We start from the raw sequence: 72,089 nt of genomic DNA on the forward strand, positions 1-72,089 counted from the left end.
AACCTTTTATATTTAATATACATTAAATAAATGCTAAAGAAACAAACATAAGTGACACAATGAACAAACCTGTACACATCAGGGTTTAAAAACTGAATAAAATAGTGTCTATCACCACCACTGTGAAGAGTCAGTACGTTTCTCTATAATGAGTCATTACACAGAACCCCTCTCTGAATGAGTCTGTTTACATCTCAACTCATCTCATATTGCAGTATGTAGAAAATCAGTGGAATTCCCCTTTAAAATCAACTCAACTCAAAACTCTTAACTCATTAATGGAGAGAAATTATGTTGAATGACCATCTCGTTCAAATGGTCAGCATTACATATATGATGGACCTCAAGGAAGAAAACATTTTTTGGGTAACGCTTCACTGGAACCCTGCTATATAACACTGACATACCCACGCCTGCTTCAGCAACGATTACCTTTGGCAAAACATTGAGGAGTGGTCGACATGAGCGATACTTCTACTGATGTATTGAGAATTTGCCTAATAGACACTACCTCATAACTGAATTACCCTTTAAGACCAGGTGACACGCCTGGCATTCTACAGTATGAAAGAGGGATCGTCCATAATCAAACAAAAAAAAAAAGAATGAAAATTAATAAAATAAATTAAAAAATATAAAAAGCGACTAAAAAAACTTTAATTTCGGATGTAGCAATTGAGATGTTGATCTTGACATTTTGATGTTATATAAATAGTTATATGCAATAGCCAATTTTACTGTATAATAATAATAATAATAATAATAATAATAGCACATTTTAAATTACATTAGACTTCAAGGTAAAAACAGATTCGTTTCAACATGATTTTTTACATTGACGTCTTTTGAGCATTAAAAGGGTTTTTTTGGTTGGTTTTTTTTATATTTTGAAGGTTTTTACAAGGGTTTTTCAGGTTTATTAATATTTTTTTCCATTTTCACAATTATTCGCTTATTCAGAATATTTATCTTAGAAACTTAAAAGACTTATAAGACCTGTAGGGTATCATGGATTCAAGTACAGTGAGCAGTTTTTCCAAGCTGGAAAGCTTATATTGTTGCTGTCATACAAAAACCTTGTATATCCACTTTTGCAGTTTTTAAATTTCTTTTTATAGAATGTGAATCTGGCAGTTATTATTTTTATTGTGTCACAGCTTCATGATGACTGGACAAATAGATTCCAGCGACAACAGATTAGGTTATCCTCAAACTCAGAATTTCTTTAACTGATACAATTGAAGTTTAGACTCATGACTCTCATTAATTTCTAAGAGAAATAATGCAAATATCAGAAGAATTGTGAAAACGGCCTTTTGTAGGTAAACCTAAATTCACCACTTAAGAGTGAATCTTTTCGTATAACAAGGTGAAAATATCCGTCAACATATTTTTACTTAATAAAAAAGGTTAAATTAAAATAAATGGTAAAAAAAACATGTCACATAATTTACAGACCTGTAGGCACAGACATGAATAGCTAATAAAAACCCATCTATGCTCCTCTCACATGCAGCATCATGTTGAGAACCGGCTCCCTTTTTCGGAACTGCACCGATGGCTGTAAGTGGAATAAAGAAGGGCTTCACAGAGACTGGTTGCAAAGAGGTAATTACAGGGCCTCACAAAGCACCGGCGGTGGCATTTAGGAATAAGGAAAGTCACATACATGCGATTTTAGTGCACTCATAATACAGTTCTATAATAATACACTTATTATTGGTAATTGCAAGACAAAGGGATGTGTGAAGTTTCAAATAGTGCAATCAACTTGGCACGACATGGAAAAACACGGCAACTGGACTTAAGCCATTTTCTATGACAAGACGAAGACACTGAAAGATCACATAAAAGGATGATTATGATCCCACATAATGTATCATTTCAACACAATCAATGAATATAAACATCTTCTTGCTGGATTTTTAAAGGGCCCATATCCACTTAGGTCATTTGTGAGGGTTTGTGTCCAAAGCTGTCGCTATTAATTTTTTTGCACAACTGTTTTCTGACCTCTTTTTATCCCTTGGAATTAATCAGCCTGTTTTTGGTATTATGCCTGTAAGACTGGTGTGCATTAATGAGCTCTTTTCTGTTTGGCTGCCCTTATGGGGTATGGGGCATGAAGGGGTTAATATATTTGTTTTTTGTGACATCCCAAACTCAGTGAATTCAATACAGGGTTTTCCTTTCCATTTTGGATGGACTGTATGGATGGACTGTATGAATGGATTGTATGGATGGACTGTATTGATGGACTGTATGAATGGATTGTATGGATGGACTGTATTGATGGACTGTATGAATGGACTGTATGGATGGACTGTATGAATGGATTGTATGGATGGACTGTACGGATGGACTGTATAAATGTACTGTATGAATGGACTGTACAGATGGACTGTATGGATAGACTGTATAAATGTACTGTATGAATGGACTGTACGGATGGACTGTATGGATGGACTGTACGGATGGACTGTATGGATGGACTGTATTGATGGACTGTACAGATGGACTGTATGAATGGACTGTATGGATGGATTGTATGGATGGACTGTATGGATGGACTATATGAATGGACTGTATGGATGGACTGTACAGATGGACTGTATGGATGGACTGTATAAATGTACTGTATGAATGGACTGCACGGATGGACTGTACGGATGGACTGTACGAATGGACTGTATGGACGGGGAGTGAGTGGTGCACTGTGATACAATGTTTACATACTACATCCAACTCAAAAAGCAAGACAGCAGTCCAAGATATGGGCCCTTTAAAGGAAAGGGTTGTCCGGTGCTACTTGAATGGAGCCGATTTGCCTTTTGTTTTCTGACTCAGTCAATCTGCTCTTTCCGGGACGCTGAATTTCTCGATGAATTTGCGCTTCTCGGAAACTGCTGAATACTCGAAGGAATTTTTGCACTTAACTGAGCTCCAAGTGCACGTTCAGATGATCCGCCCTCTTTGTCCTTCCCACAAAAGTAAAGGCCTGATGGATGCTCTGTGGAAGAGACCAAGCATGGCGTAGCAAAGTCAGTGCGGGCAGCTATACAAGCAACAGGGACTCCTGCAGGTTCCTTACTGCTCTTTACAGTTCCTTTGGCTTCGGCTCCGTCTCCATCTCCAACGCTCCACAGAATCCATGTCCTCGACCTGAACATCTGCCAGCTGGGTCGTCCTCTCGGTTCACTCCAAGATGTCCAGGTAGACCGGCGGGTTCTTGACCAAAGCCACCAGGCGGCTGTAGATGTCTTTGATGACGAGACGCTGCTGAGGTTCTCTCTGCCAGCAGCCCTGCATGAGGAGGTGCACCTCTTTGGGACACGTCCGCGGCCGCTCCAGCTCACGGCCTTGCGTGATGCATTCGATCGCCTGCAGAAGAATCAAAGGTTTAGAAAGGTGGAAGAAACCTGAAACCTAAAAAAGATGCTACTCTTCATTATACAGTAGAGCAGGACACAGCCTGACATTTAGTTTTTGATCAATAATTTTTAATTATTTGAGCTTGATCAAGTTATCTACATTTTTCTGCTGCAGTATCAACCAGAATGAACATTTCAGCCGAAAGCATCATGAGTGCAAAAGTGACAACTTACCCCATAGGGTAATTCAATACAGTTTTATGCTGTTTAATGCTTTCTAGCCTACTAGCCGACACTATGTGGACAAAACTATTGGGACACCTGCTCATACAGTAGTATGAGCAGTACAGCCGTTTGGGTGGTTCGTGAGTTTTATCAATAATTTATAAACAGCTCTGACCAGAAGAGAATAGATGGATCCCCCCTGTGAGTCCCAATGTTTCTTCCTCCAGCTCTGAGGGAGTTTTTCTCTGCCACTGTGGCGTTTGGCTGCTCACTGGGGGTCTTAGGTTTCTTAGGTCTTCTTGTCTTTTTACTAATTACTGATTGTGTAAAGCTGTAAAGCTGCTTTGTGACAAAACCAGTTGTGCTATACAAATAAATTTGGTTTGATTTGGTTTTATTCATATTTATCTGCTCCAGAGACTCTTATTATATTGGCAGTACTTCTCTACAGGGACTAGACAGTCTGTGTATGTGTATTAGCACATCTGTGTCAGTAATGGGTGCAACAGTAACAGCTGGGTGTCCACAAACATTTGGATATATAGTGTATACAAAGGGAATATTACAGTACATACAGTAAATACAACAGTGTGAGAAAATGCATAAAAGTAAAAGTAAGTAAATAAGAAAGTAAATTAGACAAGATAAGATAAGTATAAGGTATTTATTTATAATTATATTTGAACAGGTCTAAAAAAGGAGCAGTATGAAATATATTAAATAAATCAGCTAGTAAAATTAATATTTATTAAAAAAAATACCATTAAATTATTTTCCACTACTAAAAAACACCCTTATATAAGAAGCCAACGGGCAGAAGCACTGCAACACTGTACTGAAATAACTGTCCATGGTAATGGACTGTATGCTACAGATTAGGCTAAAGAAACGCTGGAGTACTCTGAAATCTCTATAGGATTATTTATTGAGATGGACACCACCCTGTGTATTATATCGTTTAACAGACCCCCCCACGCTACTGCATCAATCATTGCCACGGACTGATAAGAAAAGTTCTCTCTATGGCCAATGGTCAAACATTAAACAGCCAGTGACTCCAACCCCTGTAGGCATTGTCTCCTACCTAATTGAATGGTATAGTGAGCTCCTGTCAGCACTCCACTACATCATGCCGAAATGGCCTATCAATCACTCCGGTGAATTAACAAAGATCCACATTGACCCTTTCCGAAATTCTCCCGGCCCTCCCAGTGCTAGTCATGGCCAGTCTGTCTGTGACCCTTACAATTAGTCTCCCCATAATGAGATGATTAGCCCTGTCCATTATGAGCCAATGAGAATTAGGTTAACGAGGTTAAACAACATTGGCCCAGGGCGAAGATGAGGCGCAATCGGATTAAAATTGAGTAGATGGGAAAAGTGATCTACCCTGCTCTTGAAAGTGGAGAGGCTTCTCCCCCGTAATGGCGCAGTTGCGGTCACACCCAGAGTCCACTTCTCAGTCACTTCTCTGAAAAGGTCTGGACCACTTATAGTACCTATAAATCTATTGATCCCTCTATCATAAGTGCACAAACTGATCTCTTTCAAAGGGGGATGTTTACAGCTTACATCACTGTCAGACTGCCGCTGCCTTGTGCTTTAGTTCAACACACTTCCACACTGTCCACATTTTTCCAATTCTAAACTTTCATTTTTGTCCAATCTGACACGTGGCCACTTCCCAGAGACTTCCCATAGAGTCATAGCCCAGTTCTGGCCCACATTTACACACCCAGCCCACATACTGCTGTGAAACCCAGCCGGACCCTTACACCATGCTACACCAACAGGAGTCAAGACTTGGGCAAGACATCTAACTCTACATTCTCCTGCCTGTGGAACATGACTCACATGTAAGTTGCTCTGGATCAGAGCGTCAGCTTAGGGCTCAGAGTGGTTTAGGGGTCTAATGCACTACCACTATGGCCCGGAGGTCACGAGTTCGAATCCCAAGCTATTCTGCTTTGCCATCAGTGGCCAGAGTCTCAGTTGGGTGGAAGGTGCTCTACTTTGTTCTCCCCTCCCTTGCCTCTTAAGATCCCTATACTCCATTTACACCCAAAAATGAACACGTCTATTTCAGAGCATCCCTATTAAAGTGATCACAGGCTTGTGTGGTGAGGCTGAGGACTCGCGGCTTTCCTCTGAGCATGTCAGATGCCCAGCAATGCCACATCGGCAGCAGAAAAAAAGGCGGTGTCTGGCTTTGCGTGTATAGGAGGAGACAGGTGCTAAGTCCTTACCCTCCTAGTTTTAAGAGCATTGCAAGTGCTAGGGGGAGCTCCGAACAGGTGGGTTCATTTGGCAGTATCAAATGAGGGGGAGAAAGGGGGATAATTCAACAAACAAATATATATTTTTAAAAAATGACATCAGCTAAATGCAGCTAATGCAAAAGCTATACAAACATTATAATGGTAGGTTGCATTTGTCCCAAGCTTTGGCTCACATTTTACTTCCCATTGTCGTAACTGACCTGTTAGTGCTGTAAATGGTCCACATTTAGCTCAAAAGCTGGCTTTATTGGCCAAATATGTGCACACAAGGAATGTTTTTGGTCGCACAGTAGCTTATAGTGTCCTTGGACACTCGAACTGGGATTACATACAATGTCAAGTGGGCCAATTTATCATTGAAAAAACCCTTTTCTTAAAAAGAGACATGGTTGCATGTAATTCCTATGGCTCCCTATTCTCCCTTTCTGTCCAAAAATGATAATGTCTGTTTCACTGTCCACATATTTCTACACGTCCTTACATTGGTATGTGAGTTAAGCAATACTGGAGGGCATTTCAGAGTCAAAAGCTTCTGACAAACAAACATAGCGACGGTGGAGGAGGTTGTGATATTGTACTTACTACAAAAAAGATGCAAGAGGCAGCGGCTGTAAAAATGCTGTAAAAGGTTTTATCATAAGTCTTTTTTTTCTGTCAGAGCTGCTTATTCGTCATGTCCATATGGCAGTGGTCATGTTTCTCTCGGACTATTGGTTACACTGCCCCCACAATTTCCAGTGATACTGTTCTGTTCAGTCTGTATCCGTAAGCTTTTACAGAACGTGCACAAATACGAAGGAAAAAAGGACACAGAGTACGGACAGAAGGCTTCGGCGCTATCCCTATCCATATTTAACGTTTTTAAGTATAGTTTAGCATAAATTAAATAAATGAGCCTTTAGCTTGCTTTCAGCATCACGTGTAGCCTCTGCCAGAGAAGATTATTATTATTATTATTAATATTATTATTATTATATAAAATGTCCAATAAATGTTTTCAAGAACAAAAAACATGGATTCTTTTTATGTATTTATTTATATGGTGGCCTGAATTAGACTCTTTTTCAGGCCATATGTCACACCCCTCTGATATGAGATGAGCATCTGAAAATGTAGGCCATATTTCTCTAACTACTCCAGCTCAGACTCCACTACCCCACAGTAGGAATGTTGCAAAGTGTGAGTTTCAGCATAAGTTTGCTACAGGTTTGAGTTCCTTCTTTTTTCTACTGATATCAGCCAGATATCAATACCTGGCATTATACCTGGCATTAAAACAGTCTCGCATCTGGTTCAGACATTTCACCAATTTTTCCTACTCTTGGGCTTGGATTGGGTTAGGTCAGCTCCTTTGCCCCTCTGCACTGTTCTTCTTCCTGCATTCATTCATTTAAACAGTCTTTAATCTGCGACTCTGGAGTCACTGACGTCGTTGAATGTCGAGGTCTGCAATGCCAGCATGAAAGCAACATGCTCTGCCTTTGAAACATGATTATATTAATTGAAGGACAACTTCATTCTTGATGTTCTACAGCTTTTCCAGTCATTTCGGAATCACATACATCTCATTCATCATTCTGGACTCTGATTACCCACTGATTTATTACTACTGAAACCCTCGAAGCTGACTAGCACTCTCTTTGTGTTAACTATTGAATTAATATTACCAACAACATTAACTCTGAACCTTTAAACAGTGAAGTAAATCTAATACTATCTGGAATTTGATCTTTACTCTGAACGTTGCAGAAAACAAGAGAAAAAGCTGTTTCCTCTCAGATATCTGTGTGTTGTACGGCTGTAAAGCCACTGTTGGTGCAGGCTGTGAGGGTGGTGATGTACCTCACTGTTGGAGAGCTGGTACCAGGGCTGTTTGCCATAGGTGAAGATTTCCCAGAGGACAACCCCAAAGCTCCAGATATCACTTTCCGTGGTGAACTTTCTGTACATGATGCTTTCAGGCGGCATCCAGCGAATAGGCAGCATGGTTCTGCCTCCGACCTGTGAGAAAGAGAAAGAGAGCGAGAGAGACATAAAGAGAGAGAGAGAGAGAGAGAGAGAGAGAGAGAGAGAGAGAGAAAGAGAGATGTTTTAAATACCGTACCTGAGCATGCACCAGACCTACAGTACCAGCACTCATATGTTATTTGGGTTTGCTTTAGTGCATGAAAATAGTCCAACAGAAATATTAATAAACTGTTCCACAGATATATCAGAATCACACTCAGAAATACTTGTCTGATCCCAGGAGGGGTTCAATAGAACAAATCCATGCTACCTATGACATTTCTCTGTACATGTTAGAGTACAATTCTTAATTATTTAAAATCTAATATAATACAGAAAATGTGCCATGACCTTTGTAGGTAACTCATTTTATCATACTTTAAATAAAGCAATTATTTGATCAGTAAAATATTACTATAGTACTATTTTTCACACTGGATACTAAATAGCTCTACTGTTACTCCTTTGCTGCTGTAGCTGCTGCCTGCATCAGACTCAAAACCCTGACACTGGCCTACAAAGCCCAGACTGGACCAGCCCCTCTGTATTTGATAGCAGTGGTCAAAAGCCGATCAGTACCAGGAGCCCTTCCAGCTTCGAGTGCAGCTCAGCTTGACCCGCCATCCTTTAAGAGCATCGAAGTGGTGGAACGAACATCCCCTGGGTGTCTGAACGGCAAATGTCTTCAACCGCAGACTGAAGACCCTCCTCTTCCAAGACTACAAACCAGCTAAGGATATTTTCTGAGTAAACAGTGAAGCACTTTTGTAAGTCACTCTGGATAAATGTAAACTGTAACTGTACTGTTTGCATACTGTACTGTACTGTAAAGCTGCTATTTTATGACCTATATAAGGCTGAGATGCAGCCTTAGTTTTCAGCCTGTCTAAATGTCTAAAAGTAACAGCAAATGCTGTCGTCAAGAAGATAACTTGCTCTGAGCAGTTCTCAGCTGTTCATTATCAGAGTGAAACGAAGGTGAAAAAGGTCAGATGTATTCAGTGATTACTGGCATTAACCACATACAGTTAAGCACTGCTGCTACATTAGCAATGAAGGATGGTTCACGGCGCAGATGGGAGAAAAAAAAACTTTCTTATTCATGGCCACAAATCACCTATGTATCACATAGGTAGAAGCACATATGACTGTGTAGTTCAGATCTGATTTGAAAACATCAGATCAGGGCCATATTAAGGCAGAAACATCATATTTGAGCCAATTCAATCTGGAAATGTGAACGTTGCCAAGGTCTGGGCATATTCTTCAAGGTTTAAAAAGCATCTCAATTGGCTTATTACAAAGCTGTGTGCAAGAATGTCATGAATGTCTAAAACTGCATGAATGCATAATTCCATATGCGCTGATGTCCTCACTTCTGTTCTTCAATGTGAAAAATCACCGGGCCTCATTCAGCAGTGTCTTCTTAAAAAAATTCTTTAAAAAAGATTGATGATGTTTTTAAAGCGCAGACTCTGAATGGTGGAGCCCACTGTCCTTATCAAACTGAACAAATCCCGGACAAGAAAACACTGGTGAATGTCAGAATCTTCAGTGAGCGTTAGTGAGGTCAGGATGTTGTATGATCACCACCCCACCTCATTCCCAAGTCCTTTACTCAACCCAAAAGTATTGGATGGAGCACCATCAATCCAGTGAACACAGTTCTGCCACTGCTCCACAGCTCAATGCTGGGGGGCTTTATACCCCTCTATAGCCCACGCCTGGCATTAGGCAGCATGGTGCCAATAGGTTCATGCTTATCTGCTCCAGAGAGTCCTATTCTATTGGCAGATCTTCTCTACAGAGACTAGACAAGCTGTGTGTGTGTGCATTTGTACATATGTGTAAGCAATGGGTGCGACTTAAATAAGCTAAATGCATTCTTTAGCGGGGTGTCCACAAACAATTGGACATGCAGTGTATTTTTGGTTTAGCCTTTCTTGTGTCCTCTCTTGTAAAAAAACAAAATATGGCACCCAAACACTTGGATGAAATTTCAGGAAGATGATGATCAGCACACATTCAACCAGGTGTGTGCAAACTTTTGACTGATACTGTATAGGGCACACAGATTTCACCCACACTCCCTAAGTTAAAGGTTTGTTTGAAGTTGGACCAACCCTGTAGTAATCAGTGCTGTAGATGTCTCTGGACATGCCAAAGTCTCCGATCTTGACCACCAGGCCTTCCCCCACCAGGCAGTTCCTAGTGGCAAGGTCCCTGTGCACGAAGTGGAGTGAGGCCAGGTACACCATGCCCGAGGCGATCTGGGCAGCTATCTGAAGCATCTGCGGCAGGGTCAGCTGACCCATCGGTGGCATCTTCACCTCGTCCAGGATCCGAGCGTCTGGACCGTGAGCCCTGAGCAAAGGAGACAATTTATACTTATTAAAAAGAGGAGAGTGTAGAGTTCACAGCATTCCCTGGAATGATGGCGCTCCATCCAACATCTTTGGCATATGTTAGAGTGGAGCTTGAGATCCAGAACTGATCATTTCATCAATCAGTACCTGACCTTACTGAGGCTTTAGTGGCTGATAGCAATCAAATCCTCACAGCATTTTCCAACACTTAGTAGAAAGCCTTCTAAAAACATCAGAGGCTGTTACTGAAGCAAAGTGGGGACAAACTGCCTATTAACATATATGGACAAAAGTATTGGGACAGCTGTTCATTCATTTCTTCTGAAATCAAGGGTATTAAAAAAGAGGGATGTCTAGGGATTTTTAGAACATTGCTCTGAGGATTTGATTGCATTTAGCAATAAGATCAGTAGTGAGGTCAGGATGTTGGATAATCACCACCCCACATCATCCCTAAGTCCTTAACTCATCCCAATAGTATTGGATGGAGCAGCACCTTTATTCCAGAGAACACAGCTCCACTGGCCCACAGCTCAATGCTGAGGGTCTTTATACACCTCTAGCCCACACCTGGCATTAGACATGGTGCCAATAGGTCCATGTTTATCTGCTCCAGAAAGTCCTATGTGAGCTGTGTGTATGTGCATTTGCACACCTGTGTCAGCAATGGGTGCGACTTTAAGTAGCTAAATGCATCCATTAGTAGGGGCGTCCACAAACATTTGAACATTGCCTTGAGGAGATGTCAACAAATGTACTGCCATGGATTGAATTGTGGATCTGGTCGAGGACTGTTCTCTCAGATCCAATCATCTTCAGTCTGGTCATGGCATGTGTGACTACACACTCCTGAAGTGAAGGTGGAAAATCTGCAGTATCTAATGCTTATAGTGTCATAGCTAGGTTGAGCGTGGTCCACAACCAAAAATATTCAGCCAGGAACAGCTCTTTTTCCACCAGACGGTCCACCAGTTTAAGGGCTACTAAGAAGAACATCAACAGATAGGCTATAATATGTAACTGTACACCAGCAAGGTGGTGCTACACAGCTACAGCTACAGCTGTTTCTAATAAAGTGGCTGGTGAGTGCACGCTCCAGTCATGGTTTGACTTTCAAGCTTAAAGTACATAATAACACAGAGGAGATACTACTGGAACTCAGTTCAGCCAGGATATGGTGCTCCATCAGCTGGCAGACTCACCACAGCCATGACCATGTGTGCAACTTCTGATAGACTATTCATGTACTGCAATACATCACATTTAGCAAGTGAGACAAGCTCTTCCAACCAAAGTGAGCCATTTTGTGTTCCATCCTCTAATGCTATAAAGTCACTCTTGTCATGTTCGGGCTCCAGAGCGCAAAGCCCCTCTCCATTCATCCTAATATCTGCGCCTATCCACTCTGTCACTCTCCGGCCTTTCCATGTGGTTGAGAGGGTCCCAGTGTGATTACTATTAGTTTATCAGGCAGGTGGCAGGAGAACAGCAGCTGCTGCTCAGACTGGAGACTCCATCCATGGACTATCTACTGGAAATGTGATTTCCACTCCCAATCTGGCCTCCCCACCACCTGGCGGACCAGCTCCTTGCGCACTGGATGTGTCACTGAGACTCCACTGTGCTGGACATATGGCCTTTTTCTATTCACATTGTCCAGCAGGCCTGTGGTTCTGAGAACTTTTCATCATCTTTAAGAAGATGAAGACAGCCTTCAGTGTACAGCGGGCTGCGCTATGGGAAGATGGATTTGGACAGAGTTGGGTAGATGCACTCAGTCGCACTTGCAGTTCTTCTGTTACTGCTCTGTAAACTCTCTGCTCTGGTACATGTAAATATATCTACATTTTAATGGGGGATGCACAGGTTTTTTCGTAAGAAGTCAAATTTGTGCAATTATACAAACCGTTAAGCTCATCAACGTTGTAAAAATCCTTCGCATTTAATACAAAATTCATGCGTTTCATTCTATCGGAGATTATTCATCCTTCATCCTGATTGGTGCCTTTGTTGTTAGAAGGCTCCTCCCCTACACCAATCATAATGAGCTTATATTTAACGCAACACTATTTCGCCAATTGATCATACATGTGGTGGACTGGCAACTGGGGTAAAGTCAAGCTGCGAAAGTGAAGCGTTGATTCCACCGTTTAACAGAGTGACCAAAATGGTTAGAATGGTGGGCAATTCTGTGGAGGGAGACCCTCACCCTTATACTCTAGATATGCTATCAAAAAGCCAATGGTCACATCAGTATGTGTAAAATAAAAATCCCCCCAAAAAGAGGCTTGAGGCTTGAGGAAGACAGCAATCTGAAGTTTGGGGGATCAAGAAAGGAATTTATAACAATATTCACCATATGGACAAAAGTATTGGGACACTTGCTCATTGTTTGTTTCTTCTGATATCAAGGGCATTAAAATAAATATCCTGCTTTGGCTGGAGTAACTGTCTTTACTGTCCAGGGAAGGCTTTCTACTATTGTGAGGTTTTATTGCATTCAGTGACAATAGTGTTACTGTGGGCCTCCTCTTTACAGCCCACGCCTGGCATTAGGCAGCATGGCCAGTAGGTTCATGTTTATCTGCTCAAGAGAGTCCTAGTCTATTGGTTGTACTTCTCTACAGGGACTAGACAAGCTATGTGTGTGCATTTGCACATCTGTATGAGCAATGGATGCAACCTAAAGATTTGGACGTACAGTGTACCTCTAGAGCTGCTGGTTAATAGCATGGACATTGAGCTGTGAGAGGGGTCTACCAGATTATAGTAGATAATTCCAACCCTTCCAAACCCAAAATAAACACAGTACCACCCTCCAGATGATCTGGTTAGGGTGTCTGAATTACATGTTTCTCGTTGCCTCACTTAGCCTAATGATTCTGGCTGATTTTCTGTCACCGCCATTCTCACAGCAGGTTTATTCTGAAGTTTTGCCAGAATAAGAAGCACTTTGAGATTGGAGATTAGAGACTGTGGCTGCCAATCATTATATTGCAAATGGTTCCCAGTATCACATTGTCTCTATTTTTGTGAACTTAGAAAGTTGGATCTCGTCATTACAAATATGCAGAAATCTCCACATATGAAGGCTTCCGAACAGTTGAAAGTAATTGTTGTAACTTTTCTGGTTGAAAACCCAACAAAATTGCGCCACTGCTGTTTAATCCTTTGTAAAAGCGGATCCGAAGACGATCTGAGAGCGCGGCCGGCACAATGCTAATATATTTTAATAGACTGTGCTAAAGTTCTTTTGACGTGCTTCTTTGATGGAGGCTTTGTCTGCTTTAACTAATCATCTCCAGTACTTCGGGTCTATTAACACACTTGCTAATGGCTCCGTATTCTATAAGGTGTGCAGCAATTCACTTCCATGCAGAAGACTGGTGAAATTGGTCAAAGAACATCTGCCTGCTGTCTGTCAAAACTGTAAGAGGACCGAGTGTGCTGTTAGACAAGCCGCAACATCAATGCTGGTTATGTGAGGCTGGACAGTGCCCTGGCCATGCTAATACAGTGTTATCCTTTGTGGCTTGTAAGATGAGGCAGTGGGATGTGCTCATGACCTTTGGCCAATGCACTGACCCAAGAAACCAGCACATGTGTCATGGATTATAGCATGCTGTAATTCTCCCATGCGGCCTTTAAAGAGAAAACAAAAGGCCACCATTAAATGCACTGTTATAGAGAATATATTGATGGAATTCCTTCTTTAATTTTAATAAACTGATGATATAAATGATATCACTAGAGTAGAGTGACTTTTGTGGTGAGGGCTGAGCTGATCTGCACCAGGAAATGTGTCTAAACCATCTGGCATATGGTTCATATACAGCACACATTAAAAGAGATTAGTGTGTAGAACTGACCGACGCTTTCCGTTTGCAATCACTGACCTGAGGAAGCGGTTGAGATCACCATGCCTCATGTACTCAAACACCATGGCAAGAGGCTCTCCATCTGTACACACTCCATAGAAGCGGACGATGTGCTCGTGCTGGAGAACGGTCAGGAGCTCGGCCTCTCGCTGGAAATCCTGACGAGTCGACTCATTTGCGTCTTTCAGCGTCTGGTCAGGAAACACAACAACACAGACTTGTTGTGGCAAATGAAACACTGGTGGTCAAGACATTGCGCTGCCAAATGCACTGGCAGATTTGTTGCGACAATTGGAGCAAATAAAGCTGCAGGAACATGTTTTCTTATTAATCAACAAATACTGCATTACTAGTAACTAAACAAGTCCTGAGTGACGTGACGAATCATATGTAGTGAGTAGCAATGTAGGAATTCACGACAGACCAACACTCTGCAAAAAAATACCACCTGAAACAGTCCAATAGACAAATGGCCCTAGTAAGAAGCTGATGAGGATTTGATCATTTGTTCTTCAATTGAATAAAAGTCTAACCTCAAGTTCAGCAACTTTATCTTTATGTCTCTTATGTCTTGCCACAACTTTTTGGGTGGACTTTGTGTGGACTCTGGGTGGACTTTGGGTGGACTTGTACTTTTCAGAGTCTGCAGCTCTGATTTTTGTCTTTTTTTTGAAGTACCAATGTCCATTTTTTTTCACATACATTACCATGAAGATTGTTTGATGGACATGTATGACCAATACCACAGTGGCGATTATGAATAGTACTTCATTACACTTTTTGCATGATGTTGTGTCGATATCACAACGTTCTGGCTCATAGTGTACTGCATGACATTAGCCAGCTTCAGTCATAGGAGAGACACTGGAAAGTCTCTAATCCATCCTTGAATCTCTTGTAAGTAACCAAATTGTACTTCATGTATGAGGTCATTACTAGCTATATTATTTGGACAAAAGTATTGGGACACCTTCACAAACCTTCAAAGATGGACAATAAAGTTTTATATTCTATTCTATTTCATTATGTTCTAGTACGCCTATAGGACACTACTAAATTCTAGTAAACCCTTAGACATTAATATGGCTCTAACAGCAGGTCTAGAGCTCTGCAGTTATTGAGTCAGCAGGCCGCCTGACCCCGTTCTGTAGCTTTATGTGGTCTGACACTTGATGGCTGAGTTGCTCTCTGTTGTTCCACTGTTCGATTATTTGGTGGAAGATCTAGGAGGGGGGACATTTCACCAGCTGACTTGTTGTTGCTGCAGCGGTGTCTTTTATTACATACAGAACCATGCTGGAGTTCAGTGAGCTCTTCTGAACCTCCCGTTCTGAACCCTCTTTCACTAATGTGTGTAAGAAAGACAGACTGCATGACTAGGGGGTTGATTTTATACACCTGTAGCAATGAAACTGAATGAAACACACAAATTCCATGATTAACAGGTGTGTCCCAATACTTTTGTCCATATAGGGTATATAAGCAGGCTTGTGTGGTCTATGCAAATGAACAATCTGAGAATACCATGAAAAACAAGCAATGTGGAAGGTACCTTGATAGCCACCAGCATCTTGTCAGTGTCTGGACAGAGGTTGGCGCACTCAGCTAGGTAAACTTTCCCAAATGCTCCTTCTCCCAGCTCCCACTTCAGCATGATGTCCTGCCTTTTAATGTGCTGAACACCTGAAACAGCCATGGTCATGGTCATTTGTGTTATTTACAGTGTGAAAGTCTGAAAGCCTCACGGAAACTGAAATCCATGACTGCATGAGTACTAAGCCTGTAGGTATACGGTAACAGTGTGCATGATTAAAGTAGACCTTATTAGTAATTGTCCAGTATTTAAACATACTTCTCCAATTCTCTGTCCTCCTGATGTTAACTGGGTGGTCTTCATTTTGGTTAGATCTTGCCTAAGCTTTACCCGTACTGATCACAAGGCTAATGTTTCTTGTCCATCTTGCATAGCTCTTCTCAGAACAGGACATTCCCAGACAGCTAACTGCAGCACAGCTTTTGTCTACTTGGATTAATCACAGCATAAACATAAATGAAGTATGAATGCAATGATTTGTCTCTATAAAGATCAGATTTGTCTATAAAGTGTTTTTGCAGCACTGTTACTAAAGCCATACTATTTTGGACACATTGGAAGGACATTTTTTAGTGGAGGCATACATACAAACATAGTCAGGATATCCTGGAGGAACACTGTCTACTACTTTAAGCACTACAATCACCAAACATTACCTATTGTGACCATTCAGTCAACACCCAGGAACATGGGTTATCTGCTGGTGATCTTCAGGTTTGCTTAAAGTTTCATCCAGAATCAGACATTTTGGCTAAATGGAGATGTAGGCTAAAAAAATAAATCTCCAGGCTTGTGGATAGCTCTGCTAGAGTGGCATTGAGTCTTGGACAGAAGAATGCTAATCAATTTTCTTGCATTAGAGATTGCAGTGATCTGATACCAGGTGTTGTGATCGGGCTGATAACAGCAGAAAATACTGGGTATCAGAGGAAGACAAAAAAGCTAGAGCCTGAAACAGCCCACACTCACACTGTTTGAGTCAGTGGCCCTGATCTGGAATCAGCCTGTGGTCTTTTAAATGGCACTGGATAGGACTATAGCCACTAATGAAACAACTGATCTTAGAGCAGTGTTACATTTACATTTATGGCATTTAGCTGACACTGTTATCCAGAGCAACTTACAAGGTTACTTGTATTACAGATGTGGGCCAATGTAGTGTTAGGAGTCTTGCCCAAGGACTCTTATTGGTGTAGCGCAGCATAGTCACCCAGACCGGGAATCGGACCCTAGTCTCCCACATGGTGTGGCAGCTCACTGGCTTGTAGTGCATTATCTGTTGCACCACACCAACCACTGACTCTACAACTCTGGATAAATATGGCCCAGTGTTTATGTAGTCTTAGTATGAAAACCTACAGTACTGTCAGATGCTCACCTTAAGGGAAGTGATTCAATTAAAAACAATCCGTATCGGCTGGTCCTTAAGGTTGCAATATCGGTATCAGAAAAGAAATGCAGGTATCGTAGTGCCTCTAATCCACAGAACTTTAATATGGTCTTAAAACCTCAAAACTTTACCATCTTATGGTGATCTGTACACACACTGAGATCCTCAGCTTTTTCTTCTGTTCTATCTTTTGTTTTTTCCTAAAATCTTTATACTCACACATGTCTTTGTCTTTGATGATTCCACAGAAATACTGAGGGTTCTCCACAAAGCTGGACAGCCCAGAGTCCAGCATGCCTTCATCTGAGGATGGGGGACTGGCACCAAAGTTCATGAAGCGGAGAGAGACGGCGAGGTCGTCTTCAGTGCCTAGAACAGATGACCCTGTTGACATACAACAAGAGACGTACGAAGACGGTGGCTTCTCTTGTAACCAAATGCAAACGACACACACCTCATTTTTTCCATGCCACCCGAAAATGTTGCTCATTTTATGGCCATTTAAATGCAGAGGCCAAATTCCATCTGTATCCAATCTAATTCACTAATGGTGAATATGATGGTGAATGGTTGTCTTGAGCTAAACTAGTCAACCAGCAGAGACTAGTGAATCTGTTTTTTATTCAGCAGACTCAGCAGGTTTATGCTATAGGTTTGCACTGGAGCTTTACAGCTAATGGAATGAGCAATGTGTAAACTGCATGTCTAATTCGTCAAACACTGACCTCCAACCACGTCTCACGTCTCCAACCACGACTCCTTTATGTGGTTTCCAACACTGCATATTGTGCTGCATAGCTAAAAACAGTAGTAACTACTGTTAAGCCTTAATTTTGCCTTAATGCTCAACTTTAAATGGTGGAGATGTTCATGCTTTTCCCATTGACTAGCTCTGAGATGTAGAAGACTAAGCTAGACCTCCACCATATTTTACAGTAAGGTCTTCGCAGGTCTTTGTGGATGTGAAATCTGGACAATAAAAGGATGGACAGAAATAATATTGATGCCTTCCAGTTTTGGTCTTGGAGTAGAATTCTGAGAGCAACGTGGATTGCAAAGACAACAATGGATCTTTTACCAAATCGAGATTCAGATACTGAAAACTGAAATACTGATACTGTTCTCCCTCCTGCCATCAGGAAGATGGTACCTCAGCATCCGGTCCAACACGACCAGACTCTGCAATAGCTTCTTCCCCCAAACCATCAGACTTCTCAACTCAACTCAACTTCTGAACTGATATCTTTTCTGTTACATGCACACTCTTTCTCTCTCTCTCCAACCATTTACCCCAGATAAAATGGGAAGCATTTCTGCACAAAGCATTTCCACTAATAACCTTACTACCTCACTGGACTCAATATTTATTACACACTGCAGAGTTTGCACACTACCGCCAATTATTTATTATTCTGTCTGTACTGTGTTGTGTTGTCTGTCTGCACTTGTATTGTGTTGCACTTGTGTTCTGTATGCACTGTCTATGTTGCTCCATGGTCCTGGAGGAACGTTGTTTCGTTTCACTGTGTACTCTGTATGTAGTTGAAATGACAATTATTCAAAGTATACATATTCAAAGGACATTTTCCAGCAGTGCAGGCCATAAGCATTAAAAAGGTTGGTGACAAAAGAAAAAAGAGAACATCCAACAACAGCAAGTCTCACATTGGTCTCAAACAGGACCATGAGGAGTTGGTCCTGAGACTATGAGGAGATCTTCGGCTATTGATCACATCCATGGGTTGACGACACATGTCAGGTAAGAGGAAATTGTATAAATTTGACTTTCACCAAACTAATCATTTAAAAAGATGACCGACCAGCTAAGGTTTCTGAGTTCACTAGACTCCCTCAATCACGCAGAGATTCAGAGAACATGGTGGGGGGAGTAAAACTGGAGGGAGGCAATCAGGTCCACTTAGCTTCTTTGTGAGTGAAACAAGTGGGGCCAGAAAAGCCCTGGCTCCATCACTCTTCTTTAATGGCCAGCGCGAGACCGGCACTGCTCGTGCTATTTACTTTTGCAAACTGTAATTAAGACCTGGCAGGACTTTCGCTAGGCTGTTAGGCTGACACTGTGCAAAGTTACAGCCCCGACGGAAACCATATAGCCTATCACCTCCTCCTGCGCTTTACTGAAAAGCAACACAATGCCCAGCCACATAGCTCACGTTTCTAACGCTGAAAGGTGTTTTGGTGGTGTCTTTTTTTCTAGGCTAGCGTCTTTTTTTCTTTCTTAAATCTTGGTTCTTAGCTCTTGTCACAGTGAACTGAAATCTAGAACGCTGAGCAATCACAAATGCCTTTAAATAAGGTCTTCAGAGATGTTCTGTAGCCTTCGTAGAGATGCTTCACATTTCTGCCACATTTCTGAAATCCTTGTGTTCTAATGCTGCAGTTCATAAAGTACAGTATTCAGAGAAGAGACACGGCCATGGAAAATATACACTACATATTCAAAAGTTTGTGGACATTCCCTGTACCCTTGATTGTGAAAAACAATATATGGTAGGTGTCCCTATACCTTTGCTTCTTTAGCTTAGCACTGGAGCTACTAGGCTAATGTAGCTAACAAGCAAAGGAAGCTATGTAGCACCACTTGCCATAGCATGTAGCACCACTTGCCAAAGGACAAACTATATACTCCAGGCTTTTGTCCACCTTTAAAGAAACCAGATACCAAAACACATGAAGCCTATTCATGCTAAAGTGAAGTTGCTGTTTGACCAACATGACCAATCTGGTCCATCAATATAATCAGCTTGACCATAGTTGACCAGCATGGTTGTCATAACTATACTAGTTGACCAGCATGAGCACAGCTGTTAACCAGCATGACCAAGCTGGTTCATCATTATGAATAGCTTGACCATACTGTATGACTAGAATGGCCAGTAAGACCATCATGACCATACGTTTTGACCAGCATTACCACACTTGTCCACATGTCTGACTAGCTTGAACTGGTCAGCCAGCTTGACCAGGTTGATGACCAGCTTGGCCAAGTTGCTCATAGACCAGCTAGTCTATCAAATCCATCAAAAGGCCTACACCACCAGCATGGGGTTTATTTTTGCCCTGCATGACCACCATTTCAACCACCCTGACCACCAAGAAAGACCTGCTTAGGCCATCCAAATCCAGCTACCAGCAGAAGTTGGTCCTAGCTGGATGTTTCAGCTGGAAAAAGTGTGTAGATTTCTTCTGAATTATCATTTTGAAATGACCTGAATTACTGATTACATCACTAAAAGCAGGCACACTAATGCCTCTGATAGAGCTGGCCCTTAGTTAGAGTTCTGCATCGAAGTGCAGCACTGGAGTGAAGTCAAGACTTACGGTGGATGCCAAACTTGGAGTGCTGCCCGCACTTATTGATTACCAGCACCATGATGAGGAGGAACGTGCAAGCGAATACAGCGAGGCCTACAGCAACAGACACCTGCAAACAGAAACAATCAAGCTAGCACTGATGTAGGGCTGTCACTGTCCATTATATTAGGACTGGAGTCATCTACTGATTATCTTGATGTCAATAGAAGCAATAATTCATCTGCACATAAAGGCAAATAAATCTTCATCTCTCTGGCTCTGTTTTATACTGTAAGAAACACCTATTAGCTAACACTTTACCATGAGGATACATGATATAGCCTTAAGGCATGCGTTATGTTATGTGTGAGAAATCAATAATTCATGAAATTCATGCAACATATGAAATGCTTCATAAGCAATATCTTAATGTAATAACTGAGGCAATCAATTGTACGGGAGTTTATACACCGTATGGACAAATGTATTGGGACACACCTCTTAATCATTAAATTCAGGTGGTTTATTCAGTCCCATTGCCACAAATGTCTAAAATCAAGTGCCTAGCCATGCAGTCTGCCTATACACACGTTAGTGAAAAAATGCATCTTGAAGCCCAACCCATCAAATAATTCATTATGATTCATAAATAATCAAATCAACTGCCCAGGTTGAATGTATTAATAACGGTAGGCCTACACTGATGCCCAATCACTGAGGAGCCATCCTTTCTCTATAAGAATCAGTTGCCGTCCTCCTCTTACCCCGAACAGCCTGCTTTCCAGCTTCTCTGTGACATCCGTTGAATTGGTGGGAGCTGCTAGAAAAAAAGAAAAGCTCTTTGTCAGGCACCGAGATGAGAGCAACCGCAGTTCAGCCACACTTCAACATTCAAAATTTCCAAATGGAAATGTAGCTGAAGAGTCTCTTAACATACAGTTCTGATATGAGAGCTTCAGATATAATGGATTAGAAAATAATTGAATTCAAAGGACTTACTTGGAGCATTGGTTAACACTGGGAGGTGTCGGGGAAGAAGAAAAAACAAGATTAATACATGAAATAATTACTAGGCCTACTTATAATTACCCTTATAATAACCCTGTGTAATTCTAATGCACTTCATCGGTTCCAGAGATAGACAGGGAGAAAAGTCTTAAAAAACTATAGTTGACTTGGGGTTTAATTTAAGGTAAGACAAGCTTGTACTGTAGTGTACAATAGTGTATTTAATGTAAAATACATAGCAGGGAAGTGTATATACAGTTCAAGGTGTTCTCTGCAGTCTTTCAGGTCAATTGTAGACCACTGTAGATATTTATTTCTTTGTATTTAGCCCAGAAATGCTGTTCAAATTACAGTTTTCACATTTCTGACTGTACCAGATTTGTATTAGTAAGTAGAAAATAAAATCTTATGATCTGATATTAATAAAAAGTAATTCTCCAGTATACCGCCCTGTTTTTGTTTTTTTTAATCACTTTTTAATTATATATGTAACTATATCACAATTACAAATTACAATTACATTTATTAAGTATGGAAAAGTACCTACACACTTCTGATTTAAAAACCATTACACCAAATACATTTATTGCATCTTGCAGACATTGACTGATCAGCCATAACATTAAAACCACCTGCCTAATTATTTTTGTTGGTGCCCCTTGTGCCGCTAAAACAGCCCTAGGCATTCGAGGTATGGACTCCACAAGACCTCTGACAGTGCCCTGTGCTATCTGGCACATTTAAGTCCTGAACCTTATGAGGTTGGACCTGACAACTCATGGATCACATCAATGAACCTTAGGTGGCCATGACCCTGTCGCAAGTTCAATGATTAAGATTGTCTTTTCTTGGAGCACTTTTGGTAGGTACTGACCACTGCATACCAGAACCACACAAGACCTGCCTAAAGTTTTGGAGATGTTCTGACCCATCACAATTTGGTTCTTGTCGAAGTGGCTCAGATTCTGAAACACCACCTTTAAGTGCAATTGTGACTGTTGTCATGGCTGATCACTGTATAATGTGTTCGTGTTATGAAGGGAAGTGACTTTTACCTCTTATTACCAAGAGTTTACTGACACTTTGCGGACGTGTCTAATTTAGAGCATTATCTACTAAGAACTTCCAAACAAATAAACACAGGCATCTGTTTTGGCTCATGCGCTTTATCATTCGGCAGCCTGTTTAGCTTGATAAAGATTCAGACTTGGAATTCAAAAAAAGGGATCATTACCCTTCCAGAACATCACTGATTATTTAGACATTATAAGGTCATTATTTTGACTTTTTGTTTCCAGACATGTTTATCTTCAGCTCGGGGTTCCAGCTGTATTTCCCTTCTGTTTCGCAGGCATTTGGAGAGCGTGTGACACTGTAAAATCCCTGTTTAATTCCATCCTGGGCAGGAAACTGGGTGATTTGGCTGAGCTGGCAGCTAATTTTCAGCTTGGGGTGAACAAATACTTCTTCCAGTATTTTGTACTTTGTTGGGAAACTCCTTTTAAAACTGCAATCAAATGTATTCAACCCTCATAGCAAACAAGGTTTATTATGTACAATCTTTCAGATGTTTGCAATAAACCAATCCCAATTTAAATATCTTAACAACACTAACAGAACAAGTGCTTTTTCCAGATTCAACACTAAATGCCCCTTTCAATGACGACTGCAGGCTCAGAATTATTCAACCCAATTAGGAAAAGCGTCTGCAGAACTTAATAAAGACCCTTCTGCTGCAAACGTGATGCACAGCCAGACACCAGCTTCTGGCAGCATTCCTGAGGGATCTTAGACCATTCCTCATGGACAATGTCCTCCAGTTCACTAATACTCTTGGGTTTGCTGCTGCAATCGTCTTCTTCAAATCCCACCAAAGATTATCTATGGGGTTCAGGTCAGGCGACTGTGATGTCAATGTCAGGGACCTCTATCTATGTATTTGTATTTATGTATTTGTATTAACACTTTATACTCTTACATTCCCACAAATGACTATACTACATTTTTAATGCTTAGTGTTATTTAATGTTTATTTAAATGTTTAACCCACAGTGGGAAAATTCACAACACCACACGTTTAGTGTCCTTTGTGAATGGAGTCAAGAGCAACAGTAAACTACCAAAAATTTAACTTAAGAACTCGAACAAATAGGAAAAAAGTTAGGAAAACTCAAAAGTGAGCAGGAGCTGTTGCAACAGACTGCCAACTCTGTGGCGCCATCTTGAAATCTTTTGGGTCCGAGAGTAACATAATTTCAATCCTGTGTATGTCATGTACATATGGCAGTTTCGACAACAAAGTTGACTTTGACTTTGACTTTTTTGATGACCACTCCAGAAACCTTCAGGACTTTGAGCTATGCTAGGGATCACTGTCTCGTTGGAAGGCCCAAGCTTTCTATTTGTCTTAGGATTTCCTGATACTTGATTGGATCCATCTTGCCCTCAACATAATGCAGGATTCCAGTGCCAGAGGAAGCAAAGCAGCCCCAGAACATCACTGAGCCACTGGCATGCTTCACTGTAGTCAGGGTGTTCTTTTTGGTCTATATTTTAGTCTTCCCCCTCCAGACATACCACTGTACAAGAAACTAACTTTACAAGAAACCAAGTCATTTTGGACATTTATATTGGTCCATTCTTCATGAAATTTTAACACAGCGGATGAAGAACAACTGCCAGATTCACATTATGTCAAAAAACAATACAAATGGAGATATAAGGTCTGTGAGTGACAGCAACAATATGTAACGAGGCAAACGCACAAATACCAATGCATTTCATATTACCCTTATCTGCCCTTTAAAACCATCAGCTTTCAATAGACATACTAATGCCCACTTACCAGGGATGACGCCTTCTGGGTCGAAGGGGTCAAAAGGGTTGTCCATGAACTTGCCGCTGGCTGTAGCCTGGTCTCTGCCCAGCTTGTTTGCCACTATAAGCGTGTAATTGCCATTGTTGAGGTGAGTGGGCTTGTTGAGGAAGAGGCAGCCATGCTGGACGGAGCCGTCGTCCTGGTCCGGGATCAGCTGGGTGTAGGTGTATATGGTCTCATTGAGTGGAGAGTTGTTGTACAACCAGTTGATGGTGGGGGCTGGATTGCCATCTACTGCGAAGGGGAAACACCAGTGGTGCTGCTGCTCTGCCTCCCGCAAGAACAGGATCTTCACTGCGACTGAACACACAATGAGAAGGAGTGCATAAAGAAGCAGTAATATAAAAAAAATGTTATTTTTTAGTGTCTGGAAGAGATCTATGCTATTCTAACTCTAAAGATACAACTTTATTTTCAACTTTGTAACAAAAAAAAATATTTGAGGTTTGCGTCATCTTTTTTTTTAGCATTGTGAAAATTATTATTCCATCTCAGGAAGAATGTCTCATTTTTCACAAAGCTTCTCTGCTCTGTGGTTTAAATGAGTTACATGGTTGAAAACATCATTTAAAGTAGTAAAATTCAGATAGTAGCAGATTTCAGAGTTTTAGCATTACAATTAGCAAATGTACTTAATTAGAATATGTAAAATTTTTCCCAATTTATTTGTATCTATAATTTGGATACCGGAGTTGTAAAAACAAGACACTGAAGAAGGGGTGAATACAAGTGTAGTAAGACTTCTCCTCGTTCACACTACATTTGATTTCACACACATCACACAGCTGTTTAAATAGTTATGTAAACATTTCAGATTATATATCAACCTGTACATTTAAACCAGTACAATATTGTACATAGAGAGTGTGTATAGTGTGTATAGTATATGTATAGATTAAGTTAATGTATATATACGCAGTATTTCTATTTTGTAAATATCTGTGTTCTTTTTTACTACAGTGAGGGCCAAAGCACCCTCATTCAAGTTTTTTACTTACCTTTACACATGTAAATGTGACATGACAACAAACGTGATTAGATTTTATTTACATTAAAAGTGACCCTGTCAGTCTAAATCACAATTACTAATTGCTGAAAAATGAGATTATTTATTTCTTCTTATTTTTTGGCTGAATATTAATCTTTAATATGTAAACTGGTTTTAATATAAACATGAATAACAAAAACACAATTACGAATGAGAAATATGAAGCCATTATATTGAGGCTTGTTTGGAACAAAAATAAATAAAATAATAAATATATACATATATTTTTTTAAATAATACAAATAAATAAATAAGCACACACACACACACACGCACATATATATATTATAGATACTTAGATACTACTAAACACAAAAGTTGGTATGGAGATATAATACATAATACTCAGCACTGCTCTTCGCCCAAGTACTCTTGAATGAGATGGGTCTTCAGTCTGCGTTTAAAGACACTGTGCTGTTCGAACACTCAGGGGAAGTTCGTTCCACCACTTCGGTGCCAGGACTGAAAAAAGCTCAACCTCAACTCCCCAACTCATCCCAGGAGTATTGGCGGGACCAGACAAGCTGTGTGTGTGCATTTGCATAATCTGTGTCAGCAATGGGTGCAATTTAAAGTAGCTAAATGCATTCATAACAAGGGGTGTCTACATACATTTGGACATGCAGTGTACTTTTCTTAAGCTAATTAAGGAACGCTAATGGTCTTGTTTCAGGGGCTCTACAGCCGTGTTATAATTGCCCTTCGAATCGATGAGCTCCATCATCATGGTACACCCGCTGACCCACCATGAATAATGAATCCCACCCTGTTTAGGGGACCTAACCACAAGAAGCACCTGCGAGAAGTAGCATGCAGGAAATTACTCTTTTAGCTGCAAGGAACATGCTGATGCACACAGCACGGTCGCACTGCTATAACCATTTCACTGCTCTTAACCTGTGACCCTGCCTCCAGAAAGTGCTGCGGCAGGGAGAAACGCGACCATTTGTGTCATACTCCAGAGATTGCTCTGGACAGGCTTCCTCGGAGCTAGCGCTGATGTTAATAGTTCATCAAGTTTTTCGAACTGCCCGTGAACTCCAGTAAGTACATGGAGTTAAAGGAATTAAATAATTGCAGGCTGTGCTCACTGGTTAAGATGAGAGGTGCAATTTAATTGCCATGTGCCTTTAGTCACTGTTAAGAGGGAGATGTGTAACTGGACTCTGTAATTGGCTATTATAGTTTATTCAGATTTATTGCAGCTAGCTCTGCCCATCAGACTGTTCAGGTGAAGGATAACCCACCAGGTTTTTAAAATTTCAGCATATTTTTGAAGGTAAAAGCTACATCACAGAACTTTAGACGTAAGTACATGAAATGGTTGCAAATTCACTGCACTCTTGAAATAAATGGGTTCTACAAAGTACCTAAACATGGTTCTAACTGTGTCCTAACAGTAGTGAAACCTTTGTGGAGCTATATAGAACTATCTTTAATTGGTTCCGTCTACAAGAGGTTTTCCAAAATGGAGATCTTGCATCATTCCTGTATCATTTTGATCATGTATTTAAAGCAGAGTAAGTAAATTTCTCTACAGTAAACTGTTTGACACCCAAACTGCTCTGAATGACTTTGAATTAAGCAGAAGAAAAATGGTGGAATTTCCATTTAAACCACTAACTATATGTATTTACAGTTAATAATGTCCATTTTGCTATAGTATGTAAATATATTGATGTAGTTAATAACATTATTACATTACAGCAGCCAATTTACAGTCTATATCAACAGATTTAGCTTTGACGTCTTGCTTTTCGTCATGCAAAAACCTTCAAAAATCTCCAAAATGTAAATTTTACAGGAGAAGAAAAAATATATTTTAACTTTCAATGGAAATCAATGTAAAAAGATTTTACTCCAAGTCATTTTTGAGCATTTCAATTGGTCCATTAATCATGACATTTTAACCTAATGTAAAGAAGAAAGAAGATTCAGATTCACATTATGTCAAAAAATGAAGCAAAAATTAAGATACAAGGTTTTCATATGGCAACCTTGTATTGATTGTTTTTTAATGAATAAAAAAATGAAATGTATTTTCCACAAAACAAGCACAACAACTTCTTATCCAATTAAAATCATAATACAATTTTTCCTCTTCCTCCTACAAACCCTAATCTGGAATGGGTTGAGAAGTTCAGAACCTGCATTTTCAACATGTCATGGAACTTTCCAAGTGAGAAATAACTCATACTGAAATCACAGCCCACTCTTCTTCTTAACCACGTGGACAAAGAAAATGTCTTCTGGAGGATGGTGTTATGGCCAGATGAGACATTGACCACAATGTTTGACCAAAATGACAAGAGGTATGTTTAGAGGAGTAAAGGTGAGGCCTTTAACCCCATGAACACTGTACCAACTTTTAAGCTTGGTGGTGGTAGCATCATGCTCTAGGTCTTTTTACTGCCAGTAGAACTGCTACACTGCTCAGTGTGGATAGAATAATGAAGGAGGAGGACTAGCTCCGAATTCTTCAGCATAAGGTTCCAAGGTACAGGAGCATCCGTGCTATGTCCCAGTCAGACTTTTAAACTCAAAGAGACTCTATACTACCTCAGTACCTGCTGTGTTTCTTGTTTCACATGCGTTATAAGCAGTCTGCATATAATGTCACGGCATGTTCAATTTCTATGCACCTTGTTCTCACGACCTCTACTCAGAATTGAATTGTATTTATTGTATTTGTATTGTATTTTTAGTTTAATGTTGTCACCTACGTGTGCACGTTGCACTTTCTGCAGTCCTGCCCTGTACTGTATTGTTTTTGTTCTTGTTTTGTTCCATGTTACACCCTGGAACTGTACACTGTGTACTTGTACAGAGCTGAAATGACAATAAAAGCCTCTTGACTTGACTTGACTTGACAGTGACTCCGAACACACATCAAAGTTGGTTGTGGATATAGCAGGTTAGTATTAAGCTTTTGTTAAGGCACATTTTTATTAAACTCACTGAACTCCCTGAATTAACTGAACCAATTCTGCCAAGAAGAGCGACCTAAATTTAACCAAAAGCTTGTTGATGGCTACCGAATGCAGTATAGAAGTATTGGTGTGCTGTCTCAGATGTTTGACACCATCCTGCTCTTAATGACTTTGAATGAAGCCGAACCAAAAAGAAAATGGTGGAATTTCCATTTAAACCACTAACTATACTTATGTATAGTTAATAATGTCCATTTTGCTCTAGTATGTAAATATATTGATGTAGTTAATAACATCATAACATACAGCAGCCAACTTATAGTCCACATCAACAGATTTAGCTTTGACATCTTGCTTTTCATCATGCAAAAACCTTCAAATTTTACAGGAAAAGGAAAAAACCTTTTTTAACTTTCAATGGAAATCCAATGTAAATTTTTTTTACTCCAAGTCATTGGAGCATTTCTATTGCTTCACTAATCATGACATTTTAACCCAATGTAAATAACAACTTCCAGATTCACATTATGTCAAATAATGCAGCAAAAATTAAGATACAAGGTTTTCACATGGCAGCATTGTATTGATTGTTTCAATGAACAAAAAAAAATGATTGTATTTTCCACAAAACAAGCACAACAACTTCTTATCCAATTTAAATCATGATACAATATTTCCTACAATATTTCCTACAAACACCAATCTGGAATGGGTTGAACGTTCAGAACCTGCACTTTCAACAACATGTCTGTTCCTTTCCATGAGCTATAAGTGAGAAATAACTCATACTGAAATCACAGCCCACTCTTCCTCTCACAGTAAACTCTTCTTTGGTTCATAATGCTACGCTTGCACCTTGTGCTCTTCAGTGCAGTGCGCAGACCACTGTAAGAACCCTCTTGGTTTGAAGGGTAATTAAGCAGAGGTCGTTAATGAGCCTCTGTCCACCAGTGAGGCTATTCTGATGGAGTAGCAGCTAGCGTGCTTACCGTCTGCCAATCAATCCTCACAATTATGTTTCCGGACTATGGGGGAGAGAAGTCCATTAGCAGAGAACAAATAAGATCTGACGACAGTTATCATCCCATTTTCCTGACAGTCATTATCGCTCCCCTGATGGTCATACATTTGTCTGAAGGCAAGCCAGAGGAGGTGATAAACAATGATCATTTCCACTGTAAACATTGTACATACTGGAAGATTTTTGATTAAAAAATCAACAGCGTTGCCGCACCCATTGCTTTATATCACATGTCCGGTTTGTAGTTACAAGTTCGAATGCAATGCAAATATCATTTGTTTTTACCTGCAAATGTACTGAAAAATTCAAACCCACATTAATTTAACAGAGGGTCTCATTCACCAATATCGTCCTAAGACTTTTCTTCAGTTTGTTCTTGAGAAAATTCCCAACAAAGAGTCACATGATGGATCTCATTGTCCTCATAAACTCAACAAATCCCAAATAAGAAGACGTTGCTCAGTGTCAGAATCATTGTAAAACATGCATAATTGGGTTGGTTGAATGGCCCAAGGAATCCAATTGTGTTAAACCAAAATTAATAAATTAGCTACCAAATTAGCTTTGGCCTATGTCCTGCACATGTATCATGGGCCTGTGAGGACATGACAAAACCCTCAGCTGCACCTGCTAAGGCAGTCCACTGTGGATTTTGAGGAGTGTGTAGGATGATTATCCTGCTCTCTGACTCCAGTAGCATTTCAGAAAATCTCTTCATACACACAGCAACTCAGACACAACCCTAAAAGGATCAAATGAGCAAGCTAGCCCAGCAGGGACGCTAACACCTCAAAGTCTGGTGTCAGATTCTTAAAATAAACAGCATAATGGCCAAAACAGACCTAAATACAGTCAAACCTGAAGCACATTTTCTAACAGCAAAGATTATCTTACTATTTTCAAACAGCAGGTCTTCATAACTCAATCTCACATACAGACTCAAAAGCTGATTTAAGCTTACACACACCTGATCAGACAGAGTTTTTGTAGCTTTAAGCTCAGTACGTTACGCTCAGTGTAATGAAAGAGTATTTCCAAAAACTTCAGTTTTCAGTCTTCTTAAAGATAGTGCTCATGTGGACAGGAAGCATTTCTATGTTTTAAAAACATATGTATGTCAGCAGGGCCTTAGTTAGCCACATACTGTAGGTTATTAGTATAGACCTTGTATCATTGGTCTGGAATCATTGCACAATTCCTTCAATACAGGAATCAGTGTTGGACGCAGACCAACTGTGGACTTTGAGGTGTGTGTAGGATGATTATTCTGCTCTCTGACTCCAGCAGCATTTCAGAAAACCTTTGTATAAAGTGAACTCACACTCAATGTTGAGCTGCACCATGGCTTCTCCCGGGCCTGCTCGATTCTCTGCCTCACAGGTGAGGTTGTGCAGATTGTCCCCAGATGACACATTCCATAGGTGCAGCACCAGTTCCAAAGTGGAGCCCCATATCCCCCGCTACATACAAACACACACACACACACACACACCACAGACATATTATAATCAAAATATTGCTACAGTGCATGGCTCTCTGCAACTGACCTATCTATAAATGATCGATCTATAAATGGTCTGTTCCCAGATGTTTTCATTCCTAACAATGGTTGGGAGGTGTGAAATCCCACAAAATGCATTCCGTCTAATAATCATCATTCAGCGATTGTTACTGAGTGGCATGACTAAGTATTGACCCTGTTGTCAGTTTGCGAGCTTGATCCCTGGAAATGCCACAGCCACCCATGGTCAGGAGTCCAAGACAGCATAGTTGGTCTCATTCTATCTGTTTGGGGTTAGCAGACATAAAGGATAGGCAAGTGGTGCCTACCTCAATTTACATCCTTCTTAAAACTATAGTAATGATCCTGGTCAAAAGCTCTCTCTGGTCACTTTCTGTGCAAAAAGTACTATGGAGTACCTGAAGGGTCCAGTTGGACTGAAGCTGCTCTGTCCTCCATCTTATTGTGGGAACTGGAGAACCGGTCACTTGGCACTCAAATGTCAGATTTCCCCCTTCCTTAATGGTCCGAATGGGTGCATTAACAGTGACCTCTGGCACACCTGAATAAGAGATGGCATTAGAAGAGAACTATATGTAAATGATACAGGCAGCAAACCTAAGCAGTTACATTTAGAGGTGTGCAGTGATGCGATATTGTTATGATGGCATTACAAAAAACAACTCACATTAGTTTAATATAATAAATATATAAGATATATAAGTTTTAATATAATAAATATAGCTCAGCAGGGGCGCTAACACCTCATAAGGTCCGGTGTCAGATTCATAAAAGAAGCAGCATAACGGCCAAAACAGACCTAAATACAGTCAAACCTAAAGCACATTATCTAACAGCAAAGATTATCTTACTGTGTTCAAACAGCAGGTCTACATAATTCCATCTCTCACACAGACTCAAAAGCTGATTCGTTTTAAGCTCAAAATTGGAAATAAGCTGACAATGCATCTTTATCTGAATCACACACCCTGATCAGACAGAGAAACTGAGTTTCTGTCATTTTGTAGTTTTTTTGTAGTTTTGTATATCCAAATCTAAGCTCAGCACGTTCTGTCAGTGTAATGAAAGAGTAAATAACTGACTCCACCATGGTCAATCAGTTTTTTTATCTGTGGTATCAAGGTAGATACAGCCGAGCAAGCTCCCCCATTTGTTAGGCCTCCAGGAGCTAGCTGGACTGAAGGCCTAATGTGTCATCTTACCACCAAATGAAAATAAGATAAACAAATCACATTCTGATGTACAGAAGGTGGGGCCACTTTCATGACAAAATCACTACTCTTGGCCTACTATAAGTTCTAGATATGTCCCTGACTGTGAACAGCAGTTAAACTGCTACACTACTACTTTCACATATATATTAAAGGGTCCAAATATTTAATAGATTTTTCCCACTGAGGTACAGTAATAACATTTATAGCTAAAACTGCCCTTTTCCAACCTCTTTTTGTTCCTTGCAATTTAAAAAAAGATGTTTTTGTTACTGTCCCTGTAAGATCATATGTAAATAAGTGCTGTTATTATTAGCGGACTGAAACACTCATTATAGCATTACTATGAATAGACGGAGCTAAATGTCTATTGACTTAAAATGCAGATATGTAAATAAGTTGGTTTTTGTTAAAGTGTTTGAAAAACAACACTACTTATGGCCTCTACTGGTTGTTCTTCTCTAATACTGTATGTGCACTCACTGCAGTTCTCCATCACAAAGCTGTCCAGCTGAACGCTGCTGCCATTGTATATGCAGCTCTGCTGACTATCGATGTCCCCTCGCCTCGTTCTTTGCCACTGCTGCAGCCAGTAGATGTCACAGGAGCATGCTAGAGGGTTGTCCCTGAGAACCCTGAGGAGCAGAATCATCGCTTGCGTTATTGCTTTCTTTAGTTCTTGAATTGCACATAGCTCTATGTGCTGTATTACATACACTGTAAACACGGTTACAGAGATAATGCTGATGAAAGCCATAGATTAACCTATTAGTACAGGAAGGCTTATTACACATTAAGGTGTATTACTCAGTAACAACGGGGTCTTCTTACAAACTGGTGGGGCTATTCTTTGGTAATAGACGTTTGTAATAACACTTTCTCACACAATACTGAATAGGCAGCCTACAGTTTCAAGGGACAACGTTAAAGCAGTTTACTTACTTTTAAGGGGTTTTCAAACCCAGATCACTGTCCAAAATCAGTGACTTAAATCATTCCTGTAGCTTTAGGCCCCACATTGTGAATATAATGGTAAAAGAGGTAAACTGTGCTAAACTCTAAGTGAATAATATGGAATATTCATTCCAGCTATAATGCACAGGTGAAATGTTGAATACAAAGTCCAGCAGCTAAATCATACACATGTCAGATAAGCCCATGTTGACCAAATTCTGAAAAAAAAACTGAATGTCCCTGAATGCAGGTATAAAGTTCCCTGAGCTTTCTTATGGAGGGATGATGTGTACAGTGTTACTCACAGGTTCAGCAGAGGAAGGGAATGGAAGACTCTCCAGCTGACGTGCACTAGTGAGTTTATGGCCAGGTTTCTGAAAGACAAGACAAGAGCATTAAAAAGCATGTTAAAGCCCTATATTGTATATTTTCTTTTATTTGTTGTTGTGTAGTTTCATACATTCATAAAAAAAGCAGCATAATGGCCAAAACAGACCTAAATACAGTCAAACCTGAAGCATATTTTTAAACAGCAAAGATTATCTTCATAGGCATAAGTAAAATCATCTGAAATCTAGTTTTTAAGAGGATTGAACTTATTTTTAGACATTTTTACACATTAGGAAGAATAAAGTGTAAGAAGAATAAAGAATGTGTCTTTATTCCACTGACAAACTAATTTGATTGTTTGAAGAGTTCTTTCTTAAAATTAAAAAACATGTCAGTCAATGTCAACCAAACACTTTCAGTAGATAAAATGACTTAAAATGTGTAAAAACTGGGAAATACTGGATATTTTTCTCATATTTTAAGATGATATCACATTTTTAAGATTCCATTTTTGCTGTGTAATTCATTTTACAAGACATGTTTTAATAAAATATATTATTTTAAAGTTACAATAAGTTTAAGTTTTATAATATAAGCTATTTTTTAAGTCTTCACATTTATTAATATTATAACAAATCGACACAAATCCTAGTTATGTTTTTATTTTTTAACTTTGGGAATAAAAAAAAACAATCAAAATATGAAATGTCTGCAAATGCTGGTGTGCAAATTACCTCTGTTTTGATTGGCTGTGCCTATGTTAATTTTACATGTATAACTTACATTATATTCATTTTGTTTTATTTCATTTATTCATTTTATTTCATGATATGGGCCCTTTAAAGCAGCCAGGCCACATGCAGCAAAATGCTAAGATATAAATATATCTCACTAATGTCTGGATGCATTAATGCTAACACCTGGACGTCACTGTACTATTACCCCTGGTATGATGTCAGACAGGGGCTGACTATCACAACGGGGACTGGAGGCAGAGCTATAGTACTGTTCTGATTAAAGATAAAGGTAAATAATTCACATCCTACATTTTAAAGCAACACTGGCATGAGTCTAGGTGTACGGCACATTAGCGGATTAGCCACCACCACTTGGACAGAGAAGTTTTACGCCTTGGCTGAGTTTAATCAGCTGGATGAAACAGCTTGTGTCCAGTAGCACACGAGCCAAAACAGGCTTCATGTGCGAAAGCAACCAGGAGCTTGTGATGATTTACTGCCAGTCGGGTGCAAACAGCTTAAGAGTTTCACTTTTGGTAAGTACTTTCCATGTTTAACGCTGCAAGTAAACAGACTGGCACCACAAGTCATTTTTATTACTAGTTAGAAGAGAATCACTCAGGGATCAGATTGAGCTTGACGCCTGAGAAGCTTTTACTGCTGAAATCTTCTGTTTACGACTTTTGAATGGTCTCCCTCTGATCTGTTTCTCATATTTAACTGCACTATGTGGTCATTGGACAGTAAGAGCTTTTCTAAAAAATGAAAATGAATTTTCTTGGGTAAACATATTTTGGTTTTAAAAAAAGAGAACGCTGAGGAGACACAAGCATCAGTGATAGTAAGGATGTTGTGGCTGAGAAGCTTCAAGTAAGCCTGAGTTAGGGACCGTGGCAGTGTGGGAGGGTGGCAGGCAGTTAAATATCTTTAAAATCATACAACTATGTTAATGAACATTGATACATTCTAATTTACCAAAATGATAAAAAAAATAAAATAAATAAATGTATATACATTTATATAAAAATAAATAGCCTTAATAGCCAATATTACCTAACCATCTCCTTTCATTTCAACTTAAGTGTCTCAGAAGAATAAAAATAAAATAAAAAAGCAAAGTATTAGTTTTACCATCCTGTTACTCTGTTACATTATGCTTTTGTTTCCATGCCAATGTAAAACAAATATTAACAAATACATCAATAACATTAAAAAGTCAGAAAAAACTGATTTGTGTTTATTTACATTTGCGTTCAGGTATTTTAGGCTGAGGCCAGACAGCTGTGTTGAGAAGCAGTTTGACCAATGGCTGCATGTAGATGCTGATATATGTAGACCAATAGTGGTGGTGAGAAGGCAGGACTTAAGCCAGTTGACTAATTGTTGGTGTAGATGCAGGTACATGTAGACCAATAGTGGCGGTGAGAAGGCGGGACTTAAGCCAGTTGACTAATAGTTGGTGTAGATGCAGGTACATGTAGACCAATAGTGGTGGTGAGAAGGCGGGACTTAAGCCTGTTGACTAATGGTTGGTGTAGATGCAGGTACATGTAGACCAATAGTGATGGTGAGAAGCCGGGACTTAAACAGGCATGTTTATGTGGCATGACACAAGCAAGCTAACACTGCTGCACACTAAACTGACATAAACCCCTTTATAACCTCACCAAAATGCCAACCAACCAGCAAACAGCAGTGTGCTAGCCTGCTACTCCCAGCTGAAGAAGGTGAGCAGCATTGTATAGAATTACATGTCAGCTGGCTCAATTGCAGGAGCTCTGTGGAAATGTTTTTTTAGTATTATAAAAATAACAAATATGTATTTCTTCAGTTATGTATTTATGTCATTTTTTTATTTTACCATTAAATTTACATTTAAACTGCAAAAGATGGGCTTTAGCACATCCCCCAAAAGTTAAAAACATGCCAATCATAACACAACACGCAAAGATACAATTCAATACAGTGCAATACAGCTTTTACATCCCTAGCTGTTACCAAACCCAAAATCAAAACACAGCGTGGATATAATCTTATCTTTAGCTATTTTAGAATACAGAAAGCCAGAACAACACAGAACACTAACGTATATCACCTATAAAAGAAAGTGAATAAAAAGGAAATTATCAGAGCTGATTAAAAACAGTTCTGAGCATAGAATTATAGAATAATATTGTAAAAGAAAGAATTAACTTTTACAATATCTGTTAATGGCGAATACCCAAATAAACCCAATATGCCATCTATGATCTCTGATGATTCAATTATTAGCCAGTACATAATGTTGGCAGTAGTACATAAGGTTTACAGTTGTTCATATAAGACTGGAATTTAAACATTTGGAATAACTTTTATACCCTATACAACACAGTGCAGGTTTAAATACTAGAAAAACTAGAAAACAAACAGTACTTTTAAAAGTCATATTCAATATTTTGACACATTTTGCCAACAATGAGACCATTTTGAATTAATAATGTACAATAATTATTTTTTGTAGGACATTGTGATGTTATCAACCTTGATATTTTGCAATAACTCTTAGATTCTTAGATTTAAAAAAAAAATTTTTTACAATTGTTTATAATTCTGGACATTTTATACATTTATTTATTCAATAATTAATTTATTTACGTATTTTTATTCATTTATATATTTAGATATACCTCCCTTACAATTATGTGTAATTATAGAAATTGTTCACTATTTATTTAGAGGCATTTTATATATTCTAGCTCTCATGCAAAAACTTTGTATATCCATTTTTTGCCATTTTCACAATGATTTTAATCAGTCAGTTTTTCTTTACACTGAGTTGAAATTTAATGAGGAATGGACTAGTAGAAATGCTTTAAAATGACTAAATCTGTCTACATTGACTTTCTTTAATAATTAAGAAGTTTTTTTGCCTTCTCCCGTAAAGATGGCAATGTGGAGATACAAGGTTTTTGCAGTGACGATATATTTATCTGTAGGCATTCTGTTTTTATATCATTTATATTAACATTGATTCTAAGCTTTTGAACAGTAATGTACACAAGAACTACCGCTTTAAGGGACAGTGGCTGATGGCATGGGGGACAGAGCACGCTCCAGGGATCCAGATTCTCTGTGGCAGGACTAATGGGGGCCAGCAGGGGTTCAAATATTTGTTTTGCTCCTTTCCAAAAGTTCATGTCAGATGGGTTAGCCATCAGGGCCTATCTATTACCGGCTCAATTCCTCCCCAATGCCATAGGGGCTGGGGGGGGGGGGGGGGGGGGAGGCTGAAGGAGGGGTATAGCAGCTGCCAGCAAGTACTGGAAAAAGGAGGAGTACTAATGGCCCTAGAACAGTGATGAACACCACAGAAATTCAGAGACATCAAACAAATAAAGCAGTAATGATCATATCCCTGCTCTTTCAACCATCTTCTTCACTGTAGACTGTATTTTCTGCTCCCCCCAACCCCTCCACAGCAATGCCCCCATCTTAGAGACACATCTGCTCCCACTACACATCGCTCTGTGAAATATTGATTAAGTCATAATGGACCCTTAGTGGAGTGTATTTATTATGCATCAGCTGTCAATAAGACGCCAAAGTGAGCGAGTAAAAGGTGACTGCTGGATGTCGTCTCTGGTTTCATTAGGGGGAGAACCCCCCCAACACCATTCTCGCCACTCTGCTACCCACTCCCCAAATCCCATGTCACCAGCTCCTCTCTGACCGCTATCACCCCATCAACAACACTGAGCCATGTCGCACAGGCAGTGGGGTGAAGACTACAAGATGGTAGCGATAAGGGTCAGCCATCTACACACTGGATAAAGCCAACACAAATCTGCCTTCGCTTACAATGGGGTTACAGTGGGTGTCAATAGCAGGCTGACCCATTCCCTACCAGACAAGACAAGATGTTTAAAATGTATGGTCTTGATTATTTGGAGTAATTATTATGTAATAATTACTGACTCAGTTACTAAACTACAGTTTTTATTACTATTGTTTAGGGCTGGGCAATATGACGATATTTTATTGTATCATTATTGTGATACAAAATATGCTTTTATAAGTATTGTTGATATCATCAGTGCTTAAAGAAGAAGAAGAAGAAGAAGAAGAGAGTAATTAGGCATGTTTAATTCCATAGAGAAGAAAAAAGGATGAAAAAAATCATTATTCTTTATATGGGATAGTTTTTGGATAGCAGCTTCTAAAATCTGCAGCTGTTGTATGCATGACACAATACTGTGATAAATCTTTAAATATTAAACATCAAAATCTATTTAAATATTATAGTATAACATTTTACCATACTGCTCCACCCTACTATTGTTGTCATGCTGTAATATTACACTGCACAAAAATCAAGTTGTGTTAAAAATGAAAGTTTTAATAATGTATTGAAATTTTGAATTTGCATATACGGTAGAAATATGCATATCATCGCTATCATGACAATAATATGAGAGTTTAGTTTTTGGATAGCAGCTTTTAAAATCTGCAGCTGCTGGTAAATTCTGTATGCACGACACAATATTGTGATAAATCTTTAAATATGAAACATGAAAATGTTTTTAAAAATAATGATATTACATTTTTACCATATTGCAACACCCTACTATCATTATGTTGTTGCTGTATATTGACATGACCTGACACACACACACATATATATATATATATATATATATATATATATATATATATATATATATATATATATATATATATTGTGTTAACAATTAAATCAAGTGTTAATAATGTATTGAATTTTTGAATTTTCATTTACGGTAAACATCTGCATATTGATGCTGTCATGAAAAAAACTTACCTCAATATATATATATATATATATATATATATATATATATATATATATATATATATATATATATGCTTTAGGCTGCAGGATAGCAAAGCTCTAAATAAGATCTCCCACACTGTTCACCTACACATGGTTCATTCCTGTTTGGAATCAGTGTGAGATATCAGCAATTTCCTCCTGTTGCTGAAACTCAGCTCCTGAAAAGAAACCCTTGGATTTCCTCACTTCAATTCTTCTCACTCAAATTTAGCTGACCCCAGTCTCAGCTGATTACCATTCCCATTTCTATAACAGCTCTCTTCTACATCTCAGAAAGCTTTTAGCACTCTAGACAGAGACCTCGTGATTGTCTCATTTGTCTCAATGCTAATGTTAATGCCAACCTGGTGTGGCATATCACCCCTCCTGAGGTATTTAGTACAGCCTGTAGTGTGCAAATGTTAGCATGTTCAATGTGTTTCCACAAACACAACACCAACTCACTGTCCTTTATATTCATAAATCCACTACAATTCCCACAATACCGTGCAACTTAAAACTTTACTTGCTATAGGCCAACAGCTTTAGGTTTGCGGGTGAAGCTCACACCTATAGCTACATCTATAGCTACATCTATAGCGTACCAGGTACCGCCCTTAACCGTGATGTTCCATACAAATACACATTGCATTATACCCCTTTCCACCTTTTTTTGACACTGGTCAAATATCAGCACAACCGTGATTTGGCGGTAGGCATATCAGAACTACTGCTACTTTAACAATACTCGTAAGTCCACTGCAATTCCCACAATACCTTTCAAATCCAAACTACATGGTTATACAGGTTTCTGGATGGAACTCACAATTGGGAATCTGCATTACGTTCATAAATCTTAATCTACATCCACAGCTTACTGTGTACCATCCTTAACCGTGATGCTCCAGTACAGATACATGTAGCTACCTTACGCCCCTAGTCTCCACTGTTCTTTTAAAAAACGCTGTCAAAATGGTTCCGCCTATAGCTTACAGTGTACCATGTATTTTCCTTATGACTAACCATGACATCCAAAACCGTGCTAATAATATGTTTGATGAGAATACACATATCATTACACATCTAGTTTCCACTGTTCTTCAATCTCCTATTTTATTCCCAAGAGGAGTTTAGCAGAAAGAATTCAGGAATCCATGATCATTCTTTGATACACTACTTAAGATTTTACAATCCCTAAGAACTGTGCAGCGCATAGGAATCCATCAGAAAATATGTTTCATTCAAAAATAGCTGAGGAATATCGGTAGGTTCTTGTGTAGGGTGAGTAATGGAGGCTACCTTCTCTAATGCTAAAATTCTAATGCTGCTGACAAAGCTAACTGCTACACTGGATACTGTGTAAGAACACACTGCCTATTACACAGTGTTTTTCTCTCCAGGAGACAATGTGCCAACATTGTTGGTTTATTAGTAAACTAGTTAGTTGGAGATATATATATTTATATACATTCATATATATATATATATATATAGAGAGAGAGAGAGAGAGAGAGAGATTTTATTTATTTATTTGTTTGTTTGTTTGTTTATTTATTTGTTTGTTTGTTTATTTATTTATTTTTATTGTCCCTGGACCTAGCTAACATAATCTAGAGTAGTTAGTCGCGTATTGACGCGTATCGCGTATTGCGCATTATAGCTCTAGATGCACAGGATTACAGCGCTGTTAGCGATGATTAAACACTGTTATCAGTTAAAATGCCTCTCTAAGGTTGGAGCTACGTTTTTTGAATTTCATCCAAGCAAAGAGAGAGAGCAGAAATGCACAATACACGGAAGTAGCCGAGATTGGGGGCGGCCGTTGTTAGGGGAATATCTAGTTAACATGAGCTAGAGTCAGTCCAGTTAAAAGAACTGTACCAGAGATGGCTGTGCTACAATGACCAATTTTTATAGTCTTGCTGGGATTATTTGGGGATATTTTTTCTCCTGACTACATTCCAGATTGTTGCAAATTTATTATTTTTAATTTATATGAGCCAAATTATGAACAAGGTAGGCTAGGGCTAAACCAGGTTAAGCAGCTGTAGCTATTCCACTAATGCTCCAAAGTACTAGCAGTCAGTCCCCTAACAACAACCGGCCCCAATACCACTTCCGCGTATTGCACATTTACACTCTACATGTGCAAAATTACAACGAGGTTAGCGATGTTTAAGTATTAATTTCAGTTGTATTTTTTGCAAGAATTATATTTAAAAGCCTTTATAAGGCGGGAGCTTACGTTTTTTGAATTTCATCCAAGGAATTGGCAAAGAGAAAGAGCGGGAAGTGGCAGACATTGGGGACGGTCGTTGTAAAGGGACTAACTGGACAAAATTATTGTAATCCAGTCATTTGTCAAAATAAATTATCTTTCTATAATACATTTACATATTTAATAATTTCCTACATTTCCCACATTGTTTTTTAGTGTTATAAATACTGATAGTTTGAGTTCGTAACTTGATCCAAAGGGAGGCTGAGGTAAGAAAGTGATGGCTAGCAGTGACTGACAGTTACAAACAACGACACAACCCAGCAGATCATGGAAAAGGCCTCTTCACTTACACATATTGGAGCTTGAAGTTCTGCTGAAAGGCATTATCCGAGATGAAGACCAACCTGCAATCTGTAACTGTGCTGTAAAGGGAAACCACACACACACACACACACACACGCACAAACATACAAACGCAAACAAAGGAAATCTTACATGGTATGGCAGCCAGTCAACTGATCCTATCTTCAGACACAGACATTCATCAAGCTTGATTAGTTCTAATCATGTAAGTCAGGCCAAACAGATTCATGACTCAACCAACCACAAGACACAAAGCCTAAAGGGACAGCTTTTAAAGTGGGATGCCATCTAGCTTTCATTCACTGCTAACTACGTTAGCATGTTTTTTGCTTTTTGATAAGCTTTCTCTGTAACAAACGGTTGGACAAAAGTATTGGGACACCTGCTCATTCATTGTTTCCTCAGAATTCAAGAGTATTAAAAAGAGTTTATCCTGCTTTGGTTGGAGTAATTGTCTCTACTGTCCAGAGAGAAAGGCTTTCTACTAGATTTTGGAGGAGAACTGCTGTGAGGATTTTACAGCATTTAGCGACAAGAGCATTAGTGAGGTCAGGATGTTCAGATGATCACCACCACACCTCATCCTCCCCAACTCATCCCAAAAGTACTGGATGGAACATCATCATTAATTCAGAGAACACAGTTCTTCCACTGCTTCACAGCTCAATACTGGATGATCATACCCCTTTATAGCCCAACGCCTGGCATTAGGCAGCATGGTGCTAATGGGTCCATGTTTATTTGCTCCAGAGAGTCCTTTTCATTTGGCAATACTTCTCTACCGAGACTAGACAAGCCACCTGTGTGCATTTGCACTTCTATGTCAGCAATTGGTGTAGCTTAATCAATAGTGGTGTCCATATACATTTGAACATATAATGTATTTTAAGCACACTTGGCATTCGAAGGATCTGGCAAATATTAAAGAACAGTGGAACCACTACTACAGAATTTCGTTTTCAGAAATGAATACGATCAGTTGAAGTGAAGATATTTTTCAGAGCTATGGAGACATTTTCTGTAGCACATCCACACTAAGTTCCAGGGATGCTAAGTTGCTAATATGCTACACATTTGAAACTATAGCTTCATTACAAATTGTTCGGATACTCACAGGTTCTTCAGCTCTCTGTAGTTAGCAAGGTCTAGGTCTGTAATGTTCTCCAGGCTGGGCTGGTTCTCGATGTAGCTGGTGAAATCAAAGACAAAGAGAAGCATCTTTAATAACGGCAGGCATTCAAAAGACAGACTTGTGAAAACATAATTAGCCTAATGAACAAAAACAGTAACCTATAATCATGAGACCTATTTAATCATTCATTCCTCCCAGCTATAGACTTCTAGTTCTGTATGATTCTTGGACCACCTTGCAGCACTTCTCTTCTGAGGTCTATCCACATTTTTAAATGATGTTTACTTCAGGGCACTATGAGGGTCATGGCAAAACCTTCAGCATGCACCTCTTGAGGTAGTCCATTGTGGACTCTGAGGTACTGTTAGGATCATTATCCTGCTGTAGAAGCCATCCTCCTTTCATCCTCAACCTTTTTACAGAGGGTGTGATGTTTGCTTCCAGAATCTACTGGTATTGAATTGAACCCATTCTTCCTTCTACCAGTGAATGTTTCCAGTGCCACTGGCTGCAACACAACCATGACTGATCCACCCCCATGCTTAACAGTTGGGGAGGTGTTCTTTTCAGGAAATTCTTTTTCAGAATTTTTTTGTTCTCTTTGTAGACAAGGGATTCTATTTGGACTTCATTAGCCCACTGGACTTTGTTTTCCAAAACCCATCAGGCATGTGATTAATCTGAAATGAGCAGTTCTCTCAGAAGGTTTTCTTGGTCTTTCAGACCTCAACTTGACCTCAACCATTCCTGTTCTGTCTCATTTCTTAATGACTTTACAAACCGAGAAAACAGCTACCTGAAAACACTCTACTTTCTTCTTATAACCGTGAGGAGCCCTCAAAGCAGCTGCCAATTACTGAAATAAGGTTTGAGGAGTCTGAGTATTTACACATTTTATATAACTTTCCTAATGACTGCGATAACTGTGAACAAACCATAACCTTAACAACCTTAACACTAATATATAATATTTATTAAAATGCTTCATCTTTAACTTAAAGCCTTTTGGAGATCAGCTCATCTTATAGTGAATGAATTATTCACAGTAACAGAAACTTGGCCAGTGGCACCTACATTTTGCATGGCAATGTTCATAATAAGCAATAATTAAGGTTAAGCTTCTATTCACTCAATTTAAACCCATTATAATAAAAAGCTTAATGTGGCTTAGTGTAGTAAAACATCAAAGAGAGATGACAGAGTGCCTGTAACCAGTGACGTGATAAATTTGGTGATTATATGTCACCGCTTCTGTACATTAAGCCTCTTTAAGCCTTTTCACTGTAAGTTTTTCAGTATGTCCAGCAATCAGGACATAATGTGAATAGTCCATGCAATAAGTGCCACAGTAACTGCAAAGCAGTATAGACTTCCGTCTTCCCTTAGGGCTTGATTCCATGTATTTTGATGTATTTCATGACAATATTGGCTGCACGTTTTTCCTAATGAATAATCAAATGTTATTTTAAGCTATGAAGATGTGAGGATTGTTAATTCCTTCCACAATCTAAACGGAATAATGGTAATAGGCTCTATTATGCTACTTCAACTGATATTGTGGTTAGATTGCTGCTTTTATTTCTCTGCTTTCCCACTTATTTATTCAATAATTGCTCTTTGGGTGTAACTGGGACCTTATAATCTCAATTTCATTCCACCCCATGTACCACATGTGATGCAAATGACAATAAAGTCTCCTTAAATCCTTGAAATTAAATAGAAAACAATAATCTTGTATATGCTACTGGGAAAGGCTGTTAAACTGTATTGAACCGTATTCCAGTGCACACTTAGGTTACGTGCTGTATTAGCCATTAAGAGAACCCTTTTATATGAAGTATTTAAAACTATGTCTTCTAAAATGGATGGACTAACATACTTTGCATCCATCCAAATGACTGGATTGCAGGTTTTGATGCTATGAAGAAAAAGTGCTACTTTATTTATCTCCTGGTACCCCTTGCGTCTGTGGATGTGAAGTATTGTACTGGGAAACTATGACAAAGGCGTATTTCCCAGCTGAGATTTATAAATGTGGAAGATGATAGCTGTAGATGATACCTGTGATGACAGTTAGGCCAACCATCATTATGTTTCACTACTTTGTGGCATAATCTTAGTCTCAAAGAGGATTGTTAGGATTGTTGATACAATGGACAATAGAGGTGGCTATGATGGTAATAAAGATGGTGATCATCCAATTAGATTGCAGACTGGAGATCATATTCTTCATAAGACAAGAAGTCCAGTCCAATAAAATCAATGAAAAAGCAAACAGGATACCATTCTTTCAGGCTGGGCTTCGCTACTGCTTCTCCAGTCCAGCAGTATGCAAGCCAGTCCAGAGCACAAACACATATTTATTTGTGTCTGATTGAGCCATAGGGCTGTAATGTAATTACGGGGGAGGTGGGACGAGGATCTTGAACCGCCCTCGCTTATTTGATTGAGCCAAGTGGGTAATATTTCATCTATTGTTCTCGGCCAGGCTTTTGTCGGCAATTCACCGAATTGAATTTATAACGTGATGCATGATGAATTCCTGCTGCTGGTATGGAGGTAATGGGCCCTTGCTTTTTCTCTCCCAGTAAATGCGTTGCTCCTGCTCTGTTTTGCTTTGTCACATTGCGATTCATTGACTTTTCATGGGTACAAGTGTTCCGCATAAACACAGCGCCGAAGAGCATTCCGGGCATATTGATCGGAATGGTTGGAACAAACATTGGCACTCTGCGAGAGCTCCTCGAATCTGACCCAGGCAGGTGTACTGAGAAATAGATCTGAAGTTGAAAAAAGTCTGAGGGATAACAGAGAGTGTGGGAAACGTGGACAATAGAGTCAAGGACGAGAGGCCTGAAGATGACTGACTCTTTGAGTTAGATATCGTCAAAGGGTCTCATTCACTAGTATCTTCCTAGGAATTTTCTGAAATGAGTTCTTGAGAAAAGTCCTAACAGAAAGTCTATGTCCGATTCATGATGTGTTCTTGAAGCTCAGAGCTGTTCACAGCTCTGATCTGCTCTTATAATGATGGATCCAATTGTCCAACTAATTAAACAAATCCCAAATAAGAAATCATTGGTCAGAATCTTCGTAAAAGAAACTGCATAGGAAGAAATGCTTTCTTAAGAACAGTTGATGAATAAGGTCCAACGTTATGGCTTCACCATGTAACTCCATTGAGTTGCCTTTTTCTGCGATACAAGGTTCTCCTAAGAGACCACTACCTCCCATCCTGCCTTGATAGCGTCCCTGTTGAACAGATGTGGCAAACACTGGCACAGTAGAAGCATGCAGTCACTATATTATTGCATTACTCTGAAGAGGCCGAGGAGGGCTTTTCATCACTGTTTGAAGGGACTGGTTTTTATTGGAGATGCTCAATGCACTGGTCTAAGAACCTCAGCAATACAGAAGAAGCCATACGAAGACACTTGAAGTCGGGTGGAAAGTACCATACTATTGAAAACTATCTTTCAAACAGTCACAGTAAGCCCTGAGTGCTTCTCAAGGCAGTATGGGCAGTTTTACATGATTGGAAATTCTTGTCAAAGCCGCACAATCTCTGAGCTCTTATTTAGCCAATGATTAATTGAATGGCCTACTGCTAAAACCTGCTGCTGCTCTGTCTTCAGAATTATGCAGTGAACATATGAAGCCTCCAGTAGTTCTAACAAGCAGGACAGTTTTTGCTATTGCATCAACCAGAGGCTGTGAAAACAGTTACTACCCTATCTTGCCAAAGCAAACAGTTCCAGTGGTCCACACTCTTTGATTGATTTTGTGGAGCATACTCACTCAGGCTACAAACATCACGGCAAACATTCTCGAAACATCTCGGCTGCTGAAATCCCTGTGACATGGTAATGTACTGATTGTATACGTCCACTGATTGAAGTGGTTGCCCAGTAATAACGTTGTGGTCTTTGCATCAACAATGCAAAAGCATGTATAAATGTAATAGGCTATGGATTCCATCTGTAAGCTTGTATTTAACTCTACGTTACTCTACGTTCTTCATGTGAACGCAAGCAGACCAATCACCTTGATTGAACTCTCTTCTTCTTCCCTGGAAATGTTCATTTGCCCTATTTACTACACAGTACTTTCTCAAAGTAGAGGAAATACTTGGCATGTACCAAGAAACACACCAAACTGCGCCTAAACAAACTCAACAAACAGAAGGAAAGCTCTGAAGCGAAGGGCTTAAAGTAAGCATTCATGGAATTAAACTTCTAATAAGCAACATCCCAATGGAAGTTCTCTTAAGTCAAGCCTTTCTAGCTCTGGTCCTGGAGGGCCTTCGTCTCCACAGTTTGTTGATTTCCCTGCTAAAACATACCTGAATCAACTCAGCAATCAGAAACCAGACAACTGCCAAACTGTGCTGGACGCAAAGCCCCTTCAGGACCACAACTGGACACTCTGGACACTGACTGGTAAGCCTATCCCAAACCCCTCCACGTACAATTTCTCACAGAGACTCAGCCAGACTCACATTTCCGTGACGTTTTCACTCTCCTGTGGTGCCAGCGACGGGATGCTGGTGATGCCATCTGCTTCCAGGCACTGAACCATGGCGAAGGAACAGCGGCAGGCCCCTGGACAGCCGCTAAGAGCAGGCTCAAGCAGGGACAACAATAGTGCCAGAGCCAAGGCCAACTGGCACCAAACCTTGCCAGCCATGGTGGATCCTGACCAGCAATCAGTTCAAGCACACTCTTGGGTAAGCGCTCTCCTTAGCAGCAATGCCGGCAATCAGGAAGATAGAAGCAAGCAGCAGGTTCCACTCTTGGCAAAGACTTGACTGGCTTGTGAGCTGAGGTATGGAGCCGTTGGAGCAGCAGTGAGGCAAGGGCCCAGGGGAACAGTTGGGCTGCTGCTGCCTCTCCTCTCCTCCCCTTGCTGGCTTCCCAGTCAGAGGTGGAGAGAGAGGGATGGGGAGGGGCAAGGCACTCCATTAGCTGGCGGGACAGGAGAAGGGAGAGGGGAGAGAAAGAGAGAGAGGGAGCACGGTGGTCATCAGACACCTCCAGCAAGGGAGCAGGAGCCAGGCTGATGTGATTTGAGGCGGTAGGGAACAGAAGAGAAGAGAAGAGAAGAGAAGGGATGGCAAGGAATGGGAAGGGCTGCAGGTGGACGAAATGGAGAGCGAGGCCACCACCTGTTAGAGTGAACAACCTGGGAGGAAGTGAAGGATCAGTGATCGAGGGAAAGAGAGAGGCAGAGACAAAGACTGGGATTTATCGCTAGGAGCGGAACCCGGTCAAGCCATGGTCCAAGGACAAAACACAAAGATACTTTGGAAATAAAGATCATAGGTGGCAGTAGTGAGCATTAAATGTATAAAGGTCTCAGAGAAAACAAGTCCCATCTCACCAAAACAATCGCAGTCGGTGAAAAGCAATAGTTAAATAGTAGGTACTGTTTCTCCCTTACCCCAAATGTAGCCAATCAGCTAAGACGTTAAAGGTGGCCTTTTTTGGATTGAACTAAAGGTTGAAGCTAATGTAGTTGTCTGTAATCTGTACCTCACCAACAGTTAGCACTGTGCACAAACCACAAATAGATTAGGCTTTCTAACACTGTATTAAAAAATGGACAAAGGTATGGTCAAAACTAATCAACACATCAAGGTGGCATCATGTGAATGCAGGCAGGCCAATCACCTTGATTGAACTCTTTTCTTCATCCCTGGAAATGTTCATTTGCCCTACTTACTACACAGTACTTTCTCAAAGTAGAGGGAACACTTGCCATGTACCAAGAAACACACCAAACTGCACCTGGACAAACTCAACGAACAGAAGGAAAGCTCTGAAGCGAAGGGCTTAAAGTAAGCATTTATGGAATAAGCAACATCCCAATGGAAGTCCTCTTAAGTCAAGCCTTTCCAGCTCTGGTCCTGGAGGCCCTTGTGTTGTGCTATCCAGTGTTGACCAGAGGAGAGTTGGTTCCTCTCAAGAAGCCCATTTACACCTGGTCACTTAATGTGACTAGTCTCTGGACTGTATCCTGATGAGATTTAAGCTACATGCATTTTCACTTGCTAGTCAAATGTGCCTCTGGTTCGCCAGACTGAAATCCAAATTGCTGTGTGGGACGGAATGTGCAAACTCTGGTTACGTTGCAACCAGTCCTTTATCTGTTCAGCCTCCTCCTGTGCTGTGCTGAAGATGGTTGCTGTCTTAAAATTCACGATTGTACATGCTGTCATTTACCATGATCATCTTCCGAATCACATGCCCAGTGACATACTGCATTGGGAGGAGTTTTGGTTGTACTGGGAGGGGTTTTGGGTGTCAAATGCGTCTTGGAGAGATGGGTGCACTACTATAACGTGGCTCAAATGCGTCTCAGACCACCCCCTGGTTTGAGTGCTGGGATTTGTGCCAATTTTCCTCCTCAATTATAGCTAGCCAATTACCCAACCCACTCATTAGCACTCTCCCCCCCCCCCCCCATCACATGTAATGCTCCTGACAGTGGGAGTGGGAGAACTGACACATGCCTCCTCCAACCAAGCAGTGTGGCCAGGCAACCAACACACTCGAAAGAAAGCACCAGATACCCAGCTCTGATGCATTGGCTAGCAGATGCTCGTGCCGGCCAGCATCACACTGAAATTATGTTGGGATAGAGAGGGAGCCATCTACTGACCCGGAAAGAGCAAGGCCAATTGTGCTCTCTCTGGCCCCAGCTGCTGATGGCAGGAAGCATGACCCGGCATTTGAACTAGCAATCCTAGGGTAACAGTGACAGCGCCTTAGTCTGCTGGAGTCCCCTACACTTGCCTCTTCATGTGCTTTGCCCTTATCATGATATAATACTGATATGCCAGATGGATGATGCGACCAGGTGTAATCAGGGTCTTCGTTTCGTCTTCCTGATTTGCAGAAGCTTGCTCACTTGGGGCTCATACGTTCAGTGTAACATCCGTTATACTATGCCTAATGCCAGCCGTGGGCTAGAGGGGTATGAAGCACCCTCAGCATTGAGCTGTGGAGTAGTGGAGGAACTGTGTTCTCTGGAATGATGGTTGGTGCTCCATCCAATACATTTGGGATAAAGTCGGGAGTTGGTGATAATGAGGTGAGGTGGTGATCATTCCAGAGAAGGCAATTCCACTGCTCCACAGCTCAATGCCTGGGGGGGACTTTATACCCCTCTAGCCCACACCTGGCTTTACACATAATTTGAGGTAAGAGGTTTATGTTTATCTGCTCCAGAGAGTCCTATTCTATTGGCATTGCTTCTCTACAGGGACTAGACGAGTTGTGTTTCATTAGTAGGGGTGTCCACAAACATTTGGACAGGTAGTACAGGTTTAAGCAGATCAACAAATCAGTGCCACGTAAAGGCCCTTCCGGGACCAGAGCTGAATCCCCTTGACTAATACAGATATCATAGGCTCTAGGTTGCAACCTCCGTCCTCGAGCGATGTTTCTCAGAAGAAGCTGCGAGCTGATAGAGACATCTGGCCGGTCAGCCGCTGTGACAAGTGGATGAAAAAAAAATACACAAAGATATACAAGCCTTTGTGAGCACAAAAAGATGCTTGTAGGGAGCCTGACTGCCCCAGCCAGAGATTTCACATCGCGGAGCCTCAGTCTCCTCTTGGGATAAATGTTGAGGCCCAACCCCCGCACCCCCAGCTCTCGCAGTGGCCATACACATGGGAGTAAGGTCATAGTGCCCTGACCACAATTATTGGCGGGAGCTGAATTGCTCCCTTTTTTCTGCCTCAATCAGGACATAGTGGCAGTTGAGGGCTTCTTTTTTTCTTCATCCGAGCAGCTAGCAAAGACAGACACATGGCCAGAGAGATAAAGCGAGAGAGAGAGAGGAAGAGAGAGGAAAGACAAATCCATCTATGGTGGTTTTCTGTCCTGTAGTCCTAAAATGCCATCTCTGGAGCCTGGATGGATCTCTCTCCGGCTCCTGTTAAAAGCTGGAGCTCCTGAAGAGGCTTTTAAGCCCATTTCATAGATTCTTCTTTATTATTGCCACAGTTGTTTACCTCTTTACATTTACCCAGTGTTCCTGCGCTTCTGTAGCCCATCAATTTCTTCCAGCGTAGCCCTGGCTCATTTAGAAATAGCTTAAACCTGTAGCATGGGCAAGAGTGGTCTTGTTAAACCTCCCTCGTCTCTCCTACAGAAGAGCAGCCGTGTTATTTCTCATATGTACCAACAAGTGGTTCTCCACCTTCACGAGTGCAAAACATATGACATGGGTTACTGTCAAGATCTGTGAACATCCTTACACTCTTTACAGTGAAGGAGCCTCAGATGGTTCTTTGAGGGATGTCAAAGAAGAACCTCTTTGGGTTCCATGAAGAACCATGTTTGTAACATAGAACCTTGCAAAACAGCTCTCAGCTCTGCTCTGCTTGTAATGATGATGGATCCAGGATAACCATTCTCCTCGCGAACTGAACAAATCTTACATAAGAAAACACTGGTGAAGGTCAGGATCTTGTGAAAACTGCGTAAGCTGCTTTTAGGGAGAAATTAACAATGGAACCAAAAGTGGTTCTTCTATAGCATCACTCAAAGAACCATCTGAAGCTCCTTAAGATCAGAAAATGGGAGAACGTCATAACAATACAGTCATTATATCGCTGCTGTCCAATGAAAAACTTGTATCTCAAATCTCGTTTTTAGTTTTCTCCATCCTTTGAACCCTGTAGCTGCTTCTATACCCTGTGTAAATAATTCTGGATGAATGGGCCAATAGAAATGCTCCAAATTGACTTGCAATAAAAGATTTTTACATTGACTTCCATTGAAAGCTAATACGATTTTTTCCTCCTCCCGTAAAATTGTTGTTTTGGAGATGGACATGTTTTTCTTTGGACAGTGACGGTACATGATGTCACATTATACAGTTATTGAGGTAGCACACACACTCTCTGAGATCACAGGCCAAATATCAAGGCTATCAGATTTGCAGATAACCCGTTAACCCACGGCGGGTGGCCATCTTTGTTCATTTTGTGTAGAACGTCTGGTGCTACAGTGGATCCACTGAGAATAGTGAGTAGTATAAAATGCGCCGTTAGAGGGTGTCACAATAACTGGAAGAAGAGGAGAGGTTCACTTGAACAGCAGTGTTAAGAACACAACACAAATAGGTGCAAGTGTTGTGAGGGATCATATACCAAAAATAAGGCCTTCCATAAAAGAGGACCTGCGTCTTTGGTTGAAGGAAACTAAACAACAACAAAAAAGAAAATCTCCTGCCAACGTCCAAACATCTGCTTCACCATTTTTTCTGGAGGGGAAACCAACTCCATAACATCCTCATCCAGAGAAATGGCAAAGGGCGAGTGGTGCTGGGTGCTTGCAAGGCTCTTAGGTAGCACTTAGGCTAACATCATACCTTACATTAGCCTCACAAACACCTTGATAGCCTTCATAACCAAGCCACTTATCTGGGTTAGCATGTTCTAGTGTTGGTTTCCACCCAGGCTAGACAACCATATACACTATTTGTGTTGGACTCAGATTGAATTTGACCATACACAGACACACCAGTGATCAAAGTGAGCACACGTGGCCAGAGCGGTGGGCAGTCATTGCTGCGGCACCCAGGGAGCAGACAGGCTAAAGGGATTTGCTCAAGGACCAAAACGGTAGGCCAGCTGCTGAGCCCGAGGACCACACTCACAACCCTGTCATCAATAGCCCGGTGCTCTTACCGCCGAGTCACCACGAACGCAGGTCCTCTTCTTCTTTGGATATGGTTCCCTACAAAACTCTGATCTGTTGTGTCGGCAAGCTAGTCAGCTAAGCTCTAAATAGCGCTAAACAGCCTGTTGGCATGTTAAGTTAGCACAGTGAGATGCTTTATGATCGGTGTCCACAGCAGTATGGTATTCCAGGTGGTCAATCAAGTGTTTCAAGTGGTTGCTGTGGTACCCCATGTGGTTTTGCACCCCATTCATTTGTATTGGGGAAAATAAAACTCTGCACGGATTCAATGTAAACCAAGTCCTTGGTTCATTGAAGAGAAACGGAGAGTACCGACTGATGAATGGAACCAGGTGTCTGATAAACAGCTACTCCGGGCAGCCTGAAAAAGGCCCCCAAGCCTAGCAGCAGATAACCTGATTAAGGACTAACAGCAGAACACTTCCCACACCCACTGTCAGCCATCTCCCACTGCTACCCAACCTGATTTCATTAGGATGTCTGTCTTAGCAGCACGCCACACTGTCCACAACTGCAAAAAAAAAGCACGGGAAAAAATTCAGCTGCAAAGCCGGAGTTTAAAAAACACAGCAATGGAGAGAGAGAGGGGGAGAGAGAGAGAGGGTCATAATGAAGAAGCTGTTAGATAGATGAGAAAAATGAACTAATACTGTCTGAATGGGGTGCATTGTCTAAGAACCTTGAAGCTGAATTGATGCTAAACTTTTTGTAAGAAGGATAAAATCCTTTCATTTCTTAAAGTAATGGATTGGTGGATACAACGCACAATAACGCAGAGTAACGTGGAGGAGCTTCTTCTTACTGTCCCTCGGCCCTCCTTCCTGCCTTCTTCTAGGAAACAACGATTCAAGAGGTTGAGTAGTGTTACAGTGCTGCATAATGCAGAACCATATCATAACAAATGACTCAGGCAGGCTAATCTCAACTGAATGGGGCACTTTAAGAGACGTACCCTCGAAATCAATTAACTGGGATTTGTTTGATGTAGTAAAATAATTGGATAGAAACTTGAAACAACTGAAAAATACTGTTTTATTTTGGTGATGCTGGCCATAAAGTCGACCAGCTTGGTCATGCCGGTCAACCATCTTATTCAGCTTGGTGATGCTGGCTATAAAGTCGACCAGCTTGGTCATGCCGGTCAACCATCATATTCATGCTGGCCATGCGAAACCATTAAACACAATTAAAAATATAGCCCATGCTGGTTAAAAGTTTGAGCTTGAGCTGACCATGTTGTTTTTATTTTCAGGCCAACAAAAACTGCAAATTAGATTACAAATTAGATTCCAATTAGACCCCATATTGAAGAATTAGTCAAATAAGTCTATGCTAAATGTAAATGTGGAGGTTTCTGACTCCCACTGTTTGAACTAGGAGGCGTGATTATGGACACTGTTTAGGCTAACCCCATCGTGTGGCGGCTGTAGGTTAGCATGGCTAGCTCTCGCTATGAGCTTATTACAGCCAGCAGGGAGATTACGCAGTTCTCAAGAGCGTTGTCCTGCCTGCTTTGCCACAGTTACAGCACAGAAGCAGTTTCTTCATTTAATGTTTTAATGAAGATATTGCACTAATGAGGACACAACAGGCCTACAAGCAGGCCTCTACCTACCATTGGTCAGACAGTGAATCTGCAGTAAATTTATGAAAATAAAGACAGACTTGAGAGACACATACGCCAGGAACAGCCGAAGCCGCTCTTCCATTCATATGTGAAATAGGTGGTGTTTCCATCCACTACAGTTCTGTGAAGAACGTAGGCCACCGTGATTAGGAGAGGCCTCCAAACCAGCGACGGAGGGATTTAACTCAGCCTTTGCTTTCAGCAGAATCGTTTTTTACAGCCGTCTGCCGTCTTTTTATGGCTGTGTTGTTTGCAATTCAGAGACGCCACCTAATGAGGGCTGGAGAGCCAGTCGTAGTTCTAGACCAGCCCTTTCAGGCCAGCAGTTCCAAGGCTTGACGTAGTAGAGTAGAGAAGCTAGCATTAGCGCCAAGTTGTTTTACTTGTACTAAATCTTAAAGCCGGCTAAACTAACCTAAACTAACTAAGCGGTCTGTTGTTCTCGCATTTAGAGTTTTCCATCCCAGCAAATCCAACATGACATCTTTAGGGATGAGTTGGGGAGTTGGGGATGATGAGGTGAGGTGGTGATCATCCAACATCCTGACCTCACTAACGCTCTCATCGCTGAATGCAATCAAATCCACACAGCGACACTCTACAGCAATTAGACAGCTAGTAGAAAGCCTCCTTCCCTGGACAGTAGAGACAGTTACTCCAACAAAAGCCACAAGGATAACCTCTTTTGATTTCAGAAGAAACAACGAATGAGGTGTCCCAATACTTTTTTTTGCCCATATAGTGTATGTGAAGGTGACCAGCAGTGTTTGATATATTGGAAAGGTAATTGTGCTCAGTATGACATAAATATGGAGCTTCTGGAGGGGCCTATATCACTAGACCGTGTATGAGTGTCACTGGACGTTCAGGATCGTGTGATTTGTCGTAAGTGTAACTTGTCTTAATTAAGCCACTATTCAAAAAACACTAATAACAGCAATATCCAACTCCGATCTGTGAAGAAACATGGCATGACCCCGCGCTCAAATTCTCTTCTGATAGTGATTGATGGAGCATGAGATGGATAATCACTTTCCCTCTGTTTCAAGGACTCTCTTTTATTAGCAAAGGCACGACTGAGGAGCCATTTTGACTCATTTCATTTACGCAGACACTTGGCCCAAAACGACATTGCTTGCTTGTAGCACTGAGGCTACCTAAGACTTTCAAGGCCATCTGCTTGTTTACCTTACCTTCTTTTAAAAAGAAAAAGAGAAGGTTGAGTCAAATACTGCTAGGATTTCACCTAGATTTCTGACCTCTATAATGTTTGATACTTGCAATTTTATGACTGTATCTGTTTACCTAAAGTGCTCAACTGAATTCTTAATAGTCTTACTTTTGAGCAGAAAAATACTGGCTGCTAGAAATTCTTACTTTACACACTTTATAAACACTGTGCCTTCCTGGCTAATCTTTATCAGGGAGCCAATACTTTTGGAGGGCAGTGCATGTATTGTATGCAGTTGCATTACACACTGATTAAAAAGTCATTCACATATAAACCAAATGAGTATAAGAATCAGATGTTCTCCTCACCTCAATTATAGTCAGTCAAGACATGTTTGGCGTCTTTACGTCTGAACTGGAGTTATGAGGCTAATGTAGCCACCACCACCAGCCACCTCCATTTGAACAAGGAGTTCATCATTTCGAGTCCAAGTAGGAAACTTCAACTGGAACAATCAGAATCAGAAATCAGAATCAGAAATACTTTATTGCTCCCAGGAGGGAAATTACAATTGTTACTGCTGCAACCATTCATGTAAGAAAAATCTATAAACACACTACAACATATATACTATAAATAAACAAAATAAACAAACAATAAATAAATAAATAAATAAAATAAATTTAGAACAAAGAGAGAACAAGAAAAAAAATAGCAAAACTTTAAATATAAATATACATAAATTATATGAATTTTAGTAAAGTGGCATAGTGGTAAAAACTGTGATAATAAATATGAGTATTTGAGTATATGAGTACCCTTTGTAAGTCGCTCTGGATAAGAGTGTCAGCTAAATGCCATAAATGTAAATGTAAATGTAAATAAATATGGAAAATTATTGCACCAACAAGTCGGATTTCCTACTCCGAAAGTTTGGAGAGCCTCACCAACCCCTAGTTCAAAAGTCAAGATGACTGCACTGCACATCAACAGTAGTAAAAGCAGCAGTGTTATAAAGTTTATTAGCACTTCTAGCTATTTGTGTCTCATTACCCCCTTTAAACAGCCTACGGCCCGCTGCCGGGCTGTTATTATACTGTGATATTACACTGTTATTACAGAAGTCTCTGTAGTTACTGAGTAATAAAAATTAAATGAAAGAAATTAAAACCTAAATGGACTCGTAACTATCTGCCACTATTAATATTGCCACTATTAACTATCTGTTGTATCTGGTTTGGTCATTTTTATCATTAAGGTTTAAATAGTTCTGATCAGAGGAGGATGGGTCGGGTCCCCCTTGTGAGTCTTGGTTTCTCCCAAGGTTTCTTCCTCCAGCTCTGAGGGAGTTCTTCCTTGCCACTGTCGTCGTTGGCTGCTCACTGGGGGTCTTTGATCCTTCATGTCTTCTTACGTTATTTTTTTTGTCTCTGTCTTTTATTAATTACTAATTATGTAAAGCTGCTTTGTGACGACAACAGTTGTAAAAAGCTATACAAATTAATCTGACTTGACTTGACTTAATACACCTTAATGTGTAATAAATATGTTTCCATGGTGTTTAGATGCGTAAAATACTGTATAATGCATTGTTATTACCTGGTATTGCTAACAGTGCTAGAACAGTGCTAACAATGATAACCTGTGACATAAAAAGTGGAACATATTTTGGTTACATTCAACATAAAACACCAGTAAAAGATCGTCAAATCACTTGTGGTAAACTAAATTAACAGACTTTTTAACTCGATTGCAGCCAAACAGCAATGTGTGCAACTTAAAGTAGCTGAATGCCTTCACTAGAAAGGGTGTCCACAAACATTTGGACATATAGTGTAATTTAGACTTGTAATCAGACAATGCTAATAGTGCACATAAGACTTCATTACTTGTCAGCTACATTAGCCTCGTAGCTCCACTGCTAAACCCAAGCCTACAGGAGGCGTCACCTGTCTGGAGGTATTGTGTCTGCCAGACATGAAAACAACACCCAGTACAGTGCCTGTCAAATTACTACCCAGCCACAGAACACTGAAGAGTAGAGTGGACCAGGGTAAAAGCTCTTTTGGAACAGGTACAAGTAAAGGTTTTCACACCCGCAGTGGTTAGTGTGTTGTATTGCTCTGCTCCTGCCCAGGTTGGCCCGCAGTGGCCTGCTGACCTCAGGGGTTGGATGCAGCAGAGCAGAGAATCGATTAAGCTGTAGGACACAAACCATCACATATCTCACTGTCACTGAAGGTAAAGGAATATACTGGTAATCTAAACATCACTGCTACACATAGTTTCGAGCACCAATCATTAAAACCCTTGCTGGTCAAGACCAGCTGGTCTATGATGGTCAAGGTGGTTAAAAAACTGGTCATCCAGGCAATCCTGGTCAGCATAGCATGCTGGTCAAACAGCTTGTTCATGCTGGTCTTGCGGTCGACCAGCTTGGTGATGCTGGCCATAAAGTTGACCAGCTTAGTCATACCTGGTTGACCAGGTTGTTCATGCTGGCCATGCTGGTTGACCAGGTTGTTCATGCTGGCCATGCTGGTAGACCAGGTTGTTCATGCTGGCCATGCTGATTGACCATCTTATTCATGCTGGCCATGCTGGTTGACCAGGTTGTTCATGCTGGCCATGCTGGTTGACCAGGTTGTTCATGCTGGCCATGCTGGTTGACCAGGTTGTTCATGCTGGCCATGCTGGTAGACCAGGTTGTTCATGCTGGCCATGCTGGTTGACCAGGTTGTTCATGCTGGCCATGCTGGTAGACCAGGTTGTTCATGCTGGCCATGCTGGTAGACCAGGTTGTTCATGCTGGCCATGCTGGTTGACCAGGTTGTTCATGCTGGCCATGCTGGTTGACCAGGTTGTTCATACTTGTCATGCTGGTCAACCATCTAATTCATGCTGGTCTTGCGGTCGACCAGCTTGGTGATGCTGGCTATAAAGTCGACCAGCCTGCTCATGCCGGTCAACCATCATATTCATGCTGGCCATGCTGGTTGACCAGGTTGTTCATGCTGGCCATGCTGGTCAACCAGGTTGTTCATGCTGGCCATGCTGGTCAACCAGGTTGTTTATGCTGGTCATAACAGTCAATCAGCTTGGTTTTGGGTTGATCATTCTTATAGACCAGCTAAACCATCAAACACAAACAAAAATATAGCCCATGCTGGTCAAAAGTTTGATCTTGAGCTGACCATGCTGTTTTTATTTTCAGCAGGGTAAACAATCAGGCCAACAAAAACAGCATGACTGCAAATTAGATTACAAATGAAATTCCAATCAGACCCCATATCAAAAACATTGTCTGTGCTGAATGTAAATGTGGAGTTTTTGGACTCCCACTGTTTGCACTAGGAGGCGTAATTATGAACAATGAGCCCATAGTAGCAACGATAGTAGCGCTACTCAACTTATAACTGGCCAGAGGAGAATCAACGTAATTTTGAAGCAAAAAAGCTAAAAATGCTTCAAAATGCTGCTTTAATTGGGAAACTTAATTATCACCACTGCATTAAAATGAACCCCATCGCGTGGAGGCTGTGTGTAAGCGTGGCTTCCAAATGGAGCTTGTTACAGCCGCCAGGGAGATGATTAAAATAATACAGGTGTGAATTCTGTGATTTCTACACACAGCACTTCACACTTATGATAAAAATCAGGAAAAAAAATGGTGCTGGTTTCAGTTTTCTGCTAAATTAAATTAAATTAAATTATTATTATTATAATAAATAAAAAGAAGCTAAATAATTTCAGGCTGTTTTTATAATAATTGCATAATTGGATACATAATATATTTATCCAAGATTCAGTGATTTCACTTGGCAATATATACTTTATTGGAATTAAAAATGTTGCAGTATAATAATGTAGAAGAATTTCATGTGGTAACAAACAGTCTGAAGCATTTATTGCTCCTCGGCTCCCCCTACAGTCGGGAAGTATAGTTCTCGCTTTGAGCCATCACTAAAGGACACACTTTACACATGCATTTCTCAACAAGCTGATAGATAGAGTTGCTGGAAGTGAGAGAAGCCTGTGAACTGAGATGGCAGATTAATACTACAGGCGTTTACACAAATATGACAGGGTTCTTATCATTACGCAGTTCTCAGAAGCATTGATCTGTCCGCTTTGCCTCAGTTACACAGAGCAGTTTGTGGTGTGTTGAGCCCAGAGTAGAGAAGAAACAACATGATTTTAAGCTTAAAAACCTAAACATTCTACATATTGCTGCTTTAATTGGAAGGCTTAATTATTAACACTGCATTAAAACTAACCCCACTGTGAGGAGGCTGTAAGTTAGCATGGCTAGTTCTTACTGTAAGTTGTACACATGCTTCAAAATGGAGCTTATTGCAGCCAAGAGGAGCATAATTAAAATAATATAGGCATGAATTCTGACTTCCACACACATCTAAGTCATTCAACATATAGCAGATAATTCTGCTGGTTTTATGAACAGTTTGTTGGGTTTACCATTATAAAAACATTTACTAAATTAAATTATTTAAAACATTTATGGCATTTATGGCATTTATATTTACATTTATGGCATTTAGCAGACGCTCTTATCCAGAGCGACTTACAAAGTGCTTTGCTATTTACCCAAGAAAAACCTCAGCTAGTTTGAATAAACCAATAAATCAAAGATACCTCTAAGCTTAGACTAAACACAAGTCAATAAGGCGACCATAGTACTCTAATCGTCCAAGTACTCTCAGAACAGGTGGGTCTTCAGTCTGCGTTTGAAGACAGCGAGTGACTCGGCCGTTCGGACACCCTGGGGAAGCTCGTTCCACCACTTTGGTGCCAGGACAAAAAAAAGCCTGGACGCTTGTCTTTCGCGGATTTTGAGGGATGGTGGGTCGAGCCGAGCCGTACTTGAAGCTCGAAGGGCTCTTGGTGCAGACCGGCTTTTGACCATTGCCATCAAGTACGGAGGGGCTGGTCCATTTTTGGCTTTGTAGGCCAGCGTCAGGGTTTTGAATCTGATGCGCGCAGCAGCTACAGGAAGCCAGTGAAGAGAGAACGCAGCAGTGGAGAGACATGGCTGAATTTCGGGACGTTGAAGACGACCGGTGCTGCTGCATTCTGAATGAGTTGCAGGGGCCTGATGGTGCGCAGAGGAAGACCAGCCAGAAGAGAGCTGCAGTAGTCAAGTCTTGAAGTGACGAGAGACTGAACGAGCACCTGGGTGGCCTCTCTAGAGAGGAAGGGTCGAATTCTCCGGATGTTGTCCAGGTGATGGCAAGATCGCTTTTTGGTCCAGCAGTTCCCGGGATGTACAGCAGCTCCGTCTTGCTGGGGTTGAGTTTGAGGTGGTGAGCCGCCATCCAAGAAGAGACGTCGGCGAGTCATGCTGAGATACGGGCAGAAACCTGTGTGTCAGACGGTGGGAAAGAGAGCATGAGTTGAGTGTCGTCGGCGTAACAGTGGTAAGAGAATCCATGAGAGGATATCACTTTACCAAGAGAGCTAGTGTAGAGTGAGAAAAGAAGAGGACCAAGAACTGAGCCTTGTGGAACGCCAGTGGAGAGACTACAAGGAGCGGACGTGTCGCCCTGCCACGTTACCTGGTATGAGCGTCCCTGCAGGTATGATGCAAACCATCGTAATGCAGAGCCGGTAATTCCAAGGCCGACAAGGATAGACAGGAGGATCTTGTGGTCCACTGTGTCAAAAGCTGCGGAGAGGTCAAGAAGGATCAGAACCGAGGACAGTCTGGCAGCTTTAGCTGCATGGAGCTTCTCTGTAACTGCAATGAGAGCAGTTTCAGTAGAGTGTGCAGCCTTGAAGCCAGACTGGTTAGTGTCCTGTAGATTGTTCTGAGTGAGAAAGAGAGACAAAACTGTGTTAAATGATTGTAAATAATCCTAAAAAGTTCTTATAATAATCTCATAATGGGATATATAGAATTTTTAGCCAAGATTTAAGGTGAATTAACTCAATATGTATTACTCAATCAAGATATACTGTATTATTTATTACATAGAATTACTGTATTATTTATTATTTAGAAAAATATCAAGTGAAAAACGTTAACTGGTTTTATTGAAACATTTATCAACATCAAAGATTTCACATGAACTTTTTTCCACAGTATTCATCTGCAACTTTAAAAGGTACACTACATGTCCAAATGTTTGTGGACACCCCTTCTAACAAATGCATTTAGCTACTTTACGATGCACAGATATGTGAATGCACACACACACAGCTTGTCTAGTCCCTTTAGAGAAGTACTGCCAATAGAATAGGACTCTCTGGAGCAGATAAACATAAACCTATGGTCACCATGCTGCCTAATGCCAGGTGTGGGCTAGAGGGGTATAAAGCCCCCCAGCATTGAGCTGTGGAGCAGTGGAACTCCTAACATTTCTGGAATGATGGCTGGTGCTCCATCCAGTACTTTTGGGATGAGTTGAGGAGTTAAGGATGAGGTGGGGTGGTGATCATCCAACATCCTGACTTCAGTAACGCTCTTGTTTGTAAATGCAATCAAATCCTCACAGCAATGCCCCTCCAAAATCTAGCAGAAAGCCTTCTTCTATGGACAGTAGAGATAGTTACTCCAACAACAGCAGGATAACCCCTTCAATAAAGAAACAATGAAATGAGCAGGTGTCCCAATACTTTTTTCCCATGTAGTGTATGAGAGATTAGACAGCGATGGAATAAACATGTGAGCACTATGTTAGAAAGACCAAATTCAGAGGAATTAAGATGGCTGAACCGCAGAAGATGTTTTGTACGCTGGTGCTGAAGCGCCTCCTCAGATCGATAGACTACGTAAGCGGGGTGTAGGATAGAGCTGTCTCCATTTCGCAAGATGTTTCTCCCCCCCTCTAAAGCCTTATTTTCCATTTGCGTCTCCTCTGTACCAGGAAAAAAGACCATCAACACCCAAATAGTAATATTCAGAGCATCTAACAGGCAGTGATAGTGAAACTCACAGGGGTAAACCTGATCGATAGGGCCGTACTGCTGGGGGGTTTCGGTAATGTAACCGAATCCAGGCTCGCTCATTAGCAGCCTGCTCTGGCCAGGCTTGGGGGCTTGAGAAGCCCGCCTTCATGCAGATGAGCCGAAACCTGAGGAGCTTGTGAGGGGAACAGTTAGAGCAAGACTAATGAACAATCTCTCTCTCTCTCTCGCTTTCTCGCTCTGCGTCTCTTTCTTGGCTCGTTCTCTGGCTTTTCTTCTCCTGGCTTGGCTTTTCGTCTCCAGCTTGGTTTCCCCTCTTACCTTCTGATCGCTAGCTCTCCTGAACCTCTTACACTCCAGGCTGATTTTTTATTTGGTTAATTAATTAATCATAGGTCATTAATTCACCTAACTTTCCTCTTTCTCCAAACATACTATCATCTAAAACGTGCCTGAGGATTGCTATGTGAACTATATGTCCAAATGTTTGTGGACACCCTTTCTAATGAATGCATTGATTCAACTACTTCAAGTTGCACCTATTTCTGACACAGATGTGCAAATGCACACATACCACATGTCCAGCCCCTGTAGAGAAGTACTGCCAATAGAATAGGACTCTCTAGAGCAGATAAACATCAACCTGTTGGCACCATGCTGCCTAATGCCAGGCGTGGGCTAGAGGGGTATAAAGCCCCCCAGCATTGAGCTGTGGAGCAGTGAAACTACTATGTGTTCTCTGAAATGATGATTGGTGCTCCATACAATACTTTTGGGATGGGTTGGGGAGTTCCATATGAGATGTGGTGGTGATCATCCACTATCCTGACCTCACCAATGCTCCTATCGCTGAATGCAATCAAATCCTCACAGCGATGCTCCTCCAGAATTAGTAGAAAGCCTTCTTTTCTGGACAGTAGGGACAGTTACTCCAACAAAAGCAGGATAAACTCTTTTTTAGAGTTGATAGAAAAGGTGTCCCAATACTTTTGTCAAAATAGTATCTTTTGAAGACTGAGGTTTTTGTGAGACAAAAAATTTAACTGTATGTCTACTGCAGGCATTACATAGCTGTGCCTATAGTTTATTATATTTAATAAACTCTAATGCCAGGTGTGGGCTAGAGGGGTACAAAGCCCCCCAGCATTGAGCTGTGGAGCAGTGGAGGAACTGTGTTCTCTGGAATGATGGATGATGCTCCATCCAATACTTTTGGGCTGTGTTGTTGAGTTGGGGATTATGAGGTGGGGTGGTGATCATCCAACATCCTGACCTCACCATCGCTCCTGTCTCTGGATGCATGAAAGTGTATGAAAGGTATGTAGTTTTGGAAGTGAGAAAGGTAGAGCGGTGGAGAGTTGGCCTATTGAAGCCCCATTTCAAACTTCAGGCTCTTTTCTTTTGCTCTGTGTTTCTTGTTCTTGTTGTTTTAAAAGACATTTAATTTTTATGTAAGAGATTTATTCTCCAGATTTTACCTTTAAACAGCCTTTCAGCAGCCTTTAACAAAAGAACCAGAGAAATGAGTACAGGCCAAGGCTGTGGGTTACCTTTAATGAAGCATAATGCTCTCAGTGTTTATTCAGCATGAATATGTCTTGTATTTTTGATCAACTGAGGTCCAGTAAGATGAGGGTCATAGTTGATTTTTTTTTAAATGACCATTTTCCAACCTGTCTGTATCCTTTCTCTATTTTTATAGAATTAAACTCCACGTTTAATGAATAATATATTGCTGCTGTCAGACAAAAACCCATATCTCCAAAATAGCAGCTTCACAGGAGAGGGAAAATATTCTTATCTTTCAGTGGAAGTCAGTGATGCAATGTATGGATGTATGCAATGAAAGGTGTCTCAGACCACAGTCCAGTCCAAGAAAATACCCAGAGTAGAAGTGAAATGAGCAGCAGGAGCTTGTGGGTACAAAACAATATTTTCTAATACTAAAGAAACCTTATATATATATATATTTATTTATTTATTTATTTTTTATTTTTTTTATTTTTTTTATGCGGCATTTAGCAGACGCTCTTATCCAGAGCGACTTACAAAGTGCATAGCTATTTACTCAAGAAAACCTTAGCTAGTTAGAATTGACTAATAATTCAAAGATACCTTTAAGCTTAGACATTACTAAACACAATACAATATACACATTATATACACAATATATACATTAATATATAAAATGTTCTAAATGCTTAATTTAGCATTTTTACTGCTTAATAATGTAGTAGTGAGCAGCCAGTTAGAAACTATTACAGGCTTAAAAAGGCATAGTAATGTCCCCTACATTCAAGATTTACATTTTCACGAAGTGTCTCGTTACATCTTGAAGCCACGGCTGCCTCAGATGCAAGGTTCAGACTCCCTCTCTAGTAAAAAAAAAGCATTTCTAATTGGCTAAATCATTTGATGATAGTTTACAATAAAGCAGAGCATAAGGGCCCAAGGCCCTCAAGAAAATTGGACATTGGAGGACTTGATGGATTAGAACTTGCCATTAAAAGGTTCAGGGTCATGTCCTATTCACTGGCAAAGATAAAATGTTCCTCTGTGATCCTAGATGAGCCTTGAAGGAATTGGCAATAACAAACCACTTCTGCCATCTTTTTCGTGTGTATTTAAATCTATATAGTTTAGAGTTTTGTCATTGTTGTTTACAGCCCTTTGAAACGGTAAGTCTGGGTCCTGTATTGCAACTCAAAGCTCCATTGCTCTAGGTGTGTACACTAAAGGTACCTATACAGCTCTATCCTTGCAATAAAGAATGTATAATAAACATTCAAGCAGGAGGCGGCTATTTATGTTCTGATAACATCTGCCCACGCGTCAGTATCCAACCAACACTGTCAGAATGAGGGTACCGCTAAGTACAAGATACAAAGTCTTGAAGGCCCAATTGTGGACCCAATTGTGGACAACAGTGTTGCAGGTAAAGGTTGGGGTCGGTGTTGGGTACTGCAGGTTTAGTTTGGGGTCGGTGTTGGGTACTGCAGGTTTAGTTTGGGGTCGGTGTTGGGTACTGCAGGTTTAGTTTGGGGTTGGTGTTGGGTACTGCAGGTTTAGTTTAGGGTTGGTGTTGGGTACTGCAGGTTTAGTTTGGGGTCGGTGTTGGGTACTGCAGGTTTAGTTTAGGGTTGGTGTTGGGTACTACAGGTTTAGTTTGGGGTCGGTGTTGGGTACTGCAGGTTTAGTTTAGGGTTGGTGTTGGGTACTACAGGTTTAGTTTGGGGTCGGTGTTGGGTACTGCAGGTTTAGTTTGGGGTTGGTGTTGGGTACTGCAGGTTTAGTTTAGGGTTGGTGTTGGGTACTGCAGGTTTAGTTTGGGGTCGGTGTTGGGTACTGCAGGTTTAGTTTGGGGTTGGTGTTGGGTACTGCAGGTTTAGTTTGGGGTCGGTGTTGGGTACTGCAGGTTTAGTTTGGGGTCGGTGTTGGGTACTGCAGGTGTAGTTTGGGGTTGGTGTTGGGTACTGCAGGTATAGGGTGGGCCAGTGATGCAGAGATGAGGTATGAACGGTGATGGGCACTGATTGTAATGGGGTTGGGGTGGTGTTGGGTACTGTGGGTATGGGGTGAAAAAAGGGGGTTGAAGCATGTGGGAATGAAGCTTGGTGGGTGATACAGGTATGGGGTGGGGCAATGGGCACTGCGTAAATTAAGTGGGGATGGTAATAGGCACTGTGTAAATAAGGTAAAGATGGTGATAGGGACTGAGTAAATGAGGTGGGGATGTTGAAGGGTAGTGTGGACATTGATAAGTCATGTGGGAAAGAGGTAGGAGCAGTGATGGGTACTGATTGCAATGAGGTTGGGGTATTGATGGGTACTGTAGGTATGGAGTGGAAAGAAGGTGAAGCATGTGGGATGAGGTGGGTACTGCAGTGATGGGGTGGCAGTGATAATGGGTACAGCAGTTATAGGGTGGTGGCGGTGATGGTACTGTGGGGATGAGGTGGGTATGGTAATGAAGCGCTCTCACGTTCATCAATGTACTCCATTATTTTACTCAATCTGACCCTTATTCTACTTCTATTTAATTACTTTAGAAGAGGAGTGAGGAGAGAGGAGTCTCCTCCCCCACTCTGAGGCAGATTTTCCTGCCAGTCAATGGCTTTTTCAAAGGCGGTCTCTGTACCCGGGTCTCTGTAAGGCTGCTTCGTGTAAACACCCATTGTAAAAAAAGCTCTATACAAGTAAATTTGAATTGAACTGAATCAAGTACATTCAGAGCGTTACTGTTTTCAGTGTTTCCTGGAAGCGAAAGTTCTATCGTCAAGATTCAAGACTATTTTTTGCCAGTAAATAAGAGTTTTTTTTTAATTCTATTATGACTTACACAAGGACAGTATGGCTATTTACTCTCACAGATCCACCACCACAATGTACTACTATAGACTATAGAGCCTTACACATACTTAACTTTCTAATGGATGTCCTTGCAAACGAGCGGTAAGCCATGGAACAAATAGCTATCCTAAGCCATTGTGTAATGCGCAGGGTGGACAAGCTAGACGGTTTTGCGCTAAACACTACTCAAGCACGTGACTGTGTGCGTTTTGATTAGCTGATGGCATAGCCGATACGTCAACTAATGGTTAAACAATCCACTTCATTATTCCATGATTTATTGTAATCTAATGGATAATGTTTTATTCAGGAGGTCAACTCAAGATTCAGGGAAAGGTCCTGTTGTCAATAAAAGATCTCTAAAACTCACGATGCTATGGGATGTGTGTGGCTTTTGAAGACGAAGCTACGCCATGACCTCTGAAGCGTTCCAGTTTCCTAGCATTAGATTGCGTATTTTACATTAGGAACTGAACCAAGCTTAAAATCTTCCTCATACTGTAAATGCAGTGAATCGGCCAAGACATGCTTGCTTCTTTAGTATTGCACTGCAGCTACAAAGCTAATGTAGCTAATACAGCAAATGTAGCTAATGTGATGTAGCTTCCTTGTAAGAAACAGAAGCAAAGTGAGAGGATACCATATTAAAATGAACTCAAGGACTGGACAAAAATGTAAGTAAAAAAAAAGTATTGGGACACCTGCTCATTCATTGGTTCCTGTGGATTCAAGGGTATTAAAAAAGAGATTATCCTGTTTTTGACTCCACTGTCCATGGAAAACAAGTGTTTCTCTTAGATTTTGAAGCACTGCTGAGAGGATTTGATTGTATTCAGTGACAAGAGCGTTAGTGAGACCCGGATGTTTGATGATCACCGCCCCACATCATCATCCCCAACTACCCACAACACATCCCAAATGTATTGGATGGAGCCCCGTCCATCATTCCAGAGAACACAGTTCCACTATTCCACAGCGCAATGCTAGTTTTCTGTCCTGCACCGAAGTGGTGGAACGAGCTTCCCCAGGGTGTCCGAACAGCAGAGTCGCTCGCTGTCTTCAAACCCAGACTGAAGACCCACCTGTTCTAAGACTGCTTTCCGCCTCCTAGTGGATATAGTTACAATCCTTCAGATAGACGAAAGGTACGCAGAAGAGTCAGTGATCAATACTGCTTGCATAGCTGTTGTGTAAAATATATATATGTGGTGGTAAAGGGCAGGTATATTGCAGCCCTAAGCTGGACATTAGCAACAGGCATCAGTGTCTTTAGGTTGCCAGCTATTCAACACCAGAATCAATATTCTCTCATAAGATGATTCATTTTTATTTTCTGCTGTCTGCAGGCAATGTATTAAATCTTTTGGCGCCGTGGTGCATTTAGAAAGCAGCCCAAAATATTTTGGCCCCCGCAAATGTATTATTTCCACTGATATAGGATTTGTGAGATGTATTTGTATCTGCAGCATGCAGGAAATCTGCACGGGGAATCTGAGTGTCTAGTTGCAGCTGACACTCCTTCTACTTAGTGTTTAATATGGTTTACAGACTGTTCAGAAGCTTCACTACCATGGCTTTTCTAGATCTTGGTGCTAGGACTTCTAGAGTTCACCCTTACTTTCTAAGTTTGCACCTATGCTTAGATAAACACCTTCATTTTTTAACAGGAACCTTAGCTCAGACAGAACCAGATCAGACAATAGTGTCCCACTGAGATGTTTTACCATTTAAAATGTAAAGGTAAAGGTGCACGTATTTGTCACTGTACACTGTACAGCGAAATGTGTCCTCCACATTTAACCCATCTGTGGTCGTGAACACACACACACACACTAGTGAAGTAGGGGCAGTGAGTACACACACACCCAGAGCGGTGGGCAGCCAACTCCAGCGCCCGGGGAGCAGAGAGGGTAAAGGGCCTTGCTCAAGGGCCCAACAGTGGCAGCTTGCCGAGCCCAGGAATCGAACCCACAACCCTGTTATCAATAGCCCGGCGTTTAAAAATCAGATCCAAATATGGTTACACATTTTGTAAAAGTGTAGCCTGCTTAAGCCCAGCAATCAAGATTACAACCAATGGATTTAAGCTACAAAGAGCAGACTTTCCAAAGACAGACTTAATATTTGCTGAATGGTTTGGTTAAATGTTTTGATTGAATCCAGCGTACGTCTTAAAGGACATCTTCAATATCTGTTTCATTAAAGAAACAATAAGCAAGCTAGTAAAATAGACAGGTTAGCTTAAAGTCATTTGCTAGCAGGCAGCTGGTGTGATCCCAGGCAGCACTAGTGGCTAATTGTATATTGTATATTCTCCCTGCTGCTAGAAAGCTTATTACTCCGCAGGCTTTCATTCATATCGGCCTTCTTTTGTAATGTGGCAAGGATCCAAGAAAGCATAACTGGCTTCTCTGGTCTCTCCGGCTGGATGGCCTCCCTCTCCCCCCATTATTCAATGCGATGCTAGCAGGTAAAAAGAAGCAGTTGCCTGGCTTCACATGACTTGAATGAAGCACATGCTACCCAAATAGCAATCGCTCATAGAATAGATGTTAAATCAAAGTTTAAACTGCCAACATTAACGTCTTTGAATCAACGTTTAAATGTAATGTAGTTTCATCGTCACTTTTGCACCCTGAGTTAACCCCTTAATTCAGAAAGGCTTAAGGCTTAAGATGTATTAATCAGTAACTACAGGGATGTCTGTACAAACCGCTGGAGCTAATCTTTGGTAAAATATGTTTGTAATAACATAGGCTTAGAAATGACCTTTCTGAAAGACCTTTTAGAAATCCTACTATATATACAGATACCTTTATATATACCTTTTGTGAAAAGCAGAATATGGGAAAGAAAAGTGAAGAGACTTTATCAAGTGTAGCAGTTTCAGTAATATCAGTAAACATCAGCCCAGTAAAATGGTATTACATCTGCTTAAATATCTGCATAAATACATACATTTTTGCATAAAACCCATTCTAATTAATTTAACAGGGAAGCTTTGAACTTCTGCTGCTGCTTCTTGTGCTACTCACTAAAAGTTACTTTCATGGTGCAAAATGAAAATATTGAGAATTAAAACTATGTAATATGATCACAAACCAATCACATGCTAAACTACGTCAAATATCCATGTCATATTTTATCCTGCATAAGCTTGTTCTTCACTCTGCCCTATGTTAATGTTCAGGCCCTCAGTTCCAGATCAGGAGGCGCCGCAGCACTTGTCTGGGAACCTGTTCTTCCTAAGCAATCCGGTGCTCAGGAGAGCCTACAACACATTCAAGGTAAGAAAGCTGCCGTATCGTATTAAAGAGCTTCTCCAAAAAGCTTGACCGTGTAAAAAGGGTCAAATATTTTACAACTGTCAAATATGATCATTTCTGAATTTCTAAATCGTACTATCCATAGTAACATTAGCTAGCTCCTCATGCTTAAATCCAAAATCAGAAGCAGAAGCAGAATCTCTTTATTTTGCTGAGTATGTCACATTCAAGGCATTTAGCAGACGCTCTCATCCAGAGCGACTTACAAAAGTGCTTCACTATTTACCCAAGAAAACCCTCAGCTAGTTTGAATAGACTAATAGTTCAAAGATACTCTAAGCTTTAGACATTACTAAACACAAGTCAATAAGGTGACCATAGTACTCTGCTATTCGCCCAAGTGTTCTCGGAAGAGGAGGGTCTTCAGTCTGGGTTTGAAGACAGCGAGCGGCTCTGCCGTTCAGACACCCAGGGGAAGCTCGTTCCACCACTTTGGTGCAGAACAGAAGAAAGCCTGGACGCTCATCTTCCGCGGATTTTGAGGGATGGCGGGTCGAACCAAGCCATACTTGAAGCTCAAAGGGCTCTTGGTGCAGATCAGCTTTTGATCATTGCTACACATACAAGGCATTTTACTTGGTGAGAGCAACACAAGTATAACATGTAACAAGCTCATAGACTGTTTAGTATTACACTAAGAGAGAAACAATAAATAGAATTAAGACTATTAAGTTTGAAAAGTAATAAAAGTACTAAAGAGCTGTAAAAAAAACTGTAATCAGAAATCTGTACTTATACAAGTATGAATACTGCATATCCATATTTAGCCTGAGTCGACATATATATACAAATTGTTATGTACAGATAATGATATAAACATCTACAGAAAATTAACATCTGTACAGCTGTGCAAATAATCATAGGGCAAATGTTATGCAAAAAGGTCAACTAATGTATACGTTGCGCTAGACTGATAATATCAGAGCAATAAAAGTCATTAATTTACAAAGTAATTAACAGCTGAAGACATAGCTAATATTAGCTAGTGCTCGTTAGCTAGGGAAAATCTACAGTTACAACCAGGCATTTTGCCACAGTATAATGTAAAGATGATTTAGTTATGCTTTAAAATAATTAATATTCATTTAGAACTGGTATGTATTTCCAATAGTCACTCAGAAATGACCTCAGAGGCAGCAGTTGGCTAGGTCTAGGTCTACTTGTCCTCTGTCACGTGATGTGTATTCAGTGTCATTGCCGGCAATGTTAGAAACCAGACACTTTCATCGCTACCTGACCGTTAATCCAACATAGTACTGATATCAAAATTTCAACCAAATGTTGATTCTGATCGAAAATCAATGGCGTATCAACATCACCTAACTTTGTGAGTACCCTCTCAGCACTGGTAGCATCGCTGATATTGGAAGTACTAGCTAGCAGGTGGGAAGCGACAGTGGCGAAATTGGGAAGGAAACTTTTTGAGGCGTCATTTACTTTATCAAAACATCTGTATAGTTTTCTTGGCCTGATGGCTCATGCTATCAATGTTATCATCCAGTTAGTGTTATCGGTCTGGTGAAATGTACGGCCTATGTGATTGCCTAAAAATTTGGAGCTACATGAAGCAAAGATGGTGATTCCAAAACACATACTTCAAGAGTGAGTGTGCCACTGAGCAAATCCCATTGAAATGAATAGCCGCTAATGCAAATAACACGTCTGCTGGTAGAGTATTACCTCAGTGCTTGCTACAGGGCTTGTTTGAATGGTAATGTGGTGACTGTATTTGTTCTCCTCCCCTGCCGGGCTGGTCTGCTCTGACGTCTTTGGTCCAAAGGCAGCTCATCTAACATTTAAGATGACAGTTAGCGTGAGGTACCTAGCATTTTGTAAATGGCAGCACTTTTTGTTGAGCTAAACCCCTTCCTTTGTAATGCTTTGAAGGCAGGTCATTCCTTCTGTGACATTGTAATATAGGTATTCACATGGGTGACTTCAGCCAGTGCAACAGCTTCTATGATTACGATGCCATGCAGACCAACTCAATGGGGGGGACCGTCGTAGCCACCACGCCGCATTCCCAAAGCAACCGTGTTGGCGGGACCTCCTACCGACAATCTGTACAGCAAAATCTAACGAAAAGTGACTGAAGCTATTGAAATCAATCACATCCATTCTGTGCAATTCCACAGTTTCCGTTTCTGGAATTTAAGGAGCCTTGTACCGAGACCAGAAAACCAAACTGTAAGACGGAGTGCTTTTTTATATTTTCACCATCCGTCCCTGGTGCCTGCTCGCTCTCTCATAGGAATTACTCAGGATTAGCTGTTTGGCATGGGCAGGCGATCTTGGTGAAGTTCAGCGCTGCGCTAAAGTCGGCATAAGCAGGCAGGAGAGGTCCAAGTGTGCAGGATGTGAGGAGAATGT

At 40.7% G+C, this 72,089-nt stretch overlaps 1 protein-coding gene across 1 annotated transcript; it reads right to left on the minus strand.

The window, feature by feature from the left end:
- Nucleotides 1–3,195: 3,195 nt before the first annotated feature.
- Nucleotides 3,196–47,291, minus strand: ntrk1 (neurotrophic tyrosine kinase, receptor, type 1). The gene is made up of 17 exons (XM_072692372.1): nt 47,104–47,291; nt 42,588–42,662; nt 41,461–41,532; nt 33,300–33,368; nt 32,524–32,675; nt 31,228–31,370; nt 30,629–30,767; nt 24,276–24,608; nt 21,422–21,439; nt 21,187–21,242; nt 20,450–20,552; nt 17,330–17,494; nt 15,679–15,809; nt 14,145–14,317; nt 10,006–10,246; nt 7,718–7,876; nt 3,196–3,381 (listed from the first exon to the last, which is right to left on the minus strand). The coding sequence occupies exons 1-17, from the start codon at nt 47,289–47,291 to the stop codon at nt 3,196–3,198; spliced, it is 2,403 nt and encodes an 800-aa protein (XP_072548473.1).
- Between the last annotated feature and the right edge of the window lie 24,798 nt (nt 47,292–72,089).

Source organism: Salminus brasiliensis, chromosome 1 (genome assembly GCF_030463535.1).
Source record: "Salminus brasiliensis chromosome 1, fSalBra1.hap2, whole genome shotgun sequence".
Classification (NCBI taxonomy): Eukaryota; Metazoa; Chordata; class Actinopteri; order Characiformes; family Bryconidae; genus Salminus; species Salminus brasiliensis.

What these genes read in the sequence shown, in the direction of transcription:
- ntrk1 (XM_072692372.1), bottom strand. Translation starts at nt 47,291, where the DNA reads ATGGCTGGCAAGGTTTGGTGCCAGTTGGCCTTGGCTCTGGCACTATTG. An exon ending in AGTGAAAACGTCACGGAAAT is followed by an intron (nt 42,663 to 47,103) that starts GTGAGTCTGGCT and finishes TGATTTCACCAG; the next exon opens with CTACATCGAGAACCAGCCCA. An exon ending in ACCAGCTCTCCAACAGTGAG is followed by an intron (nt 3,382 to 7,717) that starts GTACATCACCAC and finishes ATTCTTCTGCAG; the next exon opens with GCGATCGAATGCATCACGCA.